The sequence below is a fragment of the Cyprinus carpio genome, chromosome B11 (assembly GCF_018340385.1).
Source record: "Cyprinus carpio isolate SPL01 chromosome B11, ASM1834038v1, whole genome shotgun sequence".
NCBI lineage: Eukaryota > Metazoa > Chordata > Actinopteri > Cypriniformes > Cyprinidae > Cyprinus > Cyprinus carpio.
Window position 1 is genome coordinate 22,908,611 of NC_056607.1, and position 72,089 is coordinate 22,980,699.

Consider the following 72,089-nt stretch of genomic DNA (forward strand, 5'->3'; position numbering starts at 1 on the left):
TACGCCGTTAGGGCCTGGTGCAGATGCCGATCTTGCCTTTTTCACTGCCTACTTCACCTCGCTCAGCTTAGGAGGGCTGATATCAAACTGATGTTGTGGTGATGATATTGGAGGGATGTCAGTGGGGACAACGATCGGTTCATCTTTTTTTTCATCAGTAAAGATGGTTCTCAAATGCTCTTCAACCTGATCTTTTGATGTTTTCAGGGAATCCACTCTTCTCCTTTGTGAATATGCCTTTCACAAACTCAAAAGGGTCTTTGTAGAAATCGGTTCTGGCTTTTTCTTTCTTCTTCCGATGCATCCGTAGGCTTTCTGCTCTGCGAAGATTAGAGAGCCTGTGCTTTAGGTCCTCCTGAAGGAAGTTGATGCCTTCCCTTTCTTCTACTGTTGCCTTTCTCCACAACTTTCTTACCCGTCGCCTCTCTTTCACAAGTTGTTGAATTTCTTGCAGCCGACGGGACTTGGGGGTGGGAAGCATGTCTTTCTTTCTTACTTGCTCCTACACTCCACATTTCTCCTCTCCGTAGCTGTAGATAAGGTCGCCCATCTTTTCCAGCTTCTTCTCGGCTGATCCTTTGACGTTACTTAGGATAAGGTTTAAATCTGTGTTGATAGTTTCCCAATCTTTGCTGTTAGACTTTGGCCATTTCACCAACGGCTTACGTTGTTGCATGTTTTCTTTTTTGAGGTGGGCTGGTTGTTATCTTGGACTGGTGATTCTGCCTGAAGCTTCCTCTTCATTCCCTGGGGTGCTGATTCTCTGTGGACTGTGGGTTTCTTCCTGCCACTGAGTTTCATCCGACTGATTTAACCTTTTTCTTGACAGACTCCGGTCAATGTGGGTCCCTGTGTTGGTGGTTTTCAGGCATTTCTTCCGTCGTTGATGTATCTTAAGACCATGGGTTGATGTTACTTTCGCCCATCCACACACACACAAGTCTGAAGAACATGTCCAGTTACTAATTTCTCAAGAGTCTTGCTACATCCTTCTTTCGATGTCCATTCCAAGAGTCATTACCGGGAGGTCAGTCTGTGAGTCTTCTTGCGCCCCTGCTCTCGCAGATTCTAGGGGTATTTTTCTTTTTGAATTTTTCGTAGCCGGATAAGGTGGCTCTTCTGCCCTAATAGGGGGGTGACAGAGCCTGCTGCTATGGGTAGCTAGCCCATAACAGCCCCATTGGGGTCTATTTCCTCCTGTCAGCTGTCTCTCCATGCTGTCACCGGGTCTCCAGCTGCACTTTCACAACAGTCACTGGGTTTTCTTCCAGAAGATCAGTAAAGCTAATAGAACTAGATGTTTCAATCCCTTTAGTAGGAAACTCTTGATAGTAGCAATCGATGTGGAGTGGTTAAAAAAAAGGAGGGTAAGGTATGTCATTGGGGTCATCAGGTGGGCACCCTGCTTCATTGACATTTCGTTGATTAAAGCCCACAACGTCTCCAGAAGGCATAACGGTGTACCCAGAGTCCCAGGTACACCCCCCTCCATGCCATACCCTCTATATCCCTGATGGGCTCTGCATGGCAGGGGCGTCCTTCTCCCTGAGCTGGGCCTAAGCCTGACCGCATACCATACCGAAATAAGGGCTAATTAAGGTTCTTTCTTTTATTCTTTATTTATAATGTTTATTCTTGTATAAAATAAGTGTTTATTCTTTAAGAAAATAAAGTATAGAATAAGGGACGATCCAAATATTTGTAATGATAGTAAATATTTTAATAAATATAGGCCTATATCTGCCTGCAGTTAAGAAGTTATCGTATTTGTTTTGCTTCAACAATTTATGTAGGCTACAATTATTCTAAAAAAAATAATAATAATAATGTCATAAAGCATGAGTAAATTTTACCATTATAGAATTGGGGTAGTAATTTAGGAGGTGAAAATACTGTGAAATTACAAATGGCATGGGATTTTAAAGCATAACAACTGAAGGTCTATGAAACGTTAGTCAATAAAGCATTTTATTTTAAAAAAAAAAAACAATGGCACTTAAAGTTTTCAACTAATATATTATTTCAACCATTTAGTCTGTGAATAAACAAAAAAACATACTTTTCAATGAAAGAACACTTAGAGAGTGTAGGTTGCTTCTGGTGTTTGGATTTGTACTTCAATATAATGAGCTCCAAGTTTAAAGGGTAACTAAACCCCTGGTCAGAGCCTGACTCCACCCACTGGCAATATTTGAAAAATGCTGAAAAGTGGGCAGAGCACAGCGGAGATAGAGGGGACGAACCGAGGGCGGGGCTGAGCGGGTGGGGCGTGAACTTGAGACCCGCAGTAACGGATTAATTGACAGCTGCTGTCAGAGTCGCTAAAATGGACAGTGACTGTAGTGACGCAAATAGCTTTGCAAAAGAGCGTTCATTTGAAGTAGAGGACTTTTTCCCCCACCTTCACCTGAAGTGGAGGATGTCGAAGTGTCTGTGGACACAGGGCCAGGGCCTGAGCCATATCAATTCAAGCCGCTGGCTCAAACTGGGGTCTTAACTTCCGCATCGCTATCAACATCTGACTCGCTACAGTGATTTGACGGAACAAGATGATTTTATACTGCCAAGGGCGTGGTAGCTCATACCAAGGGCGTGGTAAGCTGGAAACTGCTTACGTCACCTGCCACCGCTTACGTCACGTACCACCCCAAACATCCAATAGGAAAAACCAACTGCAGTAGCCACCATTCAACCTGAAGAATGCAGCACTCAGACGTTTTTACACCATATATTGTAGAATTAAAACACTTTATACTCAAATGTCAAAAAAGTTACTCGAATCAATGAACCGCACCAATAAAGCCCCATTGTTACAGATCATTAACTAAAAAAAGTTGGTTTAGGGTTTAGTTACTCTTTAAGAATAGCTTACAGAAGTTTTTTTTTTTTTTTTTTTTTACTCCCTATTTAACAGTATTAGCACAATGAAATATTTTTTCCTCCATGTAGACTGAATGTTTTCCTGCCTTGCTAAATGTTGGGCTCATGATCAATGAGTTGTATTTGCCTCAAACTGATTTTGTAAAATCAAAACTTCCTGACGGTGATCCTAGCTGCTGTTAGTGTGAGTTGCACGTGCTGTGAAGTGGGAGCAGCTGACAGAGGATTCCGCTTGGTCTTAAAGCCTTCTTCAAATGCCTACATTCACAAATAACAATGATTTTCGCAAAAATAATGATTAATTATCAATTGATAATTTGTTATAAATATTGGTCTTGTGAAAATAATAATATGGGTAGCGAGAAAATAATGAATACAAAGAGTACGGCTGATGTGAGTGCAGGCATGTTTCAGCCCAGTAACATGAGAACACACTGTTCCTCGCAGCTAAAAAACAGACCGAATTCAGTTTAGCTGGAAGGGGTTGGGTTTTTTTGGGGGGTAGTTCTGTATAACTTGTGGGGGTCGAGATAAAAGTGTGAATTTATTGCTCTTTCATATGGACAGTGTCTTATGAGGGTTTCAAACTTTGCAGAACAGGTTTAGGTAGGACAATTGCCTCGTCATATTGGTTATAGGACAACTTTGAGGAAAGGTTTTGATCCACTGTCAAATGTTGAATACTGTATAGCGCAATATAGTTTATTAGTTATTATAACTTAATTTCAGAGGAAATTGCCTTAACTCAAAAAAAAGAGGAAAAAAAAAAGATGCAAACTGTTGTATTATTTTTATTTGTTGTGTCCACACAATATTTTTTAGACTGTTAAATATAAATTCTCTCAGAATGTAGCCTATTCATTACCAATATATTGAACCATCTCTTTATGTTTTTCTAAATCCCAAACAGAGTCAGACATCAGTAAAGTATCTGTCTATGAACATGTTTTATAGGCTGTTTTAGATTTGGGAAATACACATGCATTACAGACGTGACAAAAAAACATTTTGGAGTTTTTGTTTATATATATATATATATATATATATATATATATATATATATATATATATATATATTGTGTGTGTGTGTGTGTGTGTGTGTGTGTGTGTGTTTGTGTGTGTATTTATGTTTGTTTGTTTTTGTTGTTTTGACAATGCACAAGCCAGAAGCAACAATATCTGCAGAGAAGGGTTGGCCATTCTCAAAACATAAAATACCTTTTTATTTCAATTTTGGTTTTTGTGTTTCAGAGGAAAAATCAGTGTTAAGGCATCTCTCCATTACGGACCGTTCCTGAAAGAAGAATTTATGCAAACGAGTATAAAATGATTTTTAAAAACTTGAACAGAGATGTCTAGAGGGTATTTAATAGGTCTGCCCCCACGTAAGATTTTTTCTAGTTACTAGTCGTTCAATCTTGTTCATTATTCAACTAATTGCAGGTTTATCTAAAATTTACACCTATAATCCATAATGAGCCTTAATATATTCCGCGCTGAAGCACATGCCTTAAGTTTGCCACAAAGCACAGGCAAAAGTAGCTTAATTGTGAAAAAGGAGACATTTTAATTATTTATTAACAAACAAATGTTTTCTTGTTGGCTGCAAGATGAAATTTACAGTGCTGACTCTCTCCACATGGACGCGCCTTTAGAAAGAAATTAAACCTTCACAGATTACATAATGCTTTCGTTTTGAATTGATTCGTTTAAAAGACATTTCAAGCTTTCTGTAGATATATTTCTCATGTATGTGAGACATCCCAATTTTAAGTTAATTCATTATCAGGAAAAAAATTAAGTGATCAAGAGGGCGCCTCCCTGTCATGCATGAACATTAATAATTTTCGCACAAACACTTGAATATAAATAATAATTCACATTTTGCATATACATTACAAAGTAAATCACTTTAACATGCAATTATCCAAAATAAAACCAAACAAGATTTGTAATGAAGATAAAATATGTAGACAAATAAGAATAAATGCTGTGTGTGCACTCAGCATCATGTGCTGCGTAAATCATGCAGTCTAATATTTTACACACCTGCATTTAAATGCAGCTGCAATTTATCATTTTATTTGTTTATTTATTTATTTTTTACTTAAACTATAAGAAAGCAAGTAGAGAAGGCTCCCTTTAAAATCACTGAAGTTGTCAATTAATGAAGCTCTTTTTTACATCGTGTGCATTTTGTTGATTATAATGAGAGAACTTGAGTTTAAATGTGAGGACATTTTATTAATCCGTCCTTTCTTTAGAGTTTCAATGATTTAGCTAAATCATGCAGATTTAATTTATTCATTTCTTGTTTTAATTAGGCCTAAATAATGGGAGCGAAATTATTCAGTGCCTCACGTTTTACTAAAATAAAGAAAAAAAATTTTAAATTACAAGCAACAATTTCTTAATCATGGTACAGACAGATATCTATTTTATCTATCTATATATATTTATCTATATATCTATCAGAAGTTATCCATCAAAAATGAAGGACAGGGTAACGAATAACAAAGTAGTGCATGACAAAAATGCATGCTGTTTTACTGAAGGAATTTTAAAATATAAATTAAAATAAGCCTAATATGTGAGAATATTGACATTTGCATATAAATCCATGTAGCCTAGCTCACTAAAATGGACCACTTTTAATGCTTCAATGCAAAGTAAACCACCATTTCTTTAGAATAATATAACATATAATTATAATAATTAAATGAATATAATAAATATAAATTATAATTAATATAATTATTCATATTAAATAAATAATACTGCACACCTATTAAATGTGTCAAATCTAAAATATAGTGTTATACTGTGCAGCTTAGAGAAAATATAAGCACAGGCTCATAGGCTTGACATTTATCCTGCTTGAATTCGTTCTAAGAAATGCACATAACTTCATAATATCTATAAACTTTCATCTGTGAATATTAAATATTTTAACTACAGTGTTTTTCTATCATTTTCCCCGACTGCAGCCGTCAAATGTAACACATCGGTGAGGCAAATCTGACGGCTATTTGCGAAAATGTGCTTTGATGCGCTTGTTTAACTTGTGGTTAAAGCGCCACTCAACGGTCAAAAGCTGCAAATGCACTTTGCAGACGCGGCGGCGGTGGCACGCGGGGCGGTAGAACCATCATTTGGTTGGCCACTTACTGTAATACTTGAGTACAGGAAAAAAATTTTTGTGTGAGTATCAATTGGTATATTACCTGGCTTGTAAGCGGTACAGGTTTTGCCTTTTAGCCTTGACTGTTTCTACAGCTTTACAGTCTGACAAGGTGTTTAAGTGTATGGAATGTGTGTATGTCTATTAGTGATTGATCTTCTTTTAGAATTGGGGCGGCAGAAGGACTAGGAGTTGTTTCCTATTACTCTTGGTGTAGGTATTGTTCACTGATTACCATGCTCCGTAGTGAGGTGCAGTGTGTCTGTGCTTGTGTGCATGTTTGTTTTGTTTTGGTTTTTTTTTGCTGTTTTTCTTTTTATTTTGTGTGGGAGAGTTTTGGGACTTATTCCTGAGAGGAGCTGGACGCCGATCCCCAATCTGTATATTGTTTGTAATGTGTATTGTCGTTTGTGAATTACACATTCTTTTGCTAGTGTTTTCGTGATGTACTGGGTAGTGCATCTTTGTGTTTTTATTATTGTTAAATAAACAAATCTTTTGTATAATTTTTGTGTCTCATACCTGACCCCACTGAACTGAACCTGTGAGCTTTATTCTCATTTAGAGTAATTCCCCTGTAATCCAACTTGGGGTGGTGTAGTTGGTCTTATTTGGGCTTTTAATTCTGTTGCCCTTCTTTAATTTCACATCTGCCACACATATATGACTGGCGTACATTCTCATCATAAAAATAACTGAAACTAGCTCATGTATTTAGTTGAGGTTATTTGAAAACAACGACCTTATACACACTTAAATCTTCACTCGTACATACTTTAAGAAATATGGGGGGAAAAACAACGTGCATTTACAAAAATAAGAATGTTTAAGCTAAAAAACAAACCTTCCTCTGTGAATATGCTGGACCGCCATCATCCTCCTCTTTGTTGGCGGGCTGTAGTGTTGCTCGTCAGTTTTCTGCAGCGTAAACACTCTAGACCCACACAACAATACTTAGATCAAAGATGAAAAACATATTGCGGTAACACTTTATAATAACGTTCTGTTATAAGTCATTTATAAATTATTAGTTAATGATGAATTGTAAACTATTCATCACTTCTAAATGTATTACATATCATTTGCAGATCTTTATAAATTATGTACAAACTGCAGTTTGTAAATTTACCATGTATTTGCCATATGCAAAGGTTGTGGTATACCTTTCAGTTACAGGATATACAAATCTATGCAAATCCCTTATATGATATTTAAATGATATTTTTTATGCAAATATATTTTACTATTATATAGATATCTTTGAGCCTCTAACTCACTCCTTATACGAAACTTTTTAGCCACTTCACAAAAAAAAAGCAATATAGATATATTGACAGTGACTATTATCTTAGTTAATATACTATTATATAAAAAAGATCATTTTAAGCTCCCTATTCCACCCTATAATACATAACCATTTTGACAATATACAAAGTGTAACAGGCAGATAAATGTACGTCACAATAATTTATTTAAAACATTACAAAAAGCAGTATAAAGAACAGATAAAACGATGCGTGTGCTACATTACCACACTTTTTTTGGGGTTATTTTTTTAACCCAAATGCTGGGTTGAGCCTTTTGGGTCATTTTTTTGGGTTATTTTTTTCCGTTTTTGTGTTACCCAGCTCCTGGGTCGTAACAACCCAGTGTTTGGGTTGTTTTGCAGCTCCTGGGTCAAATGTAACAACCCAATGTTTGGGTAGTTTTTGTATTACTCAGATCCTGGGTCAGACTTAACCCAGCGGTTGAGTTATTTATCGCGGGGATTTTGCTTCTCTTCTGGAGAGAGCAGCTCTTAGCGCCATCGAATTGATGCATTTGTCGGTAAAATACAGGTTTGTATACATTTTATGTTATCTATAAAATCGTTACTGTGCTGACAGCACACTGCTGTATATCTTTCAATTTTATGCAGAGCAACATGTTGCGCGGTATGAATCACCTTTAACGAGTGTCACGGTCTTTTCGCGTCATGGAAAAGCCTGATGCTTTGCATAAAATAAACGATTTTATTCGTAAAGATACAGAATACAAATACTTTGGATGTTAAGATATGTCCTCAGAGCTGTTTACTGTTTGTTTTTGGGCAGGTTATAAAGGCAATCGCAGTATATTTCAGCTATGAGTGAAACGCAGGGGGGCGGTCTCAGCCGTGAGCAGTTCCCCACCGAACACGACTCGAGCTCGGGCACGAGAACCAGCGCTGCGTGGCGACATTAAACATGTAGTTATCATTATAAGATACTGTAAAGGTCTTAAGTCATGTTTAAAACAGTTTTATGTTAATTATTGCTATGTTAATGTAACCGTCTATGACTGAACCGTGCCGAAACATTGTCAGAATTGGCCAATTACTACATGCTATCTGGGAGCCAATGAAGATAAAAGCCAAAATTAGAGAGGCAGTCCTTGGTAAAATAACATGAACACAACAAAGGGTTCGAATTGTATTTCTGTGGTATCCTTGAACACAGTGTCTTCTCAACATGTTGTAAACACACTAACTAGCAGAAGTGTTTGTGGGCAGGTCAGACTCTGTTCGTATTTCATGGGAAGGCGGGAATTATGCAGATGTGTTACCCAGTGGCGTATACAGGCAAAAGATTTGAAAATATGACAACTCGTTAAGGCGATTCAGAATCATATCTCTCTTTTGAAAGACAATATCTTTATTTATCATGCACTTTTTTGATTAACAACTTTGCAGATTGTTTTCATTTAAGGATAGCTACATTATAAACTGCAAAAAAGATATTTTTCAAAAGCCCATATGACCTGCTCTTTAAAATCAATGCCCCTCTAGTATTATTGAGATTAGACAAAGAAACGTTAACATTTGGATCTTTGTACACGTGATTATTTGGCCTGTTAGTATGTAGCGCACTGTACAGAAACATTTTAGTTCAATCAAAACACATCAGACAAGCCGTTTATGAAATATGACATTTTTTATTTTGTTTCAACAAAACATAGATAAATGTAGATACTTATGTGAAGGTAAATGCCACATATATTCATGTGATTGATTATCCATAAATGTACAATACACCAGTGCAATACAAATCATATAAAAAAGCTTCAGATGCACCAATATGAATAGATCTTTCATACACTATAAAATATTAATATATCTAACATGTTACATAAACTGCAACAAAAGCAAAATATGTTAGTGTGCATTCCAAAATTACCAACAGACTAGTCATAAACACATCACAGTTAAAAAAGACACCACAGAAGTCACACCAAAACAGAGGGTCAGTTTATATCAACATACTTTGCTCCTTGTCTACACTAAATAGTGAGTTCAAATAACACTACTCACATTTTCACATTTGTAGCATATAGACATGTGTAAAGTATAACTGAGTGCTCACAGACAAAAATATATTAACTCCAATGAGAAGAAAATAAAATATTTCAGGCTTACTGGCAGAGATAATACATAAACAATAACATGTATTTTAAAGTGGAATTATTTATTTTGTCTGACTGATGGAAACTGTTTGTTGCAATAAGTGTGTTCACAGCCTAGTTTCATCCTGTGTCAAACTTGGCCTATTTGAGTAGTTACTCTCTAAGGATCATTTGTGTATTTCAGTGTCCATTTGAACTGCTTATCATCTGTTTGGCCTCTTTCATTTCTTGATTGTTCATCTTCTCATTCTGTTCCTGGGTTGAATTTGTTCTTCTAAGCACCATAAAAGACAGGAAAAAACAGACGAAACCACCAAATATAAAGAATATCTGGAGTCCCAGGAATCTGTGAATCAAAAAATATTTAACAAACGTAAGTTTACCCTGCTGAAGAAAAAAAAAAACCTTAAATCAGTTGGTTTGAATCTATCTCAGCCTGGTAAGGCTTGTCTGTTTTTGTGGACTTTGGGGGGCTTTCTTTGGGAAGACAAGGAGACACTTTTACAACCTTTGCCAGATGGGAGTCCAGCTAGAGCAGCACAAACCGATTACCAAATAATTATTTATTTATTTTTAATTTTATTTTTTACAAAATCCATACTAATACAAACAGTATAAGGCACTCTGCCTTTCAGAGAAGTGTAATTTAGAATTTTACCTGTGTCTGAAAAGGTCTAAATCGTAGTAGCGACATGAAGTTATCTTATTGCATTTCTTTCCCCACAGAACGCATGCTGTATCAATGGCACGGCCATAGAGCACTGGAGCTGGAAGGAAAGCTATCAAGGAATGAAAGTTCTTTATTAATATATCTTTTTAGAAAATATAACCAGACTCAGCAAAAATTATATAACCCGCCATTGTGTTGATCAATACCATTCACACATTCATAAGTTACATAAAACACCACCAAAGACTATGAGATCCATAACTGAAAGGTTCAAATATTGTCTTAACACACCTATTCCTGTTAATGATATGATATCTGTTATGATGGATGGTAAGATATAATTTTTTTTTTAAGATATCACTCCAACTTTCACAAAACTTGGAAAACATGTTGTATAAACAAAGACAGATAACACTAAGGGCAGATCTGAATTATGATGTATGGTTGTATGTTGTTTTTCTTTAATTTCACCATAACTTCTTATTTTATTTTTGAGATTTTGCCTCTTTAATAGATTAGACATAGTACAGACCAGATTTAAACCTATTTTAACCACAAGCACCATGGCTTAACATGTCTGAACTGATGTACCAAGCCTCTCACTACTACCAAAGACTATAGAATACCCAAGACATGTCACTCGTATAGTTTGGAATGGGGAAGAATGCAACACTCAATATGGCCTCTCAATCGCAGGAAGCCCCACCTTCTGAATGAAGGAGCCAATTGCTAATCGGTAAAGTCAGTGTGTCACTGCAGCTGCCGTTAGATGTGTCCTGGTTGCTATAGAAACAGTCAGCGCTCTGAGATGTGCGTTCAGGACTGCGCATGCGCACTGGCTGATCTAGCATGAATAATAAGCTTTTTATGACGTTATTTAAAACAACATTTATGACACAGTTGTTATCAGATTTCTTTGGCGTTTTCAAAGATGAAATTTAATCGCAAGCCTAGTGACCAGATTTGTAGAATTTGGTGTTTCCCCATTCAAAGAGATAGGAGTTGCACTTGGATGCCCGAGAGGTGTTTCAAAGATGGCCGCCGAGTGACATGACTTGTCTTAAAGGGACTTTGCTACTACTGCCTGAAATTGTTATTATCATGCTTTGATATGCTTGCTTTTGTTTTGTTCACTTTCTCAGTGCCCACATACCAGGCTTTGGTTGTAACATGTTTCTGTTAAAATATGACATGTGTCCGTTTTGCATGATTAAATTATTTTGCTTACCGAGCACTCGAAACAGCATGAACTGAATTCCCAAGGCAAAAGATTTGTCTTCTGGAGTCACAGTCCTGAATAAAAGCCAATAAACCATACATAATTATTATTATTATTAATTTTATTTTATTTTTTTATTTTTTTATTTTTTACAAGGCCTTTCAGTTACATTTCAGAATATGGCCATATGAGCTCTTTGAAATAAATTTCTATGAAAGGGTACCCGTAAGGCATTATAAAGAATGCATAATGCATTATATAATATATATATATATATATATATATATATATATATATATATATATATATATATATATATATATATATCTCATCTCATAAATAATCATAAAAATTCTAATACATTATAAAACTTACTTATTTGTTGTTATAACTTTTATGAGAATGATTATTTATAACACACAATAAACACCGTTAAATCCACTTAATTTATAATGGATTATAAATCTCATATCTTGACATTATTTATTTAAGATCTGTACATTATCTTACTATCTTACTGATTACAATAAATATATACATCAGTCATGAAAATCTAGATGGCGCAGGCTGATGGTTGTTAACGTAACTGATGATATTCAGAGAGTTAAACAACTTGGCACAGGCTGATTGGTTCATGCTGCATATGCAGCCAATGAGCTTACTGCCTCGCATTTATATGGCTGGCTAGCATTCACTAGAGATTCCTGCAATGCGTGAACAGATGGCTTTCAGATGCACACCTCACTAGTGGGGTCGGTTTGCAGTTGGCATTTCACAGTTGTTCACAGTTTAAGTCAAGTTGAACCCGTATAACTGTCTTTCATTAATGTCAAACTGTCAACAACCTTATCTATTTAACCATAACAACATAATGAGCAGCAGAAAATAATATACCCGCTTATATTTGTACTCGTGTCACACTGTAATGCACTCAGAAAAGGAAGCGCTCATTTTTAAAGGGGCCACATCTCTATTTCACTCGTCACCTTGGTTGAGGATTGGGATTACAGCAATTATAGTACTTTCATGGAGTGTAGCAGCAGTATCATTGAATTCAGATTGCGTTATTAGTGAATTGTTAATAGCAGTATGCATAGAAAATCAAGTCAAATTATCACTGTTGTTTATAACAGCAGCAGCAGAAAGTATCTGGTTCCATGAAATTTCAGTGATAACACATGGGGTAAGTAACTGTTTAAAATTGGAATAGGCTTTTATTACTTAATTTATTTAACAGGGCGTACAGAGATTTTGTGAACTCTTCAAGCAAAATAGGCATTATTTGTTTGCGTTCGTTGTTTAATAAAGATGCTTACAGTAATTCTAAGTACTTTCATGCAGTTGTAGCAGCAGTATGCATAGCTATTCAGATCGCAATCTTTAGCAAATTTAATAGCAAATTCAGATGCAATGTTAGAAATAATATTAGCAGCAGTCTGCATAGCAACCAATTATTATTGCTAATATAGCAGGGGCAGCAGAAAATACTTTAGTTGCATGAAATTTCGGTGATAATGCATGGATGGGCTACAGCAATTCTAGTACTTTCATGGAGCGTAGCAGCAGTATCCACAGAATCAGATTGCATTATTAGCGAATTATTAATAGCAGTATGCATAGCAAATCAAAACGTGTTTAGTTGCAGCAGCAGTAGTTAGACCATAGTTTACATTCACATTTATGCATTTTGCAGACGCTTTTATCCAAAGCAACTTTCAATTATTGAAGTTTCAGTGACTAAAAATGGAATTCATGTGAACTCCTCGAGCGAATAAGCATCACTTGCATTTCATTTATTTAAAAGGGGCTTAAGAATTCTAAGTACCTTTGTGCAGCTGTAGCAGCAGTATGCATAGTTATTCAGATCACATGTAGCTAATTTAATAGCAGCAGCATGCATAGCAAATTCATATGCAATGTCAAAAATAATATTAGCAGCAAAGTCAAATTATATGCTAATATAGCAGCGGCAGCAGAAAGTACTTTAGTTGCTTGAAATTTCAGTGATAACGCATGGGGTAAGTAACTCTTTTAAGTGTAATTTTATTTCTTTGTTATTTAACAGGGCTTACAGTAGATTTTGTGAACTCTCCAAAGTGACATAGGCATTATTTGATTGTGTTTGCTTGTTAATAAAGATGTTTATAGCAATTCTAAGTACATTCATGCAGCTGTAGCAGCAGTATGCATTGCTATTCAGATCGCTAGTTTTGTGAATTTTAATAGCAGCAGCACGCATAACAGAATTCAGACGCAATCTTAGAATTATTAGCAGCAGTCTGCATGGCAATCCAATTATTTTTGCTTATATAGCAGCGGCAGCACAAAGTACATTTAGTTGCATGGAATTTCAGTGATTAGATAACGTTTGGATGCAAGTGAACCTTTTAGGTTAAATAGGCATTTTATTATTTTGCTATTCAATTCAACAGGGTTTATAGAACTCTTCAAAGTGAAATAAGCATCAATTGGTTGTTTTTGGTTATTCAATAAAGGGGCAGTAGCAATTATAATACTTTTGTGCAGCAGCCAGTATGCATAGCTATTCAGATCGCAATGTAAGAAAATTTTATAGCATGCATAGCAAGTTCAGATGCAAGGTTAGAAATATTAGTTAGTCATATTATTATTTTTGCTAATATAGCAGTGGCAGCAGAAAGTGCTTTAGTTGCATGAAATTTTAGTGATAAATCATGAAGGGTAAATTTAACTCTTTAAGGTGCAATAGGCATTTATTACTTTGCTTATTCAACAGGGCTTACAGCAGGTTACGTGCAAAAGCAGTAGATTATGCTTCGTAAATTCTGATTAAATATTACAACCGTAACAGCTCGCACAGTAAATTCCTACCACAACACTGTAAATATCATTAACAGCAACCGCGTCTACTTCAACTCAGTATTAAAATGTTAATGAATATTATCGTAGCAGCAGTAGCAGAAGTTTTGTTGCATTGGTTATATTGCACTGCATACATTGCGGACAGCTTTACCTATCGTAATGGGTCTATCAACTTTGTCATGTTGTGATGCTCAGGTCTGGCGTAGACAACGTGTTAGAGTAAAATAGGCATTCACCTAGCTACTTTTATGCCTAAGTTATGGATCTCTCAGCAGTTCAGTCTCTTGTGCAGTAGCAGCAGCTTGCATAGACATTCAGTCATCGAGATTTTTCTCAGCAGCAGCATGCACAGCATTTCTGTGTTGTGAATTTTAATTCAGACCCAATTAATATAAAAACAGACAACTGCATTTAAATATAGTCGTCACAGCAACTCATTATGTAATAACTGCACATAATGTAAAAACTGTACATAATGTAATATGTATTACATTATTATTGTAATAAAATGTTCACAATGTAATAATTTTCTCAAAATGTAATAGAATTCTGAGCTCATAACAATTTTTCACATATTGAATAGGTTATTGTATGATAAATTTATTACACACACTGTGGCAGCTTATAATGTAATAACAGTTCATAAGGTAATACCTGCTCATAATTTAAAACAATTATTATTATTATTATTATGTTTAAAATATCATAATTATCTTTCAATATAATACATTTAAGCACAAAACAATCATAGTTTTATTAAAAGAAAATCAGGCTTATTAGGCTACATTGTGAAATTGTATTTTTTAAAATATAAAAAGCTTACTAATTTTGTGATTATGACATGCTTAATTTTTGAGATATAGGCTTGGTTTCACAGACAGGGTTTAAACTAAGTCTGGATTAGGCCAAAGTTCAATTAGGACATTTAAGTCATTTTTATAAACGTGCCTTAGAAAAAAACATTACTGGTGTGCATTTTTGAGACAAAATAAAGGCACTGATATATTTTAAGATCAGTAAGAGCAAGTTTCTTTCAGTTGAAACAGCTCAGATGTACATTTTAGTATGGCATTAGGCTTAAGCCTTGTCTGTGAAACATGGGGATAGTCATTTAAATGGTTGTTATAAAAACTTGTTTATATTCTACACAAATGTATTGGCCTAATGTATTTATAATTTTGGTGATACTGTATGATTAGACGGTTTTATCTTCCTGAGGTAAATGCCACCTAACTGACACTTCACAGGCAGTTATACCGATGATTTCCCTGATTAAAACTGCTTATAGGCCCAGAAATTATTTGTGATTGTAAGTTGTACTTTATTTTCCAACATATCCTCTGATGTACATTCACGTTAGTAACTTGTATTAAAGTGAAGAATTGTTCTGTGCTGCCGATGCCTGAGGCAGATAACGCGATCTATCCCAGACTACATTAGACTTTGGAAACCTTTAGTTTTTATTTTTTTAATTTGTTCATAAAAAATGCCTTCAATTCAAGGACACAGAATTTGGTAGGGGCACAACTGAATTGTTCCTAGCAATAATTTTGATCAATTAAAATATATTTATATGTAACCACTGTCATTGTCATCTTACCATGGACATTACCTGAGATGTTAAAGTCCACATGAAATCAAAATGTACAATATTTATTTTGTTAGTGCACATTGCAAGTCTTAAGGTCAACAATTAATCTGTGCAAGTTAATCCTCTGAATTTTTTTTTTGTTTTGGTAATCTTTAATCAAAATCTGATCATTTTGCTTTCGTTCTGTATTTGTTTTGTTTTTATGTTTTTTTATTTTTTAAAGCTTGGGAAGAATATGCTTAACCACACCCCCCCACCCATAAGTCTGCTGTGAGTTAGAGATGAGAGGAGAAGCGCAAAAATAAAACCCCGCCCTCTACTCAATATTGCATTTCAGCTGGAAATACACCACCACACTGAAATCTAGTTGGCAGCAACTTCTGGTTCACACAGACTTTAGAGTAAATATGTCAGCAAACTGCGCTCTTTCAAGGATTTGAAAGCAACACTATGTAAATTTTGGGGAAGTTGTGGCCTAGTGGTTAGAGAGTTTGACTCCTAACCCTAAGGTTCTGAGTTTGAGTCTTGGGCCGGCAATACCACGACTGAAGTGGCCTTGAGCAAGGCACCAAACCCCCAACTGCTCCCCGGGTGCTGCAGCATAAATGGCTGCCCACTGCTCCGGGTGTGTGTTCATGGTGTGTGTGTGTGTTCACTGCTGTGTGTGTGCATTTTAGATGGGTTAAATGCAGAGCAAGAATTCTGAGTATGGGTCACCATACTTGGCTGTATGTCACTTCATTTCACTTCACTTCACTTTTGGCACTCTAGCGGTTAATAAACAGAACTGCATGCATCCCGTGGAAGAACATTCTAGCCAGAGCTACTTCTCCAATTTTATGTCTATGGCGATTCACACAGGTATGTGTTACTCCGCAGCAGTGACGACCCGAACAGGCTACAATAGTCCAAAAATAATCACTTATTATAAATGTACTGTAGTGATTTGGGATAAGACAAAAAAGCAGTTTGGTAGATGAATTTATGATGTACTCGCTCATTATATACATTTTGTAAATTTTGAACACATAAAAAGTTACATAGTGTGATTTTAATGCATGGCCAAAAGTAAGAACATCATCTAAATGTTTAAAACATGCAAAGTATGATTGCCAACTGTTCCCTTATTTAAGCAATATTCCAAATTAAATCCATACAGAAAGCAGGTTATCATGTCACGCCCAATTTAGGGAGCTAATCACTCTCGCACAAAACAAACAAAAAACAATAATAACATATCTGGAAAACTCTTCTGTGCATATTTACATTTGCGCTCTGGAGAGCATCAGATGTTTTGATTTACAATGTTTGCAGTGTTGAGCAGTGTAGCTAATCACAGACATGTCCACTGAACCGATGAACTGAGATGAGTGACAGGGTCAGTGCATTTGAAATTATAAAGGGAGCACTCTTTGCACACATACTAGACTAATGCATTCAGAATTTTAATTAAAGAGTTTTTTTTTTTTTTTTCATGATTCTAACACAGTGTCCCCTCATTAAAGTTCAGCTATAGTTTAGTTATTCTGTATAAATGCTAAAATGAATCTCAGACGTGAACATATTTACTTTGTTTAATCCATTCATGTACAACTTAATTCTAAAAATAAATTAATTTGTACCTGAAAAGATTAAGCAAAGCAAATAATATGTTCACGTCTGAGATAAATTTTTGCATTTATCTCTATATATCTATCTCTTATATATATATATATATATATATATATATATATATCTATATATATATATATATATATATATATATATAGGCTAAATAACAGCACAAATATTTTGACTGTCCCTTATACTGGGCTGCTTATACTTTATCATGAGTAATATTACAACATTTTTTGGTCTGTTTGTAATGTAATACATTTTTCATAATGTAATAATTGTTATTACATTATGAGCTCAAGATTTTATTACATTTTGTTACATTATGAACATTTTATTACAATAATGTAATACTTATGTAATACATTATGTGCAGTTATTACATTATGAGTTGTTACAGTCGCTGTAGTGTCCTGCTCAAGACCATCTTGGAATGAGCCATGCCTTTAGCAAAGATGTGTTCATACAATGCAAACATTATTGTTCTTAATATGCAATATAAATATTTTAAATTATCAAAATAAATGAGCAGTAGCCTTTGAGGCAGAATTAATCCTGGGCATATGATACCACAACTACAGGGTGTACAGTGATTTATTATTTCGCCAAATATTTTGTTAGCCTATTAATAAGTTAAAGGTAAGTATTTCCATTGCAGTAACATTGATGAACGTTAATGAAAAACAAACAAACAAACAAACAAACAAAAAACATTATTAATAAAAATCATTATTATTATTATTATGACAAATTTATAACTATTTACTCAGGCCGCCCGAGCCTGAGCCATGTGGTTGCTAGGGGTTACTTCAGGTTCAGGGTTGGGGGGGGGTACCTTTTTTTATTTCTTCTGCCTATAGGGATGATTTTAAGCATATTATTGTATAGCAGCAGCATACATATTTAATTGTTCAGTTTTCCTCTTCCAGTTTTGTTGGGAGGTTATTTTATATGCTAGTTGTGCAGCAGCAGTATGTCTTAAATACTCACAGAACCGTATCACCGTATGCATTGGCAGTAGCAAGTTCCTGTACTGCTTGCAGCAGCAAGTTCCTGTACTTGCTTGCAGCAGCAGCAATAATCTACAACTACAGCAATAACCAACAGCAGCAATTCAGCAGCAGCAGCATAGCAGATCTGTTCCACCAAGACCAAATACATTAAGATTTTCATATCCATCACCATGATAAAATCTTCAGAGAGTTGTCATGATCAAAACATATAGTTTAGTCATGAAACTCTAGATGGTGCAGGCTGACAGTTGTTAATGTAACTGATGATATTCAGAGAGTTAAACAACTTGGCACAAGCGGATTGGTTCATGCTACATATGTAGCCAATGAGCTTAATGCCTTGCAGTTATATGGTTGGCTAGCATTCACTAGAGATTCCTGTATCGCACTTTTCAGTTTATCTGAAACCCTCTACCTTCCCCAGCTCCACCTGTATAGATCTGCTATGGGTTATTTTATATGCTATTTGTGCAGCAGCAGTGTGTCTTAAATACTCATGTCACCATATCGCCATATGCATTGGCAGTAGCAAGTTCATGTACTTGCTTGCTGCAGCAGCAATAATCTACAACTACAGCAATAACCAACAGCAGCAGCAACGTATCAGATCTATTCCACCAAGACCAAATACATTAATATTGTCATATCCATCACCATGCTCAAATCTTCAGAGAGTTGTCATGAATAAAATAGATCAGATGTGCCATATTACACATTCTTCTGATCAAAAATCTGATCTTATGGCTGTTTAAAGAAAAAAGTATATCATTTTTATTTTTATTGTTGTCGTTGTTATTATTTATAAGTGGTCTTTGTGTGCTTTACGTAAAGTAATTAGTTATGGATGGATATGTGTGTTATTTTTAATTATTAATATGTTTTATGTAATGTATTGTAAGTTAAGTGGATGCATTGTGTTCATTGTGTATTATAAATCATCATAATCTTAAAAGCTATAACCACAAATAAGTAAACATTATAACACATTAAAACTGTTGATTACTCATGAGATTAACATACGTATTATAAGGTTTTTTATAATATATTATGCATTCATTATAATGCCTTAAGAATACTCTTATGATGTATTATAAATATGGGCTTCACTGAAAGTGTTACCAAATTGTCTTTAACATATCCTTTGAGGATTTTCCGAAAGTGAGTGCCTGTGGTCTGTTATTAGGCTGATGGCAGTTTTTTTGTGATGTTGACAGGGCCTGCACAGGCAGGTTTTTGACTATGGAATAATGATACTATGACATATTATAGCTGCAGGGCATAGATGCATGACAGATGAGCGACATATCTGGCTTTAAAAGAAAAAGTGGGTGAAAAGATTAATCAGTGCAGTGATTAAAAGGTCAGACAGAGTATTGATTTAATATTTAGTATACAGAGTATTGATTACTCCACAGTTGTTTGTAAAAAAAAAAAAAAAAAAAAAAAAAAAAAAAAATTTTTGCATAATAAAATTAATAATTTTTAGTATGCTGTAGGTAGCAAATATGCAAATGTTGCACATCAACAAGCTTCAACCTGCTATGCAAGTTCACTTTGACACTCTTCCTTTTAGACAAATCATGCCACAACGTTCACTGCCAGTTTTTAAAGTAGCAACATCAATCCACTGTTCTTCACATAAAAGTATTTTTCATTTGATTTTCTCTTCACACAAAATTATTAAATGACAGAATCACTTACTACCCCGAAAAACACCTTGTTCTCTGACTATAACTCAATACTTCATGCAGAGTATTAATATAAAACATACTAAACTTAAGAAAAACAGACATATAGATATGTAACTGTCAGATATATATAAAACATAAAGAGGTCACATTAGATGGTCATATTCAACAGATCATATTTACATAAAATAAAGGGAAATGAAAAAAAGAGGGAATACCTGAGGATCATCATAAAAGATGTAGTGTGGGAAAGTGAAGCCACAAAGCATGTAATGGAGGACAGGATCATAAAGGGAATGAGCCGATTATTACAGCCATTTCCACATGGTCCTGGTAACGCAAAGCCTGGGGAACCAGTTGATGCCACACATTCACAATCTTTGTAGTTCTGTGGAAGATTTAGGGTGATTAAATATTAGATACTGAAAAATGAAATTTAATAGTATTGCTTTTCAGGGGTTACAGTAGGTGGCCAACCAGAACATCCTTTTTACTGCCGTGAGTGCCACCACCGCCGTGTCTGCAAAATGCATTTGTGGCTTTAACCACAAGTTATTAAGCGAACGCTTCAAAGTGCATTTTCACAAATACCCATCAGCTTTGCCTCGCCAATGTTTTGATTTGATGGCTGCAGTTGGCGGAAATGAAAGAAAAACACTGTAGGCCTAGATAAAATATTTCATATTCACAATGCAAATTTAGTAGGCTACTTATGAAGTTATGTGCATTTCTCATTTAGAACAAATTCAAGCAGGATAAATGTCAATGTGAAATGCACAGGAGGACTGAAGGACAAGTCATCAATTTAAATGTCATATAATGTTCATTGTCACTATCTTATTTAAAAATTTAATGGGTTTCACAAAACTTTTATCACTATCTGCTCTGAGAGTGCAAGATTTGGTTGTTTGGTGTGCATGCTGCTGAGTGCAACGCTCGAGATGTGCTGAGGGGTTACATCATTTATTCTTGTTTGTCTATTTTTTCTTCATTACAAATCTTGTTTGTTTATATTGTATCATTGCATGTAAAAAATAATTCACTTTGTTTTGCATATGCAACATGTGAAACTGCAATCTTCTTTGTAGTCTATAGCATTTTATAATTATTTGTACAATTTAACTTAACCTGCTTTGTATCTTTATTATTTAATGCATAAGCGATTCATAAAAAAAAAAAAAAAATGTGAATATGAGAGTAATTAAAACGTTTATGACTGTGATAGGAAAACTAATGATCAGCGAATAGGAGCTGCAGATCATTTTTAAAATGTCTAATAGTTTTCAATTTAGAGGTTATAACTGCACCTGTCTCGGATGTAGACTTTTGAAGATTTATTTTAATGCGGATGCCATACTGTAGCATTGACCTAAAATAAATGTGCTATATTACTATTCATATTTAAGTGTTTGTGCGGAAAAGTATTAACGCGCATGCATGACAGGGAGGCGCCCGCGTGATCACTTGAATTTTTTCCTGATAATGAAGTAAAGAAAAAATGGGGTACCTCATGAGAAAAAGGAACCAATTCAAAACAAAAGCAAATACTCCCTGATTATATACACTGAACAAAATTATAAACGCAACACTTTTGTTTTTGCCGCCATTTTTCATGAGCTGAACTCAAAGATCAAAGACTTTTTTCTATGTACACAAAAGGCCTATTTCTCTCAAATATTGTTCACAAATCTGTCTAAATCTGTGTTAGTGAGCACTTCTCCTTTGCCGAGATAATCCATCCACCTAACAGGTGTGACATATCAAGATGCTGATTAGACAGCATGATTATTGCACAGGTGTGCCTTAGGCTGGCCACAATAAAAGGCCACTTTAAAATGTGGTCTTTGGAATGTTGGCCCACTCCTCTTCAATGGCTGTGCGAAGTTGCTGGATATTGGCAGGAATTGGAACACACTGTCGTATACGCCAATCCAGAGCATGCCAAACATGTTTAATGGGTGACATGTCTGGTGAAGATGTTTCCAGCTTAAAGAATTTGTGTACAGATCCTTGCAACTAGGGGCCTTGAACATGGGGCCGTGCATTATCATGCTGCAACATGACGTGATGGTCGTGGATGAATGGCACAACAGTGGGCCTCAGGATCTCGTCACGGTATCTATGTGCATTCAAAATGCCATGAATAAAATGCATAACATACACTTGCCCATACCTTAACCCCACTGCCACCATGGGCCACTCGATCCACAATGTTGACATCAAGCAAACCGATCACCTAAACGATGCCATACACGCTGTCTGCCATCTGCCCTGTACAGTGAAAACTGGGATTCATCCATAAAGAGAACACCTATCCAAAGTGCCAGACGCCATCAAATGTGAGCATTTGCCCACTCAAGTCGGTTATGATGAACTGCAGTCAGGTCGAAACCCCGATGAGGACGACGAACATCCAGATGAGCTTCCCTGAGACAGTTTCTGACAGTTTGTGCCGAAATTCTTTGGTTATGCAAACCGATTGTTGCACCAGCTGTCCTGGTGGCTGGTCTCAGACGATCTTTGAGGTGAAGATCCTGGATGTGGAGGTCCTGGGCTGGTGTGGTTACACGTGGTCTGCGGTTGTGAGGCCGGTTGGATGTACTGCTGAATTCTCTGAAACACCTTTGGAGATGGCTTATGGTAGAGAATTGAACATTGAATTCACAGGCAACAGCTCCAGTGGACATTCCTGCTATCAACATGCCAATTGCACGCTCCCTCAAAACGTGCAACATCTGTTCAGTGTGCTCAGTGTAATTTGAATGAAGGTTGCATTTATCTCTAAAGGCGCATCCAATAGGCTACTAGACATCTCTGTTAAAGTTTTTAAAGCATTTTATACACGTTCGCATAAATTCTGCTCTTTTAGAACGGTCCATAACAGAGAGATGTCACATCCCAAACATTGATTTTTCCTCTGAAACACAAAAAGGAAAATTTAAATAAAATTTATATTTTATGTTTTGTGAATGGTCAACCCTTCTCCATTCTACAGATATTGTTGCTTCTTGTTTGTCCATTGTAAATCATAGAAACAAAATATTTTGTCTTCCAAAAACCCGTTTTTTTTTTTTTTTTTCTGTCAAGTAATGCATGTGTAACGCATGTGTAGGCCTATTTGCCAAGTCCAAAATAGCCTATAAAACATGTTCATAGACGGACACTTTTCTGATGTCTGGACTCTATTTGGGATTTAGAAAAACATTAAGAGATGGTTTAATATATTTGTAATGAATACATTCTGTAAGAATTTATATTTCCAGTTTTGACTGAGAAAGTCACAACAGTAACGCTGGAATTGCCCAAAAATGAAACTAAAAATGATTAGGCCTACATGAAGTCTAGGGACAGTTTCTTATTACTGCAATATATTTTTACGAATGCAGCGTTGCCGCATACAATTAAAACAAAGCGGCATAACCTATAATATAAGAACAAAAGTTTTTGTCTCTCTGGCAGACGCGCGTCTCTTTCGGCCAGTTTCTCTGTCTCCGGGTCTCTCCTGAGAAAAAAACAAAACCATATGTGATCCTGGACCACAAAACCAGTCTTAAATCACTGAGGTACATTTTTATGCCAAAAGTCATTTGGATATTAATTAAGTAAAGATCATGTTCACTGAAGATATTTTGAAAATTTCCTACTGTAAATATATATCAAAACTTAATTTTTGATTAGTAATATGCATTGCTAAGAACTTCAATTGGACGTTCAATTGGACAAAGAAGTTGATTTTCTCAATATTTAGATTTTTTTTGCACCCTCAGATTTCAGATTGTATCTCAGCCAAATATTATCCTATTCTAACAAACCATGCATCAATGGAAAGCTTATTTACTTAGCTTTTTTCAGAAAAATTGACACTTAAGACTGGTTTTGTGATCAAGGGTCACATATTATATTGTATGTAATACTCTGTATGCCTTTGCAAAAATTTCAAAAGCCAAACCAACCTAGGCATTTGTCCTAAAACAGACACTTTGCCTAAACCTGCTCAGCAAGTTTGAAACGCTCATCATCAGACACTCTCTCCATATAAAAGAGCAAGAGATTCACACCTTTATGTCAACCCCCCACGATGAAGCTAACTATCCCCAAACCCCCTCCAGCTGGAAATCATTCAAAACACTGGTTGCTGGTCTTGCATAACGGACATACTTTATCTAAAAGAAAAAAAGGTGTAACAAACTAGCGAACTGCAGAACGTCTGTATTAATAATTTAATATATATATATATATATATATATATATATATATATATTATATATATATATTTACATTTACATTTACATTTAGTCATTTAGCAGACGCTTTTATCCAAAGCGACTTACAAAAGAGGACAATGGAAGCAATCAAAAACAACAAAAGAGCAATGATATATAAGTGCTATAACAAGTCTCAGTTAGCCTAAACACAGTATACATAGCAAGGGCTTTTAAATAATATAATAAATAAAAAGAAAACAGATAGAATAGAAAAAGAATAGAGCAAGCTAGTGTTAGAGGTCTTTTTTTATAATTGTATAATAAATTAAAAGAAAATAGATAGAATACAAAAAGATTAAAAATGTAGTTAGATTTTTTTTTTTTTTTTAAATAGAATTAGAATAGTGAGTGAAAAAGTTAGAGGGTTAAATAAAGATGGAAGAGATGTGTTTTAAGCCGATTCTTGAAGATGGCTAAGGACTCAGCTGCTCGGATTGAGTTGAGCAGGTCATTCCACCAGGATGGAACATTAAATTTAAAAGTCCGTAAAAGTGACTTTGTGCTTCTTTGGGATGGCACAATCAAGCGATGTTCACTTGCAGAACGCAAGCTTCTAGAGGGCACATAAGTCTGAAGTAATGAATTTAGGTAAAGGGGTGCAGAGCCAGTGGTGGTTTTTTATGCAAAACATCAATGCCTTGAATTTTATGCGAGCAGCTATTGGTAGCCAGTGCAAATTGATAAATAGAGGTGTGACGTGTATTCTTTTCGGCTCATTAAAAATTAATCTTGCTGCCGCGTTCTGGATAAATTGTAAAGGCTTGATAGAACTGGCTGGAAGACCTGCCAAGAGAGCGTTGCAATAGTCTATCCTGGACAGAACAAGAGCTTGAACAAGGAGTTGTGCAGCATGTTCGGAAAGAAAGGGCCTGATCTTCTTAATGTTGAATAAAGCAAATCTGCAGGAACGGACAGTTTTAGCAATGTGGTCTGAGAAAGTTAGCTGATCATCAATCATAACTCCAAGGTTTCTGGCTGTTTTTGAAGGAGTTATGGTTGATGTGCCTAACTTGATGGTGAAATTGTGATGAAACGATGGGTTTGCTGGAACCACAAGCAGTTCTGTCTTGGCAAGGTTGAGTTGAAGGTGATGGTCCTTCATCCAGCAAGAAATGTCTGTTAGACAAGCTGAGATGCGAGCAGCTACCGATGGATCATCAGGATGGAATGAGAGGTAGAGTTGAGTGTCATCAGCATAGCAATGGTATGAAAAGCCATGTTTCTGAATGACAGAACCTAATGATGCCATGTAGACAGAGAAGAGAAGTGGTCCAAGAACTGAGCCCTGAGGCACCCCAGTATTTAGATGTTGCGACTTGGACACCTCACCTCTCCAAGATACTTTGAAGGACCTCTCTGATAGGTAAGACTCAAACCACTGGAGTGCGGTTCCTGAGATGCCCTTTGTCAGTAGGTTGACAGGAGGATCTGGTGATTAACCGTGTCAAAAGCAGCAGATAGATCAAGCAAGATAAGTATTGAAGATTTGGATTCCGCTCTTGCCAGTCTTAGGGCTTCAACAACTGAGAGCAAGGCAGTCTCAGTTGAATGTCCACTTCTGAAGCCAGATTGGTTGCTGTCAAGGAGGTTGTTCTGTGTGAGAAAGGTAGAGACTTGGTTGAATACAGCTCGTTCAAGTGTTTTTTGCAATGAAAGGAAGAAGAAGGAAACTGGTCTGTAGTTCTCTAAAAGAGATGGGTTGAGGGTGGGTTTTTTACGGAGTGGAGTTATACGAGCCTGTCTAAAATGATGAGGGGAAAACACCTGTATGAAGGGATGTGTTAATGATGTGAGTGAGTGCAGGTACAACTGCAGGAGAAATGGCTTGAAGGAGATTAGATGGAATAGGATTAAGTGGACAAGTAGTAGGATGATTAGAAAGGATGAGTTTGGAGACTTCTGCCTCAGAGAGTGAAGAGAAGGATGTGAATGAGTGTATGTTTGTTTGTGAGATGTGCTTGATGGATTGTGGTGTGGAAAATTGTGCACTGATGTTTTTAATTTTATTAATGAAAAATGTGGCAAAGTTGTCAGCTATTAGAGATGAAGCAGGAGGGGGAGGAGGAGGACAAAGGAGTGAGGAAAATGTTTTAAAAAGCATGTGAGAGTTAGACGAATTGTTAATTTTGTTATGGTAGTATGTCTTTTTAGCAGTGGAGACATTAGCAGAAAAGGAAGAGAGGAGTGACTGATACACATTAAGGTGAGTAGTATTTTTGGATTTGCGCCACAACCGTTCAGCAGCTCTAAGCTAAGAACGATGTTCGCGTAGAACATCAGATAACCAAGGGGCTGAAGGGGTGGTACGGGCTGGCCTGGAAGACAAGGGGCAAACAGTGTCTAAACAAGATGTTAGATCAAAAGATGCTAACAGTTTAGGGGAAGGATGCGAAGATGAAACCATTGCAGATAGCCGAGAGGGTGAGAGTGAGCGTAGGTTACGTCGAAAGATGACAATATATATTATATATATATATATATATATATATATATATATATATATAATATATATATATATATATATATATATATATATATATATATATATATATAAACGCAATCCTGAACCTGTGTAGTTGAAATCACTGACTAGCTTCTACCACTGGATGGATTAACTTGATAAACATTGCATGTTTAAATAACAGTGTCACCATACAGATAATTTTTGTGTTTATTATAGTGTTCAAATGCTGATCTTATATAGGTTTAATATATACAGTACAGACCAAAAGTTTGGAAACATTACTATTTTTAATGTTTTTGAAAGAAGTTTCTTCTGCTCATCAAGCCTGCATTTTATTTTATCAAAAATACAAAAAAAAAAAAAAAAAACAGTAATATTGTGAAATATTATTACAACTTAAAATAATAGTTTTCTATTTGAATATACTTTAAAAAAATAATTTATTCCTGTGATGCAAAGCTGAATTTTCAGCATCATTACTCCAGCCTTCAGTGTCACATGTAACATCCAGTCTATCACATGATCATTTAGAAATCTTCTAATATTCTGATTTATTATGAGTGTTGGAAACAGTTCTGCTGTCTAATATATTTGATGAATAAAAGGTTAAAAAGAACTGCATTTATTCAAAATAATAAAAAAAAATTCTAATATTATATATTCTAATAATATATTTTCTTTACTATCACTTTTTATCAATTTAACACATCCTTGCTGAATAGAAGTATTGATTTTATTTAAAAAAAAAAGAAAGAAAAAAAAAATACTGACTCCAAATTACTGACCAGTAGTGTACAAAATATTTATATTTTAAAAACATAGCTTCTTTTTTTTTCTTCTTTTTTTACTTTTTATTTATCAAAGTATCCTAAAAAAGTATCACATGTTCTGAAAAAATATTAGGCAGCAGAACTGTTTCCAACTTTGATAATGAATCATCATATTAGAATGATTTCTAAAGGATCATGTGATAATGATCCTAAAAATTCAGCTTTGCATCACAGAAATAAATGATAATTTAAAGTATAATAAATTTAAAAACAATTATTTTAAATTGTAATAATATATCACGATATTACATTTTTTTTGATCAAATAAATGCAGGCTTGATGAGCAGAAGAAACTTCTTTCAAAAACATTAAAAAATAGTAATGTTTCCAAACTTTTGGTCTGTACTGTATATATATATATATATATATATATATATATATATATATATATATATATATATATTTGCTGTAATAATATACAACTTTTTAAATGTTGTTTCTTAAATATGTACCAAAGCGTGATCATACATTATTAAGGTTGTAGTTAAAGTTGTATTGTGTTGTCTAATTCAATTCAATTCAGTTCATATTTTATTTATTTATTTATTTTTATTTTTATTTATTTTTACATTTTACGGATTCCCCCAATCTCCCGCACGCCCAAACTCTGTATACGAAACTGTATTATTTATTTATTTATTTATTATATATTTTTTTATATATTAATTATTATTTAAACATGTTTTAATTCATCTAAAGGAACGATAAAAAGTGATAAATATGGGAATAAAATGTGTTAAAAAAACTACAGATAACGATTAAGTGTGACCTGCTGAAATACATCAGCGAATTATTAAATGTAAGTTTCAAGCCTTTCATAATTTGTGACATTAATGTGAGTGCCAAAATATGTGTTAGAACTAGGCCTAGCCTATAACACTCAATAATAAGCCACCTTTTCAATCGTTTTATTTTTTATGGCATAGCCTGCAAACTTCCTTAATTGTAATCTAAACATTGCAAGTTAATATTCTACTTTTTGTATGATTACTAGTTTTTCATGTCGCAGGCTTAGCCTTACATTCTTGATTTCTCACAACTTATTTTGTTCAAGTTTTTTTTTTTTTTTTTTTTTTTTTTTTGTTTGGAGTCAGAGTGACGCGAATAAAGTCTCATGAAGGTGAAGCGTTGTACAGAGGACCAATGGCTGAGGTCAGGATTTTTTGTTCAAAAACTTTCATTAGCCTGTAGAGCGAAATGAAAGCCCCTTAATACAACATAAGGAAATTGTGTAGCTTTAATGGTTTTCATAATGACTGTTTAATAACCATAACATGCAGTAAGAGTCGTTGTGTAAATTTAATTATTTTTTCTTCTTCTTTTTGATGCATTAGGCTGCAGCCTACGACTATCTCACGTTTTGAAATAAACTTTCTAAAAAAAATATTTTAAATTAATTTTCTAATGATTTTTAAGGATGTAATAATGTTATATTATAATGTTATTGTTGTTGTATTTCATTATTTGATCTCCGTTTACAAAACAAGATATAATTCCAGACAGTTTGTAAACTGTCCCTTTGCGCCACCTGGCGGTAGTTCCCTTTCAGTCGGTCACTCTCGACGTCAAGTCGGTGACCGACTAATTGGGATATCGCTACAATAGACCAATCTACTTCGAGTGTAAACTAAACGAGCCAATGCACATTGGCATGCAATTATTGTATCCAGTATCACTACCCCCTGTCATGTTGCAAGAGGCCAATTCCCCTGTGCGCCTCAGCACTAAAAGAGCATTTCCTAAAGAGCAAATTTCTCTAAAAGAGCTTCACAGGTGCGTCTTTGTGATGACGATGGATCGTCCTTATAAGGATGCTGTTTCACCCCAATGCATTTCTGGGTGCGGTCGTTACCTGGCAACGGGTGATGGTCACGATTGCTATCTCATGTGTCTGGGCATCAAGCATGCTGTGAACCAGGCTCCGGTACCTTCAGGGGGGCGGAGTCCCGTTGCTGCTGTCGGGATGTGGGGCTCGTTCTGGCGGTCGACAGACGAGAACCACTTCTAGCAATAGCGTGGGTGGTTTGAGGATTACATTGGTGGCAAACCCCACAGGGAACCAACTCTCTGGGGACCATCACTCCTCTTGCACCTCTCGATACAGTGGAGCAACCCACGGAGTGCGCTGGGTCTTCAAAGAGCGTACCAACGGTATCCAGTGGTCCTCCCCCTGACCGGATGTCGATCTCAGCATAGGAGGGAGAGTTGTCCGATGAAGATTCGGCCACGCTGCCGCCCCCCGGGATGGTGGCAAAGCCTGAATCGGATCCGGAGATGACAGCCATGCTTTCCTGGGCTGCCGAGAGGGTAGGGCTTGAGTGGAAATCTCCACCGCGTCCCAAGCCCTTGAGGCAGGATGATTGGTTTCTCAAGGTGGCTCGCGCTGGTTCTCAGTGCCCCCACCCTGGTGCCTTTCTTCCCGGAAGTGCATGACGAGCTCACCAGGTCGTGGATGGAAACTTTTACTGCCAGAAACCGGCTGGTGGGCTCCTCCTCCCTCACCACCCTCAATGGCGGTGCAGCGAAGGGGTATTAGGTGATTCTCCCAGTGGAGCAGATGGTAGCGATGCAATTGTGACCTAAGTCTACCTCCTGCTGGTGGGGAGACCCGGGGCTTCCTTCCCGGGCCTATAGGCATTCGTCTGGTCTAACCGGCAGTGCCTATATGGCTTGCAGGGTAGCTGCTTCTGCCTTACACGCTATGGCATTACTGCAGATGCACCAGGCCAAGGCACTGAAGGACCTGCATGAGGGTGGTCACAATCCAGAAGTACTGAAAAAACTCAGAACTGCCACTGACCTCGCGACCCGAGCGACGAAGGTCACCGCGAGTTCTCTGGGTCATGCGACGTCCATGATTGTGGTTCAGGAGCGCCATCTCTGGCTGAGTCTGGTTGAAATGAGGGACGCTGACAAAGATCAGTTGCTTAATGCCCCTGTGTCCCAGACTGGCCTCTTCGGCGACCTGGTCGAGAACCTGGCCCAGCAGTTCTTGGCTGCACGGGAGCAGACTGAGGCAGTCCAACCTTCTGCCCAGTGGGCAGCTGCTGCCTCCACCCATCCGCCAGCTGCAGCGCCCCAGCCTGCTCGTTGCTGAGGGCTGCCCCCTGCATCCACTCCCTCTCCCGTGCCGCTTCTGCAGCAGCCTCCAGCAAGTGGTGCTGTAGAGCTGGGCGCCCCACCCGTCCTGGCCCCCGTCAAACCTGGGGGTGAGCGGAAGAGCAAGAGACCCCGGGACGGGCGACCCAGAGAGAGGTGCGACTTGTTCCCCTCAGAGAGCAGGGTGTTCGCATTCTCAACTATCTAGACGATTGGCTGATACTAGCACAATCTCGGGATCAGTTGTTCAAACACGGGGACCTGGCGCTCCGGCACCTCAGCCTGTTGGGCCTTTGGGTCAACTGGGGAAAGAGCAAACTCTCGCCGATGCAGAGGATCTCTTTTCTCGGTATGGAGTTGGATTCGGTCGAACAGACAGGACGCCTCACAGAGGAACGTGCACGGTTGGTGCTAGCCTGCTTGAATACGTTCAAGGGCAGGACAACGGTCCCACTGAAACTTTTTCAGAGGCTCCTGGGGCATATGGCGGCTGCAGTGGCACTTACACCGCTCGGCCTGTTACATATGAGACTGCTCCAGCGCTGGCTTTATGGCTGAGTCCTGAGGTGGGCGTGGAAGCGCGGCACTCACCGGGTCCAAGTTGCACCGGCCTGTCACCAAACCCTCACCCCGTGGTCAGATCTTGCATTTCTCCGTGCAGGGGTGCCCTTAGAGCAGATCTCCGGGCATGCTGTGGTTTACACGGATGCCTCCACCACTGGCTGGGGGGCCACATACAATGGGCATGCAGTCTCAGGGGTTTGGATGGGCCCGCAGCTGCAGTGGCCCATCAATTGCCTAGAGTTGTTGCTCCTGACACATATCCCAACTCGGCCGCCACTTCCTCCTTTGGAGTCGGAAGGTTCTGAGGTCACTTTGTGCTGTTCGCATTCTGGGTCTGCTCAACCGTACAGCCCATGAGCTGTCTCGAGCAATGCTCCGGGAGAATGGCGACTCCATCCCCTGACAGTCCAGCTGATTTGGAGATGGTTTGGAGCCACTCAGGTAGACCTGTTTGCTTCTCCAGAGACCTCTCATTGCCAGTTGTTTTACTCCCTGACCGTGGGGACACTCGGCATGGACGCACTGGCACACAGCTGGCACACAGCTACGCAAATATGCGTTTCCCCCAGTGAGCCTTCTCGCACAGACACTGTGCAAAGTCCGGGAGGACGAGGAGCAAGTCTTGCTAGTGGTGCTGTATTGGCCCACTCGGAACTGGTTCCTCGAACCAGTGCTCCTCATGGCAGCCCCTCCTTGGCCGATTCCTCTGAGGAAGGATCTACTGACTCTGTTTGGCATCCGCGTCCAGACCTTTGGAAACTCCATGTCTGGTCCCTGGACAGGACGTGGAGGTTCTAGATGACCTACCCCAGGAGGTAGTGAACACCATCACTTCGGCAAGAGCACCGTCTACGAGACACACTTTAGCCTTGAAGTGGAACCTGTTCGTTGAGTGGTGTTCTTCTCGCCGAGAGGACCCCCAAAGATGCCTGATTGCAGTTGTGCTTTCCTTTCTGCAGCAAGGGCTGGAGCGAAGGCTGTCTCCCTCCACCCTCAAAGTCCAGGTTGCTGCTATTGCTGTATACCATGAGCCCATTAATGGGAAGTCTTTAGTCTTTAAGTCTTATATGCATACATACAGTTTGGAATGACACGAAATGACATGGATAAATGGCAGAATATGCTTTGTTTTAGGTGAACTATCCCTTTAAACATCCACTGAGTTCAGCAATTAATTACTCTTCTTAATCATTCAATAAAATCCTTTAAGTTAGTTGAAGCAAAGCACTGTTCTAACAGAACTCCCAGTATCAGCCTCCCTTTTTGCGTCATTAACAAAATACCATACAGATCCAGTAACAGAATTTAAAGATAGCTTACCAAAACTTTCTCTTTATTGGGTATTTTTGTCTTACATCCTGCATGACAGGGAGAACGGAACTCCACTCCATCAGAGCCACACACAGGGTTGAATGCTTCATCAGAACAAGAACATGCATTGCTACACTGGTGAGAGGATCTGGGGATAAAAGGAAGCAAAATAAATGCAAAGGCTAATAAAAATGACAGGGTGCCTTGCAGAGGTGGAAAGAGTACAAAAATATTCTACTCAAGTAAAAGTACCATTACATTAATGAAATGTTACTTAAGTAGACGTAAAGGTACCAGTCTAAAAATCTACTCAAGTAAAAGTAAAAAGTAGCTTGTTTAAAATTTACTCAGAGTAAAAATTACTTAGTTACATTTTAACAGTGGGAGGGAGGCAAAAATGGGACAGGCCAACATTGTCAAACTCAGTTCCTGGTGGGCCACAGTCCTGCACAGTTTCTATAAAACCTTAATTAAACACACCTGATCCAGCTAATCTAATAATTTAGGATTATTTGAAAACCACATGATATGTGTGCTGGAGCAGGGTTAGAACTAAACTCTGCGGGGCTACGGCCCTCCTGGAACTGAGTTTGACACCCCTGGGATAGGCCTATTAATCTCAAACTAGTTGTTTTTGATTAAAGAAATCAGTTATTTAGAATAATAAGACATTTGGGCTGTTACCAGGCAAATCAGTATCAACAAACTCATCTTTGAATGCAGAGGAAATGCAGAAGATTCATAGGAAGTGGCATTTAGATGTATTTGCACACTGTCTAGTGCAGGACAAGAATGCATTTAACCTGCAGTTACAAATGCATGAATAATGTTTTGATATACAAGACATAAAATGTTGAATACTCATTTGAAATTATAAGAAATTAATTATTAAAAAAAAGATACTTTAAATGTGAAATTAAAATGGCCAGTAGGTGTCAGCAAGTCACTGTTAATAAGTGAGTCATTGCGATTGAACCGAATAATTTAAACGGTTGATTCATTCAGGAACGAAACACTGTAATGTTGTTCAGAGACGCAAAACTGTGCTTTGGTGGCTGTTTGGAATTATTTTTTTTTGTTGTAGAAATAGAGCAAAAACAGGCAATATGGTGTCTAAAATCCAAGTCTCTTAATTAACTTGTTTACTGACCTGTTGTAAAAAAAAAAAAAAAATTATATATATATATATATATATATATATATATATATATATATATATATATATATTCATGATGATTTTTGGAGGAAAAGACGGCATTCTTTGTGTGATTTTGATTTACTATATGAAATTATATAAATGTGTACATTTTCTGCTCCTATATCTTCAATTTTGTGATCATTCTAAATGCATTTTACAAGACTGAATCACACAGTGAAAGAGCGCACTATAAATGCGCGTGTACATCATTAAAACAACAATAATGATATTATCGCAGATGATTTATATCACACACTCCGCACCACTGTCTTTTTGGCTAATTTTGTGCAAAACCTCTTGCTAAAATGTCAAAGCTTCATTTTAACCACCAATGCAACGATGCAATTATTTAGCTTACCTCTACATGCTTGCGAAGGGTTGATGTCTTCCCTTAAGTATAGTATGCTTCTTTTAAACTAAAAATAGGAAAGTATGCTTTTAGTTTACTTTTTATGTACTTCTCAGAAATGGGCTTTATGTACTCCTCAGAAATATACTTAAAATGACATTTAAGTATACTTGACTTATACTTACAAAAAGTCTAAATATACTTGAACTTTACTTAAGTATACTTAATAAAATAAACTTGAAGTATACTCCTTTTTGGTAAGGGTTGTCGAGATTTTATAAGCTGCTAGTTTTGTCTCCCTAGGTAAGCACAGTTTACACTGCATAATAAAGCATAAATATGGCCAGGGGCTCACTTCATTTCCTTTGAGTTCAACTTCAGAATATGACAGGGTTTCGTTTTCAGCGGTGTCTGCACCACTAACGCCTGTTTTCTCAGTCTGCATCTTTCTTGTGATTTTATCGCCAGTTTGCTCTCCTGCCCATTATATACTGCAGTAGTTTCCAGGGAGCGATTTATTTATTTTTACTCAGTAATTAATGTGTTTTAAAATGTAGCGAAGTACAATACTTCAAACAAAATATACTTAAGTAAAAGTTAAATTACATATTTTAAAAATTACTTTAAAAAGTAGAAGTACACAAAGCTACTCAATTACAGTAACGCGAGTAAATGTAATTCGTTACTTTCCACCTCTGGTGCCTTGTGGCAGGATATTAAACATTTGAAGAGCATTATACTTTGCATATGAAGAGAATTTAAAAGAAAAACCCTTGAGGAATGTAGGAGAAAATGAAATGAGAAGTTGTACCTGGAATAATGGGCTGAAATACTTAGATTTTGGCAACCCCTAATCAACAATATATATTTATTCATACCTGTATATAAACAGAAAAGATATCTTTTCTTTTTTCAGAGGAAAATGTTATTGCTCAATAGTTCTGGAGAATTTGTGTATTAACTCTTAATTCTGGAGAATTCATGTTTTAACTCCTAATTCTTAGTATCACTTTTTCCAATTTTTTTTTTTTTTTTTTTTGCATTTCTTTAGGAGAAATAAAAACAGGAATAGATAATTTGTAATAGACATATATATATATATATAAAAATGTTGATATATATAGAAAATATACAATATTTAAAGCATTTAAACAACAAACGCAACTCACATATTATAGTTGATGCCAGAAACACTTTGAGTAGGGCAGCCAATGAAGAGAAGTGGAATTGCAAACATAATACTAATGAAAACCGCCACCGTACACATCGCTGCTGAGGACCTGACAGTGAGTCCCAACTTGCGTAGTATAACCCCTCCAGCCATTATACCTAACATGGCTGAAGGAACATTTAGGCCACCTGTAAACAGACAGACAGACAGACAAAACAACTATGTATAAAAGATGTATCAGATTTTATATATACATATATATATATATATATATATATATATATATATATATATATATATTTTTTTTTATTTTTTTTTTTTTTTGCTTCAGGTTTGGCTCACAGTTTGGGTTGTACTGGTTGAAAACCCCAGCACTACTTTATTAATCCCAGTGAACATTAAATAATGAAAGACGTAACACTCCCTTGCTTATTTCTCAGGACTTTGTCTTTGAATCATAATTTGTTATAGTGACATATTGTATTGGGTGTGGATTAGCAGCTGTAAAAGTTTTGAATGAGTAACAATAAGATATGATTTCACTGGCCACAAACACAAAGCACAAATTGTTATGGTTTTGGTGGAGCAAAAGGTTTCCTTCTTAAATGATCACCTCAAGAAGGGCATGGTTGATTTCCTTCAATAACTCACCCATCATCAAATTAGAAAAGGAGGCAGTCTGTGCAAACTGCTTCTCAATGAATTTGCCCATAAAAGTGGCCAGTCCCGCAACCATGGCAGCAAGATTCACCTGAGCCAACACTACCAACAAATAAGTTGGGTTCCTCAGAGTCCTCATTACAATTTTGGGGAAACCTGAGGAAAGATAAAAAACACCAAACAATATGAAAGTATCTGAAGAACATTTGTACATCATAGCCATAGACTGTATAAAAACAAAAACAAAAACATTATAGCACAAAAAACAACATTCAAATATGAAAAGAACATTATATTTTGGAAGATTAATGAACAGATTTATGGATCCAAGGATCTTTACATTAAACATCAAGAACTAAACATGTATAATTTATCTTAAAAAAAATCAAACACTGAAATGTATTAATATTACCAGAAATGATGATATTAGGCATATTATGCAGGTTCCAAAATATTGTAGTTTGATTGATAAACAATTTTCAACGACAAAACATAGAAAGGATTTTTTTTTTTTCTGCTGTGTGCAGCCCACCCATTAAGGAAAATGTGCTAAGTTCATGAAATTCAACTGTTGCAGGAACAGAACATTTAAATTACACATTTGTAGTTAAAAAAAACTAAGAGATTGAGTCATTATTTGGCTTCTAATCAGGTATCGGTTCTGACTAAGTAGCTCAGATTGCGCAACATAAGTTTCTGTGCTAAATTTGGAATGGGCAGCATTACGATCAGAAAAGGGGATTCTTTCGAATCTGTATGTGATGCTTTCATTATAATCCCATTGTAGCATGACCTAACCAAAACAGTAATGCCATTAGGTTCTAAAGTAGGTCACAAACCTGCATCTTTCTACCTAACCACCCATAATCCAGTTTGACCAGATGTTGAATACAATGATATTTTGTTTGTGCAATTTATTTTTTAGTTGATTACACCAGGTTGATGTGTGACACCTAAACATGGAAACCTTTCTAGTATTTAAAGGATCAAAACAGTCATTGCACTTAAAGGAATAGTTTCACCCAAAAAATAAACATTGCCAGTGTAAAATAATACTTTCCAGTGTAAAAGTCATCCCGTCTGAATCAGGAGATAAATATTCACGGATCATGCACTCTTTACTTGGATCTATTTATTTGATGGACTGGAGTCATGTGGATTACTTGTGGATTATTGTGCTCACCTATTGGTGAGCAAGTGATGTTAAATTTCTTCAAATTCAGATGAAGAAACAACTTATTTACATCTTGGATGGCCTGGGGGCGGGGGGCGGGGGGTCAACTATTCCTTTAATTTGTGAAATCACTGATGGGTAAAAAGGCAAACACACTTTTTAGGAACTCCGTGAGAGACACCTCTTCCATCATGTCAGTTTTGGGCTCCTTGTCCTCTATGATTTTTTCTATAGATGGTTCCGCAAGGGCCTCTATGATTTCCTGAAGAGATTGAAATGTACTTTTACTGTTGAAAAAACACATTGTGCTCAAAATCAGAGTACAAAAATCTGTTAAATATGAGGTAGAGAGGTACATATCACAAACTGGTTGTCAGTGCCATTGATCATTCATCTGGGACAGCCTGGTAGAGTCAATGGCAACTGACTATTAATTCATTAACCAAAGGGTAAATGTTGAAGCTTCAGTTAGAATAGAACTAATGTTACAACATTTAAAGTCAATTTTAACTCTTTAAACTAAAACATTAGCACCAATAATACCAGCTTACACCAGCAAATCCTCGTACCATTTGTTCTAAATCTTTACAAGGCAAAATTCACATGAATTATGTGTGTATACACACATTTTAAATTATGAGATTAGGCATCTTCCAATATCTGATTCACATTTACAGATACAAACTTCATGCAAGCTTAACCTGTTATTTAATCAAGTTGAGCAAGAGGGGAAAGAACAGGCTGAGACACGCTCCTCTGGGACTCACATTTCTTTCTGTGTTTTTCGTTTTTATAAACTTGTTCTGTGAGACCCAAGCGTACTTCAGGAACAATGCCAAAATCGTAAATGTGAGCACAAATACTCACACTCAACTATTTTACGTCAAACTCTTCATCACTGATTAGTCAAAATTTACAAAATAATTTTCTGAATCAAAAAGGCCACAGATGATATTTTGTGATGTACCTCTCTAGACATCTTCCTAGGAAAAAACAGGTATGGCAAAGAAGTCAGGAGAAGGAGGGTGGCAGCCATAAGGAATCCCAACCACCAAGCTCCAACCCATCTGGGGTCCTCATTGTTCAAATCTTTATATTCTAAAAAGTATAACAGCTCATTCATCATACAACTCCTCTCATACATCATACATCATCATACATGAGAGGCATAAAGCCAAACTTACTAAAAGTTCCTGTCATTGTTTTATACATCAAGCAACGTTGCAAAACATGCCGAATCTTGAGATCAACACTTTAAAAAAAAATCAGTTTAGCCTGTCAAAACACACTTGTCTAAACATGATTAGTACAATTGTTAAAGTATTTATTTACATTGTACTCTAATGTTGTTTAAGCTCAGTAAAGTGTATAAATTCACTTTACATTTACGGAGAAGTAGACATGGCATATCAGACTTAGACCTACCTGAAGACACCTTGTCAATGTCAACATAGAAACGAAGCAGGGCAGATGACATCATGAAGCCAAATGCAGGCCCAATTACTGTAATTGCGAAAAGTATGCCTGTAGAACAATATAAAGGTTGATTATTTCTTGAATTAACCACTGTATTATGAGAATCAAACCACTGTATATGGAAATCAATGATCAAACAAAACTCAATACTTATTCAAACCTAGGTAGAAGGGAGAATTCCTTTTTTCTGCATAATCATCTATGTAGGAAATCCCAAAAGGTTGTATGGGGACACCGCCAATGCCCAGCAGTAACTGGCCCAGTAGAAGTACTGGATATACTCCGAGGTGAGAATCATTTTTTTCTTGATCACACGTCTGATTAAATTCTTCCTCAGGGTTCAGTGATTGGCAAAGACCTGAGCTATTGTCTTTGGTGTCTGTGCAACAAATACATATAGTTTTTTTTTTTTTTTTTCCGTTGTTATGTACTTGTAAAAAAAATTAAAAAAAATAAAAACAGTCCTCACTTACTGCTATTGAAGTCTGTATACATGTACTTCTCACTAATGAAGTGAGGTAGGGCTATAAGGAACACCCCCACACTTGCAATCATCGCTCCGATTCCGATACATCTCGGTCGATGCACTCGGCTCCCAAAGAAACTCACAAACACAATAAGAATTATGTTCCCCACCTTTGTTTAACAACAAAAGACTTACATGCATAATCATATATAATAGTCAAAAAGTTGTCCTTGCTGATGTAGTAACAAATTCATATTAAGACTTTGTGCCTGAATTTGTACTTCAATAACGAAATTATGGTAACACTTTCTGTGAAGCCCATATTTATAATACATTATAAGGGTATACTTAAGGCATTATAATGAATGCATAATGCATTATAAAAAACCTTATAAAATGTTATATAATCGTATGAATATTCATAAGAACAGTTTTAATGTTTTATAATATTTACTTATTTGTGGTTATAGCTTTTAAGAGTATGATGATTTATAACACACAGTAAACATGTTGCATCCATTTAAGTTACAATTGATTACTGTATATTTCTCATAGTTATAATGTATTATAAGTCTCATATCTTGCCATCTTTCTCATGCTACTTTACTTAAAGCAATCAATGACTTTTAAGTATAATAATAATAATCCCCATCCCCCCCCAAACAGACATAAGATCAGATAACAGATCAGATGAATGTGTAATATGACACATTTGCTTTTAACTATTTTTATTGTAATATCAGTTTGATTATTTTGATGGTACTCTTTAGACAACTGTTGATAAGTAACTCTACAACTACATGTCAACTAGCAGTCATTAGAGTATTAGTAGTATGTCTGCTAAATATATGCTAACACTTTATTTTGATGGTCCACCAACAGACAAACTGACTATAAGCAACTTTGCAAGTACATCAATATTTTACCAACCCTAACATTAACCTAAACCTACTAATACTCTAATGAGAATTAGTTGGCATGTAGTCACAAAGTTGCATATAGTCAATAGACTAAGGGGACCATCAAAATTAAATGTAACCTAACATATAAACATTGCATTTTTTTTTTCTTCAGTTGAAATTATTAACTAGCTCACATCAAAATTAATATTAGCCTCACAGTGAACACTCAAATAACACTTCACACCTAACCACAAGATGTAGTTAGATACTGTGTAGATCTTAAATAAAACCATGTCAAGATCTATAGTCCATTATAAATGTAAAAGTAGGTTTAATATGGTGTTCATTGTGTTATAAATAATCATAATCTTAAAAGTAATAACCACAAATGCGTAAGCATTATAATGTATTTTAATTGTTGTTATAATTATTTATAAGATGATATAACATATTATAAGGTTTTTAATAAGGCATCATGCATTTATTATAATGCTTTAAAGGTGCCATAGAATGCATTGATACAGTATTTTAAATTCTCTGATGTCCTCAGAGTGTGTATGTGAAGTTTTATCTCAAAATACCCCACAGATAATTTTTTTATAGCTTGTTGAAATTGCCACTTTTAGGGTATGAGCCAAAGCTCGCTGTTTATGTATATGTCCCCTTTAAATGAAAATTAGCTGATGCTCCCGCCTCCCTTCTCAGAAGAGGTATAGTCGCGGGCATACCGGTGTTACGGTTTAACTGGTGTTGACCGTGTTACTGATCCTCACATTGCTTCCAAACGCAGTTTTTAACTACCACATTCCTATTCATGATCATTCTGGTAGCATGTGAAGGCAGCATTAGTGAAAACAGGCAGATACAATGGTAGCTTTAGCAACATTAGCCTTACAGAGAGCCAAGAAGCTCTCTTTGTCTGGAGTCTGGACGTTTGTGCACAAAGCATTGGTATCGATCCCTTTTTCAGAAGCAATCTTTGCACAACTGAACTGATCCTCGTTTGTGAGGCAGTCCGGTGTAAAATGTTAGCACAAACGTATAGGACTTTTCTGTTTTTTATTTTTTTATTTTTTTTTTGGGGACATTTCCTTCGAAAATGAAATGTAACCACCGTGTCTTCAGCGGTCTATGGAGACACACAACACTTTTAATTGCTCTTTGGTGCTGACATTGTACCTCCAGCAGCTACAGCAAGAAAACAAAAATGGCGGACCACTGCTTCATTTGCTTCAGCAAGAAAACAAAAATGGCGGACCACTGCTTAGATACATCATAGTCTGGAACTTCTCGTGAGGAGAGACTGTTTATGATTTTTTGGGTTATAAAACAATGAGTGAGTGGATTTTTACCATTATAGGCTGTTTTTTTTCATACACTGCGGCCAGGCTGTTTTTTTTTATACTTTTAGAAGTGATTTTTGCATTCTATGGCACCTTTAAGAATAAACTTATAATGTATTAAAAATATGGGCTTCATAGAAAGTGTTACCGAAATTATTGCTAACCAGCTGCTAACAACTGTGTTTTTCCTTCAGGCGATTCGTGACATCCTGTCATCACCATTCGTTTAAAGATAGCATATTATCCTTGCCTCATTAAAGGCTGCTAGCAGTCCTGATTTCTGACTTGAAAATCCATATCTTTTCTCAATGGTGGTTATGGAGCCTTTCAGATAGCCAGACACCAGGAGCTGAGCAAGCTGTAACATCCCATGACACAGTACAATGGTTTGTAATTTGGTTGGTAATTGAAAAATAAATGAAAAAAAAATGAAAAAAAATAAAGCTTTATAATTTAAGTTTGGATGTTGATATAATTAAAAATTGAATATTTGATTCAGTAGGCAAAAAATTAAAGGAGGTTAGTGTTGTTATTTATTGTAAAGATGTTTCATATTTATCTGTTATTTTGTTATAAATGTTCTGACCAAGCCAAGTTGTGTCCTAGCAAATTCAAGTTCTATGGCTGTACAGGCATTTCAGAGCATCAAAATAAATAAATAAATAAATAAAAGCATGTGCAGTGAATACAAGGAAATTGCAATTATGCAGGAAATCGTCAGGCCCAGTCTGTGGAAACTAATAACACCAGGGAACTGAACTTGGTACACTCTCAAAAATACAGATGCATTTCAACAATAACAGGTTCTTAGAAAAAGCGTCCATTGATAAACTTAAATATAAGATAAATGCTTAGATAAGTTTAAAGAAATTCTTATAGTGTTTATGCTCATTTTTAAAAACTCCATAAACAAACCCCTGAACCTTGACTGACAAAGCATGTCACACTGCAGGCAGAGACCCAGCTTCATGTAAATTTTATATATCGTAATAATAAACTAGATTAATGTGTTCTGTTAGTTGGTCTGTGCTATTTTCACAATACCCTTGTGGAAAAGAGGTGTGCTTATTATTTATTTATTTTATTTTTTGAGTGAGTGTTTGTAGTTTACTTCAAATCTTAAAAGTAAAAAATAAATAAATAGATAAATAAAAATAATCTGTTCTTGCATATAATAATAACTAAATAAATGGCACTTAAGTGTAATTAAAGAAAATATACTTTCATGACTAACACAATTAGGTATGCTTTTAAAAAGTACACTTTGTAATAATTTCAAACTAAAAGTTGTACCTTCAAGAATGTTTTAATAATCATTTGTCGTGCTTTAACAAAGTACACTATTTTGATGGGTTGACATACTAAACATACTAAATTACACGCTAACATAAGCACATGTAAGCACTCGATTTGATGGTAATTTTAACTCTAGTACGTTTTTCAATTACATTTAAAGCTAATATATATATATATATATTGTTATGTTCTGGCAAAGAGAGTTATGTTATGTTATGGCAAAGAGAGACCTCTTGTGGTGATTCCTAACCTAGCATGTTGTTTAAGTTTTACTTGCAGTCTCGCGTCAGTTCAATGTCTCTCGGTGAATTAAGCGGACTCATATTTTTCTCTCTTGATTTAATTTGGTCAGAAAACACGTTTTCCTGTAAGTACGAAGCCATATAGTTATCTCGTCATCTAGCACTAAGAATAATAGTAATGAGATCCTTTGTTAATGAAGTTGAGTTCGTTCTAAATGTGTATTTTGATCGCATATGCTAAACGTTAGCTTCGTAATGTAAATTCCCATAGAAGTTAGCATTAAGCTGGCTCATTTATTTTTATATGTTTATCAGATTAAATTTCAATGTTATTCATAAACAACTTCTGTATTTGTGTTTATTAGTTTAATTTTTTGTTTTTTTGAAGTTTTACAGTGCTTCCTGAGTAAAGTTTGGAAAGGATAAACAAGCTTCATTCTTGTCTTGGGTAAACTGTTAACTATCTGCCGAGCTGATGTAACAGGCTAGGCCACGCCATACACACACAGAAGCGGGGGCAGAACATATATATATATATATATATATATATATATAGTATATATAGATATATATATATATATATATATATATACTAAATTGCATCTTTCTTCATCATTAAAAATTATTAATTACAAAACATTACATGCAATTATCTCTCTCTCTCTCTCTCTCTCTCTCTCTATTGCATATTAAATCATTTATGGTATAGTTTTTGCCTGATTTGGCTTTTTCCAAATGTGGAAAAAAACCTTTATTTGAGAGGTCATATTTCTTGGGATATAATTAGGGGTAATATTTGGAATCTTACCTTGATATTGTTTAAGAGACCCATTGATCTGTGAGGTCTTGGTATCTGTGGGTTTCCCTGGACTTCAATAGCTGTCAGTTTGTGATACCACAAGATGCAACACATTACTGGAAAAAATAAAATCATAGCAATTAATAGTATATTGCCTTTTCTCAGCAAAACAAAAACTATGTCCTTCCCTTTTTATCTTGTTTTTTAATTTTAATCTAGATATTTTCAATTTGCAATCAGTTACATGCTGTTTACTGTATGCTTTTTAAAATGTACAGGAAATGCTTGTGTTGTGTGTGTTTTTTATTTTTTCATTTATTTTTAGCTAAAACAGCATTATACTTTTATATAATAATAATATGTTGTTGCTAATGCTTTTATGATGATATATGTTTCAGTTGGTTGCTCACACAAAAGCAGCATGGTTTAGTTCCTAGCTGTTCCTTAGGAGCTGGGAAAGAAGTTAAACTTACATCACCATTGAGCAAGACTTTACTTCAAAGGGTCCTTTGTCTTTCCAGTTAGTGATTTGTGTTGATTTTGATTCAGTTCTTTCAAATGTTTAAAATAAACACCAAAATAGAAGTATTGAGGAGAGTGTGCCTAGTATCATCCATACATTTTCTATTATAGAGGTTATTCAGGATAAGAATATTTAAGATAAAATTTTACTTTTTAAAGAACTCATTAATTTCTACTTTTTAGGTATTAAAGCACATATAATGTATATATCTCGATTAGTCTAGCAATGAATGAACAAAACTAAATTTATGTCACAATTATGCCACATTCCAATTAGCATACCCAAGCGGTTTGAGCAACTTGAGTTCATGAATTAAAAGAAGTGTACTTACAGCTTGCTGAGACTGATGAGTTGGAGAAAGTCTACTTTCACTTTTAGGAAGTTAGGTACAATTTAAGAAGTTGGTTGAGCTGGGCGGGCTTTCAGGATTGTGCAATCTCAGGTAGTATTTTGAGGTCATTTCATGTGGAGTTTGTAAAAAGAAAGAAAGAAAGAAAGAAAAAGAAATGCTCATCTCAATCACTGATTGAGGCCAAGATCTGACACTGTTTGCAAAATGATGCATTTCTCATAACAATGGTTAATACTAAATGGTTAATACTAAATACAGTACAAAACAAACAATAGAGGGCACACAATGTCCTATCAGGAAAATGTTTGGAATAAACAGTTTGAAATTTCAAAACTGACCAACAGATGGAGACAAAGTACAGCTGTAAAATGTCTCGGTTACGTATTGTAACCCTCGTTCCATGAAGGAGGGAATGGAGACGTCGTGTTGGTGATCGACGAATTGGGAATCTTGCCAGAGAGACCAATCTACTTCGAGAGTAAACTAAACGAGCCAATGCACATTGGCATGCGATTGTTGCATCCAGCTGCCGCTGATCACAGTGTGAGTATAAGTAAACAGCTGGTGCAGTACATAATCAGGTTTTCACTTTGGAGCCGAGCCGGTGACCCGGCCGCTCAGCGGGGGTACAGCAGCCGTGGCGACGGGACGGGACGTCTCTGTTCCCTCCTTCAGGGAACGAGAGTTACAATATGTAACCGAGACATTCCCTTTAGTCGGTCACTCTTGATATCCGAGACCAATGATTTGGGAATCCCTACCAGAGCGCCATAGATGCTGTCTGGCTGCCGAGGGGATGGAGAAGCTCGACAGGGTCTACAGTACGGACACTCTTGAGCAGTTTTAGCAAGCCAATACACTAAACCAGGATCTCTGTCAGTGCCTCTACTAGGCTATAGAATCTAGCAAACGTGTTGGGGGTTGCCCAGCCCGCAGCTCTACAAATATCTGTTAGCGAGGCGCCACGAGCCAGTGCCCAGGAGGATGCAACACTTTTAGTAGTCCTGTGCCTTATAAGCCATGGTGATAGCATCCACTATCCAGTGGGCCATCCTCTGTTTAGACACGACATTCCCCTTTTGCCAGCCACTGTGACAGACAAAGAGCTGGCCTGAGGTCCTGAAGCTTTGCGTCTGGTCTAGGTAGCATCTCAATGCTCAGACGGGACAGAGCAAAGCTAGGGCTGGGTCAGCCTCCTCCAGGGGCAGCGCTTGCAGGCTCACCACCTGAAGTGAATAGTGGGAACCTTGGGCACATGGCCGCGATGGGGCCTCAGGATTACCTGGGAGTCAGCTGGCCCAAAATCTAGGCACAAATCGTTGACTGAAAATGCGTGCAGGTCCCCTACCCTCTTGATGGAGGCCAGTGCAACCAGGAGCTGAGTCTTCATTGAAAGAAACTTCAGCTCAACTGATTGCAAAGGCTCAAATGAGGTCTGCTATAGTGCTTCGAGCACCAAAGACAGGTCCCAAGAAGGTATAGAGGGAGGCCGAGGAGGGTTCAACCTTCTCACCCATCTAAGGAACCTGATGACCAGGTCGTGCTTCCCCACTGTTCTCCCCTCTATGGGGTCATGGTTCTGGAGAGGCAAACAGGTCTACCTGAGTGACTCCCAAACATCTCCAAATCAGCTGGACCGTCTGGGGATGGAGTCTCCATTCTCCAGGGAGTACAGCTGGTGACCGCTTGTCAGCTGCACGGTTGTGCAGGCACGAATGTGAATGGCATGAAGCAACCTCAGATGATTCTGACTCTAAAGGAGAAGGTGGAAGGCGAGTTGTGACATATGACGGGAGCGCAGACAACCTTGTCGGTTGATGTACGCAATGTTCACAGTGTTGTCTGTATGTCTGAGTTAGTGCTGGCTGCAGATAAAGTTTTAATTGTTGGTGATTTTAATATCCATGTTGATAATGAAAAAGATGCATTGGGATCAGCATTTATAGACATTCTGAACTCTATTGGGGTTAGACAACACGTCTCAGGACCTACTCATTGTCGAAATCATAGATTTAATACTGTCACATGGAATTGATGTTGATGGTGTTGAAATTATGCAGCCAAGCGATGATATCTCAGATCATTATTTAGTTTTGTGCAAACTTCATATAGCTAAAACTGTAAAATCTACTTCTTGTTTCAAGTATGGTAGAACCATCACTTCTACCACAAAAGACTGCTTTGTAAGCAATCTTCCTGATGTATCCCAATTCCGTAGCATATCCAAAATCTCAGAACAACTTGATGATGTAACAGAAACTATGGACTCTCTCTTTTCTAGTATTTTAAATAAAGTTGCTCCTTTACGCTTAAGGAAGGTTAAGGAAAACAGTCTGACACCGTGGTATAATGAGCACACTCGCACCCTAAAGAGAGCAGCCCGGAAAATGGAGCGCAGCTGTAGGAAAACAAAACTAGAGGGATTTCGTATTGCTTGGAGGGAAAGTAACCTATCTTACAGAAAAGCATTAAAAACTCCTAAATCTGATTACTTTTAGTCTCTTTTAGAAGAAAACAAACATAACCCCAGGTATTTATTCAATACAGTGGCTAAATTAACCAAAAATAAAGCATCAACAAGTGTTGACATTTCCCAACATCACAGCAGTAATGACTTTATGAACTACTTCTAACGTCGATACTATTAGAGATAAAGTTGTAACCATGCAGCCATCAGATACAGTATCACATCAGACAGTGCACTATAGATCTCCTGAGGAACAGTTCCACTCATTCTCTACTATAGGAGAGGAAGAGTTTTATAAACTTGTTAAATCATCTAAACCAACAACATGTATGTTAGACCCTATTCCATCTAAGCTCCTAAAAGAGGTGCTTCTGTAACAAATTAGCTCAAAGTGAGATGTACATAATTAATCATAATGGGTTATTAGTAACTACATTCATCTTCAGGAATTACTTGTAGCATTATATCATTAATAGTACAATAAAATGATTTGTTCGTCCGCAGGGCGGACAGTGTTAATCGTTTATTGACTCTAAGTAAAATTATTTCTCTGGCCACAAAAAATAATTTTACTACTAATACATTGCTCCCAGAGCATGTAAAGAAACCGGAACGTTAAAGTGACCTCGTTCTGTGAGCAGCAATCACAGACAACCAAATGTGAATTCATATGGGTGTTTATTAAACTACACTACAGGGGAACATGCAACATCAGACTAAACATACACACATTAAACATAGATGCCAACACAAGGAAGGCATGGATAGAGAGAGAGAGAGAGAGAGTGAGCGAGCGCTCACACGCAAGAGAGTGGAGAACCATGGCAGTATTTACTCATAAACTAAATCACAACCTGTTAAGAACCAACAAGGAATCTCATCACCTTAATTAAAAGGGGTCAAAGCCTAGAAGCACATCTAAATAGCGGTTACTTGCATTGGTTCTGTAGTTGCTGAGTAAAGTGTCCCGGTGCATGTATAATGCGTAGATTCCTGTTGAATCCTGTTAGGAGTCATTTCATCCATGGGTTGACTGCTCCGAAGTGAATCAACAAAGTTGCTGAAAACTGCCAGAAGATCGAGGTGTCTAAGGTGATGGGCGTCTCCAGGGAATGGCAAGTTAAGAGAGCGTTAAGAGAGAGACCTTTTGGGTGTGGAAGAGGTTTTATCTGGTTTCCCAGTAACACCCCTTTTGGTTGGATTGACCAATAACAAGGCATATAGTTTCAGCGGGAAAGTGTTTCTTTGTCTCAATGACACCTGATTTGCATAATTTGCATGTTTAACTGGTTATCTGGTAACCCAAACTATGGTACAAATAGTATGATGCATTTTAGGCTCACATAGTAGAGATATTTAGCTAAGGCAAACCGAGAGGTTTAATTAGGTAAAAAGAAAGATATGCAAGACAGATAGAAACATAAAGATACATTCTTATGCTTGAATATAGGCACTTAGAGGTCAACTAACACGACTAGAGAATCATAACTATGCTAATATGAGCTGGTAAACATACAAACACACAGGAATATATCGTATACATTTGGAATGGCTTATATCCTGAGTTAAATGCAAGGAGGTTTGTGTGTGTGTGTGCGAGCGGCATGGAGAGGTCTTTTCCTCTGCATGCTTTGGCCATTGAAGCTGATTAAGATCTCTTTGAAGCTTATGAGTCCGAGCTAGGAATGTAGAGGTGTTCCTGGTGATGCTCAAACAGGCCCCTAAAGGTGTCAATGGCACAGTTTGATGCAGACTCATTGGCTCTAAGCTGTGATTTACATGAGGTCAGTCAGTAGATTAAAAATCTTTCTGAATATTAGAATGAATGTGTTATCATGATCTAGTCCATATGTTACACTTCCAGAAGTCAAAGATCCTCTTCTGACTATTATTAATTCCTCATTGTTATTAGGATATGTCCCCCAAACCTTCAAACTGGCTGTTATTAAGCCTCTCATCAAAAAAACACAACTTGACCCCAAAGAACTAGTTAAATATAGACCGATCTCGAATCTCCCTTTTCTGTCCAAGATACTAGAAAAGGTAGTATCCTCACAATTATATTCCTTCTTAGAGAAAAATGGCATCTGTGAGGGTTTCCAGTCAGGATTCAGACCGTATCATAGTACCGAGACTGCTCTCCTTAGAGTTACAAATGACCTGCTCTTATCATCTGATCGTGGTTGTATATCTCTATTATTGCTATTGTATCTTAGTGCTGTGTTCGACACTATTGACCACACTATTCTTTTGCATAGGCTAGAACACTTTGTTGGCATTAATGGAAGTGCATTAGCATGGTTTAAATCATACTTATATGACCGCCATCAATTCGTAGCAGTGAATGAAGAGGTATCATATCGTTCACAAGTTCAGTATGAAGTACCTCAAGGCTCAGTACTAGGGCCGTTACTCTTCACGCTTTACATGTTACCCTTGGGAAATATCATCAGGAAACACGGTGTTAGCTTTCACTGTTATGCTGATGATACTCAGCTCTATATTTTTTCGCGGCCCGGCGAAACATACCAATTTGAAAAACTAACGGAATGCATAGTTGATATAAAAAACTGGATGACGAGTAATTTCTTACTGCTAAATTCTGAAAACAGAGGTGTTAATTATAGGACCTAAAAGCTCTGCATGTAATGACCTAGAACGCTGTCTAAGATTTGATGGCTGCTCTGTCAATTCTTCGTCATCAGTTAGGAACCTAGGTGTGTTATTTGATAGCAACCTTTCCTTAGAAAGCCACGTTTCTAGCATTTGTAAAACTGCATTTTTCCATCTCAAAAATATATCTTAATTACGGCCTATGCTCTCAATGTCAAATGCAGAAATGTTAATCCATGCGTTTATGACCTCAAGGTTAGACTATTGTAATGCTCTATTGGGTGGTTGTTCTGCACGCTTAGTAAACAAACTCCAGTTAGTCCAAAATGCAGCAGCTAGAGTTCTTACTAGAACCAGGAAGTATGATCATATTAGCCCGGTCCTGTCAACACTGCACTGGCTCCCTATCAAACATTGTATAGATTTTAAGATTTTTTTATAGATCTTGCTTATTACTTATAAAGCCCTGAATGGTTTATCACCTCAGTATTTGAACGAGCTCTTGTTACATTATAGTCCTCCATGTCTGCTGCGTTCTCAAAACTCAATTTGATAATACCTAGAATATCAAAGTCAACTGCGGGCGGCAGATCCTTCTCCTATTTAGTGCCCAAACTCTGGAATAACCTACCTAACATTGTTCGGGAGGCAGACACACTCTTGCAGTTTAACCCTCTGGAGTCTAAGGGTATTTTTGGGGCCTGGAGAAGTTTTGTCATGCCCTGACATTTGTGCTTTTTTCAGTTTCTTATAAATGTCTAAAAGTCTAATCTCACTGTAATCAGCACAAACTGGGCTATAATAATATGTGAGCAGCATGTATGTACATGATTGTGTTTTTGAGAAAAACTAAAAATGTTAAATCACTTGAATAAGGCAATAAAACACATACAGAACATTGGTTCCTGGGACTTTTGAGAACTGGAGCTTGTAGCCTAGAATTTTTCTTTCTAAATTATGTGAAAATCATCATGTTTACTCACTTACAGAAAACAATATATCAATTCAAATTTTCTAAGACACTTTTTGTTGGTAAAAGTCATATGCGAGTAGGCGTCAACTATCATGAATTCACACCTAAGAAGACAAAGGCCTGCATAATGAGCTGCATAATGAGCCATTCAGTCAGCTGTGTCACTGAGAGGGATGAGTTACAAGAAAGAATGTGAGGACAAAATAAATGTATATAATTTTATGTTTGTAGTTTATTTAGAATATATTTAATTACCCCACAACATAATTTAATATTCACTTGTGAGTGCAGTTAAACAGTTTATTAGGAACAATCAAAGCTGACTATAAAAGATGAATTTTTAGCATCATTACTCCAGTCACACAATCCTTCAGAAATCCTTTTAACAATCTTATTTTCTACAAAAAAAAATTGTGATTTATTGTTATTATTATTATTATTATTATTATTATATTATTATTATATTATTATTAATGTTGAAAAGATCTGAGAATATTTTTTTCTGGTTTTTTAGGGGGGATAAATTGAAAGAACAGCATTGTTTGTTACATTTGTTACAGTTACATTTATTGGTACATTTATATTATTTACATCAAGCTTTTGAATGGGTATTGTAGTGTATATTGTTATTGAAACTTCATAATATTTCATTTGATTATACATTTAGTCAGGAATTATAGTTTGGAAAAAGTCTAACTAGTAAAATGTTTACACGTTATGTGAAAACTAGTACAAGTATATAAATAAATAAAAAGAGACTTACTCATGTTTATGATCTCTGCTGAATAAAGTGCTTCATTCTTTTTTTCTGAGGAAATCCAAATCTCAAATCCTCAACCACATCACATCTTTTTGGGGTGAATTATGTCTTATTCCTCTCATCGCGAAGCAAACAGTAAAATAAAAAAAACTTGAAGAACAATCTCGCTGCGTTGTCTTCTGTTGTGTGGGCGTATTCAAAAGCCGCGCGCTTCAGTGAAACATTTGAATCTCAAAAGCACGCTCGGCGCGGGGGGCGTGGTCGCATTAGAAGATAATGAAGGGAGACGTGAAAAAACGGACATCGCGTTGTTTTCATATGGATTACTTTATCACAGAATATTTGTTTTCGGCAGCACTTATTTAGTTTAAAAGTAGACATGTCAGGCTTTCTATAGATATCTCTCTCATGTCTCTGTGTTGAGTATTCACTGAGTTACAGTTCATTTTAATGACGCGTTTGTAAATGAAGATAAGTGCAGACAAAGGCTGCAGACAGCACTCCTTGTTTGTTATCTTTATTTTATAAGTGCACAAAGTTTTGTTGTTATTATGTCTGTATACAAAAAAAGTAGACCCTTTACAGATTCGATTGATGTATTGCTCTTGTCTGTACGATCAAAACTGAAAGTGTAATTTAAGTTCTTTTCGGGGTTATCAGGAGAAAATACCCCAAAACGCGTATACGCGTTAACCGACTCTAAATCTAGATTAAAGATCCATCTCTTTAACCTGGCTTACACATAACATACTAATACACTTCTGATATATACAAATCCGTTAAAGGATTTTTTAGGCTGCATTAATTAGGTAAACCGGAACCGGGAACACTTCCCATTAAAGATAAGACACACTGCTACATCGTTAAAAGAATGGCATCTACGCTCATATTAGTCTGTTTCTCTCTTATTCCGAGGTCACCGTAGCCACCAGATCCAGTCTGTTTCCAAGTCAGAGGGTCACTGCAGTCACCTGGGTCCAGTATGTATCCAGCCCAGATGGTGGATCAGCACCTAGAAAGGACCTCTACAGCCCTGAAAGACAGCGGAGACCAGGACAACTAGAGCCCCAGAGACAGATCCCCTGTAAAGACCTTGTCTCAGACGACCACCGGGACAAGACCATAGGAAACAAATGATTCTTCTGCACAATCTGACTTTGCTGCAGCCTGGAATTGAACTGCTGGTTTCGTCTGGCCAGAGGAGAACTGCCCCCCCGAATGAGCCCAAGGTTTTTTCTCCATTCTGTCACCGATGGAGTTTTGGTTCCTTGCCGCTGTCGCCTCTGGCTTGCTTAGTTGGGGACACTTAATTTATATCGTATCTGTGCAATAATTTGCAATATCGTTGACTTGATTGCAAATTATTGCACAGATACTATTTAAACTGAACTGAGCTGCATGATGGCATCACTGAATTCAATGATGAACTGCCTTTAACTGTCATTTTGCATTATTGACACACTGTTTTCCTAATTAATGTTGTTCAGTTGCTTTGACGCAATCTTTTTTGTTTAAAGCGCTATATAAATAAAGGTGACTTGACTTGACTTATGGACCAGTACGTGCCTGCCTTGTAAGCGCCCTCTGAGACAGTTCAAGGCAAGGTCCATTGCTAACAACTTGAGGCAATTGATATGCTACTGCAGTTGGGGGCCCGTCCACAGACCTGAGACTGCTTGCCCGCTGTACGTGGCACCCCAGCTGGTGGTGGAGGCATTCTGTATACCACAGCATGCCTCGAGACCTGGTCTAGGGGCACTCCTGCCTGAAGAAATGTAAGATCTGACCACGGGGTGAAGGTACAATGAAGTAGGGGCTATTAAACCCTGCCCTCATATCGGCTGAAAGGACTGGCTCTATCACGTCCTTCACCAGTAAGACTGCGATCGTTGCATGCAAGACATGAGCATTGTCTGCCTTGGTAATTGGTAAATGGTAAATGGACTGCATTTATGTAGTGCTTTCAACAGACCCATGGCCATCCAAAGCGCTTTACAAGTTGCCTCACATTCACCCATTCACTCACTCATTCATACACCGACGGCAGTGGTGTCAGCCATGCAAGGCGCCATCCAGCTCGTCGGGAGCAGCTGGGGTTGGGTGTCTTGCTCAAGGACACCTCGACACTTGGTCAGGTGGAGCCGGGGATTGAACCACCAACCTTCCGGTTTGTAGACAACCTACATGAACCACTGAGCCACTGCCGCCCCACTGATGTGAAGTGGCAGCCCCCGAACTTGGGGGGATGGCGGGCGAACTGAATCACATAACCGAGTCTCATGGTTCGAAGGAGCCAGCAAGACGGGCTGGACAGTGTAAGCCAGGCTTCCAGATACCGTACAAGTGGGACCCCCGACATACCCGCAGTGGGGCAGCGAGGTGGAACGCAGGGACCCGCCTCGGGCTGGTGGACTGACCAAAGTGGGTTCTGAGTGTGCGGTGCAACACTGGAACACCTGGTTCCAAGGTTGGACAGAGGGTGCGTGATTAGGGCCTTTGACGATGCTCTCGAACCACCTGTTGCTGCCCACTGGTGACAGAGGAGAATGAGTGTGATCCGGCTGTGGACTGTTCACAACTCCCTGTACCCTGTTGAGACCCAGAGATAGTGGAAATTGCTCTTTTGTTGAGTGTTTGGGTACCACTGACCGAGAGGTTGATAAAACAAAACAAAATATTCTCCACCTGACCCTCCTCCTGGGGAGGGAGTGGTGTGTTCACCATCTCCCATCTCAGGACCTCTTGCTCTTCTGCTTACCGCCAGGTTTGACGGGGGCGTGGACAGGTGGAGCAGCCTGCCTACGCCTGGCTCCATGGCCCTGCTTGGCTGGAGGCTGTTGTGGATGCGGCATGGGAGCGGGGGCGGACACAAGGGGCCGCCCTTGGCAACGAGCAGGCTGGGCTGCTGCAGCCAGCCGACGGGTGGAGGCAGCTGCTGCCCGCTGGGGCAGGGTGTGTGGAATCACCTCAGTCTGCTTCTGTGCAGCTGAGAACTGCTGGGCAAAGCTCTTGACTGCGCCGGTCTGGGACACAGGGGCAGTAAGGAACTGAACTTTGTCGGTGTCCCTCATGTTGTCCAGACACATCGTACAACCTTGAGGGCTCGGGACGGGGTGGAGGTTTCCACTCGAGCCCTACCCTCTTTGTGGCCCGGGAAAGCATGGCCGTCATCTCCGGATCCGACTCGGGCCTAGCTACTGCCCCGGAGGGCGGCAGTGCAGCCGAATCTTCCTCTGCAGACAGCCCAGGCTCGCCTTCCGATGCAGCGAATGACATCCGATCGATACAGAGCCCCAAAGGAGCCCCAAAGGATACGGCTGGTATGCTCTTTGTGGAGGGCCCAGCACGTTCCTTAGGGAGCTTGGCCGGCTGCGAAGTGCAAGAGGAGTTTTTACCCTTTCCATTTAAACCATCCAAGTTAGTGCACACACATTAGGAGTAGTATGTAGTGAATCATAAACCTGGAACAGTGGGCAGCCATTTTTGCTGCGGTGCCCAGGGCCAAATGGGGTTTAGGTGCCTTGCTCATGTGCACCTCAGTTGTGGGTGTTGAGGGTGGAAGAGAGTCCTGTTTATTAATTTTCACGTCCTGCGCCACGTTATTTAAATAGGAAATGTATTTCTGCACCCAAGGGCATTCTGGTCTGAAAACAAGCTGTGTTCAGGCGCATTGTTGGCGTGTTGCTATTTTGAGGCAACTGAAAAATAGACTGCGCCACTGACCAACTGAAACCTGGTCTAAATTCAATGGCGCAATACACACACACACACACACACACACACACACACACACACACACACAGACATATATATATACAGTACAGGTCAAAAGTTTGGAAACATTACTATTTTTAATGTTTTTGAAAGAAGTTTCTTCTGCTCATCAAGTCTGCATTTATTTGATCAAAAATACAGAAAAAAAAAATTAATATTGTGATATATTATTACAATTTAAAATAATTGTTTTTACATTTATTATACTTTAAATTATCATTTATTTCTGTGATGCAAAGCTGAATTTTTAGGATCGTTATCACATGATCCTTTAGAAATCATTCTAATATGATGATTCATTATCAAAGTTGGAAACAGTTCTGCTGCTTAATATTTTTTCAGAACATGTGATACTTTTTTAGGATACTTTGATGAATAAAAAGTAAAAAAAAAAAAAAAAAGAAGAAGCTATGTTTTTAAAATATAAATATTTTGTAATAACAATATACACTACTGGTCAGTAATTTGGGGTCAGTAATTTTTTTTTTCTTTCTTTTTTTAAATAAAATCAATACTTTTATTCAGCAAGGATTTGTTAAATTGATAAAAAGTGATATATTATTAAAATATATTATTAGAATATATATTATGAGAATTTTTTTTTACATTTTGAATAAATGCAGTTCTTTTTAACCTTTTATTCATCAAATATATTAGACAGCAGAACTGTTTCCAACACTCATAATAAATCAGAATATTAGAATGATTTTTAAATGATCATGTGATAGACTGGATGTTACATGTGACACTGAAGAATGGAGTAATAATGCTGAAAATTCAGCTTTGCATCACAGGAATAAATTATTTTTTTAAAGTATATTCAAATAGAAAACTATTATTTTAAGTTGTAATAATATTTCACAATATTATTGTTTTTTCTGTATTTTTGATCAAATAAATGCAGGCTTGATGAGCAGAAGAGACTTCTTTCAAAAACATTAAAAATAGTAATGTTTCCAAACTTTTGACCTGTACTGTATATATTAGGGCTGTCTTCGGATTTTTCTGGTCAACTAATCGCACATTTATTAATAAACCATTTAAATCATTTGGTTTTTAAAATTTAAATGACCAATTTAAATTATGAACTAATGTTTTCTTTGTTTTTGGCTCAAGAGATGAAGTCTACGACACTGACTCTTCATCTCCGCAGTAGTGGATGCACCTGTATGCATGTTTCACATGGATTACATAATCTGAGAATTTGTTTTCCATTTGAATTGGTTCATTTGAAAGTAGACATTTCACTCTCTATAGATACATTTTTCATGTCCGTAAGGTAAAGATATACACGGTGTTTCACGCTCAAGTTCACAGATAACGAGACGCCAGAAAGCGCATCCTGTTTGCTCTCATTATTTAACAAAAGCGTGACTCACTTGAAAGATGTATTACTCTTATCTGTATGAGCAAAAATTACCAGTATTTTAAGAGCATATGAGTGCAGCAGCACCTCAATCTGTCCTGCAGTGAGCACACGCTGCTGTTCAGCTCCACTCCGCTCAGACGCTGAATAGCGCACATTTCTCTTGGTTAACATTAGTTTGAGTGGCCATGTAAAGTTGCTAATACTTATTTCAGATAATAAGCCACATTTGATGTCGATGAATGATAGGTGAGCATTTGAATGTCCTACCCAATGTAGGGCTACTGTATTACCAAATAGACCAGCCCTTTATGATCTGTGCGTCACAGACTTCACCTGTGGAAGGTTCGTTATGAATTTTGCGGTCAGATGCGGAGCAATTGCTGTACCATACTGAGATGCAGTTTGTGAGTATGCTCTCAATGGTACAGCGGTAGAATTCCACAAGGATCCTGGGATTCAGGTGAACTTTCTTAAGGCTCCGTAAGAAGTAAAGGCGCTGCTGTGCCTTTTTGACCAGGGTGGAGGTGTTATGGGACCAGGTGAGGTCATCAGAGATGTGGATGCCAAGGAACTTGAAACTCGACACACGCTCCACTACAGCTCCGTTGATGTAGATGGGTGTGTGTGCATGACTCCTAGTCCGCCTGAAGTCCACAATGATCTCCTTTGTCTTCTGGGTGTTTAGTTCTAGGTTGTTGGTGGCACACCACACAGCTAGGTGCTGCACTTCATCCCTGTAGGCTGACTCATCGTCATCCTTGATCAGACCTACCACCGTGGTGTCATCTGCAAATTTGATTATGGTGTTGGAGCCATAAACAGGAACGCAGTCATGGGTGAATAGGGAGTACAGGAGAGGGCTCAGTACGCAGCCCTGTGGCACACTGGTGTTCAGGGTGATGATGGAGGAGGAGAGGTTATCTAATTTAACAGACTGAGGTCTGTTAGTCAAAAAGTCTAGAATCCAATTGCAGATGGATGTGCTGATTCCAAGCTGGCTGAGCTTGGAGATCAGCTTGGGAGGGATTACAGTATTAAAAGCAGAACTTGAAATCAATGAACAGCATTCTCACATGTGTGTTTTGATTGTCCAGGTGGGTGAGGGCAGAGTGAAGTGCCGTTGAGATGGCGTCCTCTGTTGATCTATTGCGGCGATAGGCAAATTGAAATGGGTCTAGTGTAGCAGGGAGACAGGATTTTAAGTGGGATGCAATCAGCCTTTCAAAGCACTTGGCAATGATGGGGGTGAGTGCAACAGGACGGAAGTCATTAGGGACCGAGGCAGTGGAGTGTTTCGGTACTGGTACGATGGTGGAGGAGAGTTGTTTGGGCCAGGGACAGATTGAAAATGTCCGTGAAGACCTCAGCCAGTTGCTCCTCACAGGCTTTAAGCACACGACCAGGTATTCCGTCAGGGCCAGCTGCCTTCCGTGCATTCACCTTACGCAGAGTGGAGTAAACAGCTGAGGTGGAGAGTGTGAGAGGCAGTTCAGTGGGTTGATGCTCAGCTTTGAGTGAGATCTCCTTATTATTTTTATCAAAACGAGCATAAAAGTTATTGAGCTCGTCAGGGAGGGAAGCAGAGCTGGAGGGGGGCACAGTGTTAGGTGGTTTGTAATCTGTGATAGATTGTATGCCTTGCCACATACGCTGGGGGTCTGAAGAATTGAAGTGTTCTTCAATTCTCTGTTTATGTGTGAGTTTGGCCTGGCAGATACCCTTCCTCAGGTTGGCTCTGGCTGAGCTGTAAGCCTTCCGGTCTCCAGACCTGAAGGCTGCATCTCTTGCTTTGAGCAGGAGGCGAACCTCTCTGTTCATCCAGGGCTTCTGATTGGGGAAAAATTTTATTTTTTTGTGTGTGGTCACTCTGCCCACACATCTGTTGATGTGCTCCAAGACAGAGTTAGACAGTGTTAATCTCAGAGTCTGTGGTGGCCTGGGCAGCAAACTCACTCCAGTCTGTTTGCTGGAATTGATGTTGAAGAGTGGAGTCAGCACCTTCCAGCCAGATTTTAACAGTCCTTATTGTAGGTTTCACACATTTGATGACCGGGATATACTTGGGGAGCAGGAACAAAGAGAGGTGGTCAGACTGACCCAGGTGGGGGAGGGGTGTGACTTTGTAGGCATCAGTCACATTAGTATAAACGTGGTCCAATGTTTTATGTCCCCTTGTAGTGCAGGAGACATTTTGGTGAAATTTAGGGAGAACAGATCTTAAAGTGCAGTGATTGAAGTCCTCAGCAACAATAAAGGCTCCGTCCGGGTGCAGGGTTTGTAACTTGCTAATAGCAGCACAAAGTTCTTTCATAGCCACGTTAGCATTAGCATCCGGATGTACATAAACTGCAACAGCAAGAATGCAAGTAAACTCGCGTGATAGATAGAATGGCCTGCACTTGATAATCAGGAACTCCAGATCAGCAGAGCAGTAGGTATCAACAATGACAGAGTCTGTGCACCATGATTTGTTTATATAAATGCATACTCCCCACCCTTGTTTTTACCAGAGGTTGCTGCTACTCTGTCAGCCCTGAAGAGAGAGCGTCCATCCATATGCACCACGCTGTTTGGGACATCGTTGCAGAGCCATGTTTCAGTGAAAAACATAACATTACAGTCCATAAGCCATTTCTGTGTGAGGGTCCAGATCTTTAGTTCGTCCATCTTGTTCATCAGAGACCGTACATTGACAAGGAAGATGCTGGGCAGAGCTGGTCGATGTGGATTTAGCCTTAGCTTAGCACGCAGCCCTCCACGCTTTCCCCGTCTTTGTTTACAGTCTCGACGCCGACACCGAGCACTTCGGGTCGGTGCGAGTGATCCGCTTGTCCGCGGTGATCTCAGTAGCTCCGGCGGAAGTTCGCTGTAGTCGAAAGGATGGTCTAAAACTACGTTGGAACACCGTTTGTTGATGTCCAAAAGTGACTGTTTACTATAGCTGTAGTTCGCATAACTGAATCGCGCGAACACGAATGAAATAACCAGGTAAATTAACACTATTATCCGAAATCTGGTAAGACGCTGAGCCTCGCGATGTGTTCGCGCCGCCATCTTGTCTCATGATTCATCTTGACTCATGATAACACATGGGGTAAGTAACTCTTTATAATTGGAATAGGCTTTTATTACTTTGTTTATTTAACAGGGCATACAGAGATTCTGTGAACTCTTCAAAGCGAAATAGGCATTATTTGTTTGCGTTCATTGTTTAATAAAGATGCTTATTGTACTTCTAAGTACTTTTGTGCAGCTGTAGCAGCAATATGCATAGCTATTCAGATCACAATCTTTAGCAGATTTAATTGCAAATTCAGATGCAATGTTTGAAGTAATATTAGCAGCAGTCTGCATAGCAACCAATTAGTATTGCTAATACAGCAAGGTGAGCAGAAAGCACTTTAGTTGCTTGACATTTCATTGATAATGCATGGATGGGCTACAGCATTTCTAGTACTTTCATGGAGCGTAGCAGCAGTATCCTTAGATTCAGATTGCGTTATTAGCGAAATATTAATAACAGTATGCATAGCAAATCAAATCATGCGTTTAGTTGCAGCAGCAGTAAGTAGACTGTAGTTAATATTCACATTTATTAATTTAGCAGATGCTTTTATCCAAAGCAACTTACAATTGCTGAAGTTTGTGACTAAAATGTATGGTAACTCCTTAACTGAATAGGAATCACTTGCATTTCATTTATTTAGAAGGTGCTTAGCAATTCTAAGTACCTCTGTGCAGCTGTAGCAGCAATATGCTTAATTATTCAGATCACATGTTGCAAATTTAATAGCAGCCGCATGCATAGCAAATTCACATGCAAAGTTAGAAATAATATTAGCAGCAGGAGGTCAAATTGTTGGTAATATAGCAGTGGCAGCAAAAAGTTCTTTAGTTGCTTGAAAATTCAGTGATAACACATGGGGTAAGTAACTCTTTTAAGTGAAATAGGCATTTATTTCCTTGCTATTTAATAGGGCTTACAGTAGATTTTGTGAACGTTTCAAAGCGAAATAGGCATTTTTGATTGTGTTTGCTTTTTTAATAAAGACGCTTATAGCATTTCTAAGTACATTTGTGCAGCTGTAGCAGCAGTACGAATAGCTATTCAGATCGCTAGTTTTGTGAATTTTGATAGCAGCAGCATGCACAACAAATTCAGACGCAATGTTAGAAATATTAGCAAATTGTTAGCAAATTTTATAGCATGCATAGCAAATTCAGATGCAAGGTTAGAAATAATATTAGCAGCAGTCTGCGTAGCAAGTCATATTATTATCTTTGCTAATATAGCAGCGGCAGCAGAATGCGCTTTAATTGCATGAAATTTGAGTGATAAGGAGTTAAGGAGTTCACATATCATGGAGGGTAAATTTAACTATTTAAAGTGCAATAGGCATTTATTACTTTGCTTATTCAACAGGGTTTACAGGAGGTTTCGTGCAGAAGCAGTAGATTATGCTTCGTAAATGCTGATTAAATATTACAACTGCAACAGTTCACGCAGTAAATCCCTACTACAAAATTGTGAATATCATTAAAATGCAAACATTGGCATTGGCCATGCCGATAAGACGAGTAGCTCACATGCTCACGGTATGCTAGTAAAAAAGATCTTGTCAGTAGTATGGTCATTCTTGAAGCAAACTTTTTCCCTGAATGATGATTAGATTCACTGTTTTGGATCATCACACTGAATTTGAGAATGCACATACAGACCCTGCGTTCCATTAGGAAGGGCTCATCCCTACGCCATAATCCCTTCACAGGGTTTACCCTCCGGAGTGAGAGCTTCGAAGGGTAGAAGGATGTAGGGGACCAAACAACTGTTTCTTGCAGTGCCCTTCTGCGTCATAATCACGTGCCCACACGGAGGCGCCGTCGTCATGCAAAGCATCTGCGCAAAAGGATCATGGGAGCTCGAAGTGTCCATCAGTTGTACCCTTCAAAATCCTTCATTCTGAAGGGCCCTTTGAAGTGTCCTGTTTTGAGCACTTCATTTTGGAATGACCCTTCAATATGGCGTCAATGATTGTTTTCACTCTGAAGTGCCATTTGGAGGGCGATATATCCTGTTTGGAACGCACCGAAAATAAAATATATTGAATAAAAATCACAAAACATGGCATTTGTAAATTAAAAAGTTAATACAGATTTTATACAGATTGTATAACACAGTCCCTCCAGGATTTTGCGATTCTGTGATCGCTGGATTTATCACAAAATCAAGCAAACACCGCAATTTTCGCAAAAGCTCGCAAATTTTGATAATTGCCACAGATATTCTGCCGATTTTGGGCTTAGATGCGTCCCGTGATGTCATCACAACGTGCATTCAGTCAAAGAAAGGTTGTTTCTCAGTTCCAAAAATGGAATTAGCAGCCTTGCGTTCTCATCATGACCGATTTACAAGAGCAACTTTGGTTAAACAAACCAAAAGCAGAATGAATCCACACTCATTTGGGCTACGTAGCCCAGACTGTTTATCTGCTCGAGCCGGAGCCATGGGCTGATCTCGATCACGTGACACCGTTATACACAGCGCTGAAAGAATCAGTAACATCTCTGTGAAATCTTGGGAGAAGCATTCAAATTCAGGGCAGAATTCGGTTAAAGCTGATATCAGAACAAACGCCACTGATGTGGAAACCAGGAAAAACATTGTTCAATAAACAAAAATTACCACCACCATTTACCATGGATTTAACATAGTAAAACTACAAGGACAACTTGTGGCAGAAATGGTCTAATGTTTTTGAATGATTTTAAATTCTTCACACAACTTTTCCCACTTCAAAGCTTTAAGTATTACCCAATTTGAAAGTTATTTTTAATGTGATGATATTTGTTCATCCTTCATACGCTGCTCCCATGTATAAAACTAAAAGTTTCACAATGAAGGGAAAGCAAATATTAAATTAAGATATTAAATTACCACTAGTAGATGGCTGCAGATAAGTACTTATAGGCCATTTCCACTCACTAATATATATATCTAAACAAAAATAAACAAAAATAATAATATATAGACATAATGAATGATAGTTATAAAAGTTAATTTTATCTGCATCTCAACTACCTAGACAGCACAATTACATCTGTAAGACTTCTGCTAATGATCTGGGAAACATCTGCTGTGTAATCTGATAAACGTCTCAGAAGCAGTTTTACATGCGTTCTAATTAATGTGTATTTGAATTCTGACAGGAAACATCTTAGATACATATTGCAGATGAGCAAGCACTCTCAAAAATACATCTTGCATATGTAAATGCAAACATCAAATAGACATCTCTGAGATGTACATGTGCGATTAGGGTGAGTGCTTTACTCTCAGGTGCTGGAGCCACCTTCTGTAGAACTTAATGGCACTGGTGCTGGTGTCCTCAAATGTTAGTCTGGAGCCCTATAATGTTTCTCGAAGTCAGAAAAGTCATAACAGTCTTAGAAGAATGTTGTCTGTGGTATATTTTCACTGCAAAAAAATAAGAAATGCAGCAAATATCACCGCAAATTTTGAGAAAAGCCGCAGCAAAATCAGTCATGTTAGGCCACAAAAATCAGAAAAAAAGTTTTGCAAAATCCTGGAGGGACTGTGGAATTACTGAGACATTCACTCCCTAATACCAGTGAAATATACTTGCACATTATCAACAATATGATGCAACACTTGAGGATGATTGTGTAGCACCAGACCTCATCAACAGCTGCCAAGGCAACAGTCATCAAGGACAACTGTGAAGTAAACATTCTAAACAGTCCTCTTACTTTCAATTGCTTTTTTCCCCCAACAAATTTCTTATTATGTGTAAATGTTTGTATGAACATACAAAAATTGTTGCACATGCATGAAAAACATTGCTTAAACACATTGTAACAAAGATTAGAATCTAATAAAGACACATTCTAATAACAGTCTGTAAAGATCTGTAAAGCTTATTTGGATTTTTACAAAATTATCTTTACAATACAGTATCCTGAAAAGTGAACATTTCTTTTATTGCTGAGTTTACATGCATACATAATATGAAGGCCCAATAAGGAAATAATTATACAAAATCTCAGTATATAAATGTAAATTGTGAATTTATAAAAAGTAAATTTAAAAATATATAAATGTGCTGCCCTCAGTATATGCTCTGTATATAACTTAAGTGACGTGAGATACATACAGCCAAGTATGGTGACCCATACTCAGAATTCGTGCTCTGCATTTAACCCATCCAAAGTGCACACACACAGCAGTGGAACACACACACACCGTGAACACACACCCGGAGCAGTGGGCAGCCATTTATGCTGCAGCGCCCGGGGAGCAGTTGGGGGTTCGGTGCCTAGCTCAGGGGCACCTCAGTCGTGGTATTGCCGGCCCAAGACTCAAACCCACAACCTTAGGGTTAGGAGTCAAACTCTCTAACCACTAGCCCACGACTTGACAGCCAGGTAAACTCTTTCCAAAACATTATGTCCTCATCCACAGGTTTACTGATGTCACAAGGAAAAGGTGAAACTGAAACATACAAAAGGCATAATCAACACTAAGCTTGCCTTTTACATGTAAAGATATGCTCCAACAAAATGAATTACATGTGAATCAATGATATTTTTGTTTCATTTAACTGTTACAATTTTCATGAATTTAACAGACATGTTGGAATGTAATGTATGTATATTTAACATGTATTTAATTTCCCGATCACTATTTAATCTGAATTGCATTTATATTAACTTTTAATGGTCTAGGAACCAGAGGTGGAAAGTAACGAATTACATTTACTCGCGTTACTGTAATTGAGTAGCTTTTTTGTGTACTTCTACTTTTTAAAGTAATTTTTAAAATCTGTAATTTTACTTTTACTTAAGTATATTTTGTTTGAAGTATTGTACTTCGCTACATTTTAAAACACATTAATTACTGAGTAGAAAAAAAAAAAAGAATCGTTCCCTGGAAACTCATGCAGTAAATAATGGTCAGGAGGGCAAACTGGCGCTAAAATCACAAGAGAGATGAAGATGCAGACGGACAAATACAGGAGTTAGTGGTGCAGACACCGCTGAAAACGAAACCCCGTCATATTCTGAAGTTGAACTGAAGGAAATGAAGTGAACCCCTGGCCATATTTATGCTCTGTTATGCAGTGTAAGCTTTGCTTTCCCTAGGGAGAACAAACTAGCAGTTTATAAAATCTCGACAAGACACCAACCCTTCGCAAGCATGTAGAGATAAGCTAAATAACTGCATCGTTGCACTGGTGGTTAAAATGAAGCTTTGACATTTTAGCAAGAGGTTTTGCACAAATTAGCCAAAAAAGACAGTGGTGCGGAGTGTGCGATATATATCGTCTGCGATAATATCATAATTGTTTTAATGATGTGCGCGCGCATATAGAGTGCTTTCTTTCACTGTGTGATTTAGAATGATCACAAAATTGAAGATATAGGGGCAGAAAATTTACATATTTATTTCATTTCATATAGTAAATCAAAATCACACAAAGAATGCCGTATTTTCCTCCAAAAAACATTCATCATGAATATATATATATATATATATATTCATATAGTTATATATATATATATATATATATATACTGTATATATATTTACAACAGGCAGTAAAAACAAGTTAATTAAGAGACTTGCGTTTTAGACACCATATTGCCTGTTTTTGCTCTATTGCTACAACAAAAAAATAATTCCAAACACAGCCACCAAAGCACAGTTTTGCGTCTCTGAGCAACATGACAGTGTTTCGTTCCTGAATGAATGAACCGTTTAAATGATTCGGTTCAATCGCAATAACTCACTTAACAGTGACTTGCTGACACATACTGGCCATTTTACTTTCACATTTAAAGTATCTTTAGATTTTTTTTTTTTTTTTTTTAAATAACTAATTTCTTATTTCAAATGAGTATTCAATATTTTATGTCTTGTATATCAAAACATTATTTATGCATTTGTAACTGCAGGTTAAATGCATTCTTATCCTGCACTAAACAGTGTGTAAATACATCTAAATGCCACTTCAGATGAATCTTCTGCATTTCCTCTGCATTGAAAAGATGAGTTTGTTGATATTGATTTGCCTGGTAACAGCCCAAATGTCTTATTATTCTTAATAACTGATTCCTTTAATTAAAAACAACTAGTTTGAGATTAATAGGCCTATCCCAGGGGTGTCAAACTCAGTTCCTGGAGGGCCGTAGTCCTGCAGAGTTTAGTTCTAACCCTGCTCCAGCACACACATCATGTAGTTTTCAAAGTAAGCCTAAATGTTTAGATTAGCTGGATCAGGTGTGTTTAATTAAGGTTATATCTAAACTGTGCAGGGCTGTGGAGTTTGACCACCCTTGGCCTGTTTCATTTTTTGTTCCATCCCACTGTTAAAATGTAACTAAGTAACTTTTACTCTGAGTAAATTTTAAATGAGCTACTTTTTACTTTTACTTGAGTAGATTTTTAGACTGGTACTTTTACTTGTACTTAAGTAAAATTTCATTAATGTAATGGTACTTTTACTTGAGTAGAATATTTTTGTACTCTTTCCACCTCTGCTAGGAACAGTGCAACCATTACCACAACAAAATGATCATTAACAACAGTGAGGTATATTGAAAACAATAGACTTCTAACAATCAGCTTTTTAAAGTGTAACACCGTTTCAAAATAATGATCTGCAATCGTAGATATTGTTAACGGCAATCAATGCATACCCACAATGCTACAACAGGAGCAAGATGTATGCAGATATCACAGTATTAGCTTCAGATACAATAAACATGCTGCTCTTCACTTGCTTACTTCCTGATTAATGGTCACATGGCATAACTCCTTGCTGAAATGTCTCGGTTACGTATGTAACCCTCGTTCCCTGAAGGAGGGAATGGAGACATCACATCGGTGACCAACGAATTGGGATTTCGCTTAGTGAGACCAATCGACTTCGAGTGTAAACTAAATGATCCAATGCACATTGGCATGCGATTATTGCATCCAGCTGCTGTTGATCACAGTGGTACAGCTGCCGTGGCAACGGGATGTGACTTCTCCGTTCCCTCCTTCAGGGAACAAGGGTTACATACGTTATTGAGATGTTCCCTTTCAGTCGGTCACTCTCTACGTCACGTCGGTGACCGACGAATTGGGATCCCTACCAAAGCTCCATGGATGCTGCCCCTTCCAGGGTCCTGTGCGAGCCACCTGCGCCACTTGTTGGTGTAGGCCGGGGCTCGAAACAAGAAGACCAGTCACTGTTGTCATAGCACTACCCACTCAGTGAGACTGGATACCACTTGGAACAGGAACATTGCGGAAGCACCATCCTTCCCGAAGGAGGTTTCGGAAGCACTTGAACACCACATGAACATATGAACATCCGTTTAGGTGCATATGGAAGATTAGAGGTGATTGAAACCCTCATAGAAATGGCAAGAGTCTGCCGGGGAAACACAGGCACTGAGGCTATAGCGTGGACTTTACACATATGGATCCGCTTAGGTCTCTACATATGGAACCCAGCCCTCTACCAGTTCTCAAGGATTCAGTGAGAGAGGGCCTGACACCTGAGGTTCTGCCATGTCTGGCTGCCGAGGGGACAGAGGAGCTCGACAGGGCCTACGGTATGGACACTCTGGAGCAGCTTTAGCAAGCCGACACTAAACCAGGATCTCTCAGTGCCTCTACTAGGCTATAGAATCTAGCGAACGTGTTGGGGGTCGCCCAGCCCGCAGCTCTACAAATATCTGTCAGAGAGGCACCACGAGTCAGTGCCCAGGAGGATGCAAAACTTCTAGTAGAGAGAGCTTGCAACCTGAGTGGGCAGGGCACACCCTGTGCATGATAAGCCAGGGTGATGGCATCCACAATCCAGTGGGCCATTCTCTGCTTAGAGACGAATTCCCCTTCTCCCAGCTAGGGCTGGGTATGCCTCCTCCAGGGGGGCAGCGCGTGCAGGCTCACCACTTGATCCCTGAAGAGAGTAGTGGGAACCTTGGGCACATAGCCGGGCCGGTGCCTCAGGATTACTTTGGAGTCAGCCGGCCCAAAATCTAGGCACGAATCTTCAACCAAAAATGCGAGCAGGTTTTTATTGAAAGAAACTTTACCTCAACTGACTGCAAAGACTCAAATGGGCCCTGCTGTAGTGTTTTAAGCACCATAGACAGGTCCCAAGAGGGTATGGAGTGAGGCCGGGGAGGATTTAACCTTCCTGCCCCCCTAAGGAACCTGATGACTAGGTTATGCTTCCCTATTGACTTCCCTTCCACGGGGTGATGGTTAGCAGCAATCGCAGTGACATAGACATTAAGGGTGGAGGGTGACAGCCTTTGCTCCAACACTTGCTGCAAAAAGGACAGCACGGGCCAGATCGGGCATCTCCGGGGGTCTTCTCGATGAGAAGAACACCACTCGATGAACAGGTTCCACTTTCAGGCATAAGCATGTCTCGTAGACGTTGCTCTCGGCCAGGTGATGGTGTCAACTACCTCTTGGGGTAGGTCACCAAGAACCTCCGTGTCCTATCCAGGGACCAGACATATAGGTGTCACAGGATGCCTCGTCTCTGAGTCAGTAGATCCTTCTTCAATGGAATCTGCTAAAGAGGGGTTGTCGCTAGTAGAATTAGTTCTGGGAACCAGATCCAAATGGGCCAATATGGTGCCACAAGCAGGACCTACTCCTCATCCTCCCTGACCTTGCACAGCGTCTGTGCGATAAGGCTCACTGGGGAAAATGCATACTTGCGCAGGGCCCGTGGCCAGCTGTGTCCCAGTGTGTCCATGCTCCCTCGGTCAGGGGGTAGAACGACTGGCAGTGAGAGGTTTCTTGAGAGTAAACAGGTCTACCTGAGTCTCCAAATCAGCTGGACCATCTGGGGAAGGCTCGTCAGCCGTACAGTTGAGCAGACCCGGAATGTAAATAGCATTGAAGGGACCTCAGAACCTTCCGACTCCAAAGGAGGAGGTGGGGGGCGAGTTGCAACATGCGATGGGAGTGTAGACCACCTTGTCAGTTAATGTACGCAATGGTTGCCGTATTGTCCATTCGGACTAGCACGTGCTTGCCTCGTAAATGCCCTTTAAGATGGTTCAAGGCATGGTGCACCACTAACAACTGACACTGTGTGCCTCTTGTACATGGCACACCAGCCGGTGGTGGAGACATCCATGTAAACCACAGCATGCCTGGAGACCTGTTCCTCTACCCTCTTGATGAAGGCCAATGCAAGCAGCAGCAGAGTTTTTATTGAAAGAAACTTTAGCTCAACTGACTGCAAAGACTCAAATGGGCCCTGCTGTAGTGTTTTAAGCACCATAGACAGGTCCCAAGAGGGTATGGAGTGAGGCCGGGGAGGATTTAACCTTCCTGCCCCCCCTAAGGAACCTGATGACTAGGTTATGCTTCCCTATTGACTTCCCTTCCACGGGGTGATGGTTAGCAGCAATCGCAGTGACATAGACTTTAACGGTGGAGGGTGACAGCCTTTGCTCCAAAACTTGCTGCAAAAAGGACAGCACGGGCCGGATCGGGCATCTCCGGGGGTCTTCTCGATGAGAAGAACACCACTCGATGAACAGGTTCCACTTTCAGGCATAAGCATGTCTCGTAGACGTTGCTCTCGCCAAAGTGATGGTGTCAACTACCTCTTGGGGTAGGTCACCAAGAACCTCCGTGTCCTATCCAGGGACCAGACATATAGGTGTCACAGGATGCCTCGTCTCTGAGTCAGTAGATCCTTCTTCAAAGGAATCTGCTAAAGAGGGGTTGTCGCGAGTAGAATTAGTTCTGGGAACCAGATCCAAATGGGCCAATATGGTGCCACAAGCAGGACCTGCTCCTCATCCTCCCTGACCTTGCACAGCGTCTGTGCAATAAGGCTCACTGGGGAAAACGCATACTTGCGCAGGGCCCGTGGCCAGCTGTGTCGCAGTGCGTCCATGCTCCCTCGGTCAGTAGAACGACTGGCAGTGAGAGGTTTCTTGAGAGTAAACAGGTCTACCTGAGTCTCCAAATCAGCTGAACCATCTGGGGAAGGCTTGTCGGCCGTACAGTTGAGCAGACCCGGAATGTAAATAGCATTGAAGTGACCTCAGAACCTTCCGACTCCAAAGGAGGAGGTGGGGGGCGAGTTGCAACATGCGATGGGAGTGTAGACTACCTTGTCAGTTAATGTACGCAATGGTCGCCGTGTTGTCCATTCGGACTAGCACGTGCTTGCCTCGTAAATGCCCTTTAAGATGGTTCAAGGCATGGTGCACCGCTAACAACTGACACTGTGTGCCTCTTGTACGTGGCACACCAGCCGGTGGTGGAGACATCCATGTAAACCACAGCATGCCTGGAGACCTGTTCTAGGGGCGCTTCGACCCAGAGAAGCGTAAGGTCTGACCACGGGGTAAAGTTTGGCGACAAGCTGATGTAACTTGGACCTGGTTAGTGCCACACTGCCAGGCCCACCTCAGGACTCGGCCATGAAGCCAGTGCTGAAGCGGTCTCATATGAAGCAGCCCCAGCGAGGTAACTGCCGCTGCAGCTGCCATATGCCCCAGGAGCCTCGAAAGAAAAGAGATCCTCTGTGATGGGGAGAGTTTGCTCTTTTCCCAGTTGACCTGAAGACCCAACTGGCTGAGGTGCCGGTGCACAACTGAACCCAAGACTGTGCTAGTATAAGCCAATTGTCAAGATAGTTGAGGATGCAAACACCCTGCTCTCTGAGGGGAACAAGAGCCCCCTCTGGAACTTTCGTGAAGACACGGGGAGACAGGGACAGCCTGAAGGGTAGGACCTTGTACTGATATGCACATCCCTCGAACGCAAACCACAGAAATGGTCTGTGGTGTGGAAGGAAAGACACATGAAAGTACGCATCCTTCAGGTCGATTGCTGCAAACCAATCTCGGGGACAGATGCACCCAAAGATGCATTTCTGCATCAACATCTTGAACGGTAACCAGGCAAGGGCCCGGATCAAGAGATGCAGGTCCAAGATTGGTCGTAACCCACCACCTTTCTTGGGAACCATGAAGTAGGGGCTGTAAAGTCCTGTATTCATACCGGCTGGAGGGACCGGTTCTATCACATCCTGGAGTAAGGCAGTGAGGTGGAACGCAGGGACCCAATTTATGGTGCAACGCTTACCTGGTTCCACAGATTGGCAGAGGGTGCATGAGTAGGGCCTTTGTTGACACTCTCGAACCACCCTCTGCTGCCTGCTGGCTATGGAGGAGGATAAGTGTGGTCCGGTGTTGGTCCGTCCGTGACTCTCCATGCCCTCCCGGGACCCATGAACAGAGAAAACCGCTCTCTCCAGATACTGCACCCGGCCCTCCTCTGGGGGAGGGAGAGGTTCCTTCACCATCACCCAAAGAGGAGCTTCCTCTCTGTCTGGGTCGCCCGTCCTGGGGCCTTTTGCTCTTCTGCTCACAGCCAGGTTTGACAGGGGCCAGGGTGGGGTGGGGTGGGTTGTGGCACAGGAGCGGGGACCAATTCAGGGGTCCGCCTATGGCGACGGGCAGGCTGGGGCGCTGCGACCAGTGGATGGATGGAGGCAGCAGCTGCACGCTGGAGTTGGGTGTGATGAACCTCCTAAGCCTGCTTCTGTGCAGCCGAGAGCTGGTGGGCCAAGCTCCGTGTTAAGCGGAGGCAGCTTTTCCACAGGCCTTATAAGCATCACTGGACAGGCCAGACGAGTACCTACAGACCCGGGAGGGGAGGCACGTTTCGCCCTGCCAGGTGGAAGCATTTTTAGGACACAACTGCATCACAACCGACTGCTCCACCAGGGAGACCCCTGTATATCCTCTAGCTGCACCACTGTCGAGGGTGGTGAGGAAGGAGGAACCAGCAGATGGGTTTCCTTTTTCTTTGGAGTGTTACAAGTTCTTGGTGCATAAAGAAGATCTGTAAAGTTGCCAAGACTAAAGCCCCAAATCCAAAGAGATATTCTTTATAAAAGTTAAGACTTGTCCACGCCCTCCTAAAATGGCTCATTCAAACACGCCCCCACACGTCTACATTACAATGTGGGAAGATTTGCATAACACTGCCCAAATGTTCACACAAAGAAAGAAGGCGTAACTTTGATTCTGGCTGTTCGCCATGTTGTGGAGATGCTGTTTCGTTGTGAAAGCGAAGCTACTTTGTTTTGCCTTCCAAAAGAGGACACAACTAGAAATCACTGTTGTAATCAACCCAAACATTCAGATGTGTGCAGCGCATTTTACGGAGGATGAGGACTGTTTCCTGTGAGAGTAGCCTACAATGCCGTTTGTCTGTTTCTATAAAGTGGGGCAGTTACAACTTTGCAAGGACAGTCTGGCACTCCTGACTCACAGTCTGTAAGTATGAAGTATGTTTACATATTTAAAGAATTTGCCACTGATGATTCAAATGCGAGTTTTGAGCAGTGTAGAGTAGCGTTTTTTGTTTGCCGTTTGTCATTTCTCCGATCACAAATGCAGACATGGTTTTATGTTTACGCAGCGCGATATGCAACGCAACATGTAAAAACACAGTATAAGTCATTATA

At 38.6% G+C, this 72,089-nt stretch overlaps 1 protein-coding gene across 2 annotated transcripts; it reads right to left on the reverse strand.

The window, feature by feature from the left end:
• Positions 1-8,993: 8,993 nt before the first annotated feature.
• On the reverse strand, positions 8,994-44,715 carry LOC109045950 (solute carrier organic anion transporter family member 2B1-like). 2 transcript variants are annotated; one of them, XM_042734635.1, is made up of 16 exons: positions 44,581-44,715; positions 43,736-43,842; positions 42,287-42,290; positions 41,640-41,773; positions 39,152-39,314; positions 38,839-39,057; positions 38,628-38,726; positions 38,170-38,300; positions 37,359-37,464; positions 36,020-36,184; positions 35,367-35,556; positions 32,660-32,798; positions 20,336-20,505; positions 11,380-11,444; positions 10,140-10,260; positions 8,994-9,827 (listed from the first exon to the last, which is right to left on the reverse strand). In XM_042734635.1, the coding sequence occupies exons 2-16, from the start codon at positions 43,838-43,840 to the stop codon at positions 9,662-9,664; spliced, it is 1,977 nt and encodes a 658-aa protein (XP_042590569.1). In that variant the 5' UTR covers positions 43,841-43,842; positions 44,581-44,715; the 3' UTR covers positions 8,994-9,661. The 2 variants fall into 2 exon arrangements, 1 of the variants encoding a protein (XP_042590569.1); XR_006155929.1 differs by lacking the exon at positions 11,380-11,444.
• Positions 44,716-72,089: the final 27,374 nt, after the last annotated feature.

Excerpts from the sequence above, each read along its gene's own strand:
- LOC109045950 (XM_042734635.1), bottom strand. The coding sequence starts at position 43,840 with ATGTGTTGCATCTTGTGGTATCACAAACTGACAGCTATTGAAGTCCAG. Across the intron at positions 39,058-39,151 it reads GTATACAGACTTCAATAGCA|ACACCAAAGACAATAGCTCA; the intron begins GTAAGTGAGGAC and ends TTTGTTGCACAG. Across the intron at positions 11,445-20,335 it reads TCTTTTATGATGATCCTCAG|GACTGTGACTCCAGAAGACA; the intron begins GTATTCCCTCTT and ends GCTTTTATTCAG.